Below are 72089 nucleotides of genomic sequence, written 5' to 3' on the forward strand. Positions count from 1 at the left end.
TTACATCACCCACTACTATATATAAGCCTAAAATCTACCAATAGATTACTCAAAAAGCTGCTTGATCTACATCCTTTATAAATAATTAACTTATTTCATTTTCTGTATTGATTGGTGCCTTAATATCGCACTTATTAATATGTATCTTATTCTGTTCTGAATTAACGTATTAAATGTTTAATCCAATTTATTGGTATAAATGCAATTCTGGTAATATTTGGAGACAACTAACTTCTGATTTTTCTGCAAACACTTAAATAAATTTCCCTAAAATGCATCCTGCTATTTATGTGGCTTTTCAAATTAATCCTTAGGAGGGCACTGTACACTAATCCTATGCTAAACTGCCACGGTTTCTGCTGTAAACCTTGTCTCCACTGTACTGTACGCTTTCATACTATACTAATGGTACACCTCTTCTACTGTGCTAATCCTATGCTTTGCTAGTTTTATATACTGTATTAATATAACTTTACAATTTTGTCTAAACATCCAAATAACATAACAGGACAAAGTTATCTTTTATTAACCCAAAACTGTACTGAACTGTCTTTCCTGTACCATGTACACCCTTGACTGAAGTTGTCATTCCACTGCCAATTTTGCTTGATGCAAAGTAGCTTAAAGTACGTGCGATGCAAATTTTGCAGCATAATCAGGTCCTAAACTGACTCCAGGATGCACTAGAATTACTTGGACTTGGCACGGATTGGAATATGACTTCAAAATGGTGTGAAGTCTAGCTTATAAAATGGCAAAATTGTCTTGATTCTTTCTTAGTGAGGAATTGAATCTTCTTAATGCTGAAAAGAACCAAAACTTACTGATGGACCTATCTCATATTAAGTTAATCTTTCTCTACACCCTAGCTATGACTGTAACACTACATTCCGCACCCTCTCTTTTCCTTCTCTATGTACGGTATGCTTTGTCTGGACAGCACGCAAGAAACAATACTTTTCACTGTATACTAATACATGTGACAATAATAAATCAAACCAAAATTATAACTTGCACTTACCTAACATTAACATTACAGTTAGTCAGGAAGCTAAGATCTGTACCATGAACATGGAAAGGTCTCTCTTGGCAGAAAGAGCATGATTCTCATTCAGCAGTTTAATTTTGTTACTTCCAATGTGCTTCACATTCGACAACAGGGATATCCAACCTATAGGTAAGGGGGACAGATGGAGCCCCTAAGATCCCTTAATTGGATTCTGGAATCAATGGTAACTCGTTCCAATTTGTGCATTTATTTATTTGCTGACTTGATTTAATGTTATAGTCCTATAGGTTTGGAAACAAGTACTTTCATTTTAGTGTTGTAGCAGCTTAATTGGTGGATGAATCTGCCATTGGTAGATGAAGATCTGTTGATATTAGCAACTTAAGATATAAGCAAATCAATCGGATCATTTTTATGTGGTCCCATGAGTCTACGATTCCTGTGGGTCCCATGAAGGCAGGAGCTTAGATACTTTCCAGAAATATGTCTCAAACTAGTTATAACTAGAACCATAAAGTGACACTCCAGTGTTTTGTATCTATAATATACTTTTAAAGTGACTCCTTACAAATCCTACTTTGTCCTTTTCTATATTTTACTTATTCTGCATTAACTATACATTGCATTAGGCAACATTGCTTGATTTTAGCTTGTAAAGGTCTGCTAACCACATCCACTAATTCCATTCAGCTATCTAACTGTGTTACATTGTATATAGGTATCAAATTCTTCACTCAACTGTTGTACTAGTTTTCTTGCTGAACTTGCAGCTTGAATAATGTTTCTTTAAAATATTGCAGAAGATATTGGAAAGTTAACTGTGACATATGATTAGTATTGCATACGGTTATTAAATGATGAGCTTAACAAGAGGTTTATTCGTGATACACCAGGTTTACATTAAAGTGTTCCTGAAAGCTTCACTGTCATAATGTCAAGGGGGAATAACTCCCACCTGCCCTCGAAGGCTCAGGGAGAGAATTATCAATCACATTGTGACATTCGCTAAGAACCAGCAACACTGCAAGCATCGGACAACCAGTAGCAATGACCAAACTAGGCACCATCGTTGACCAGCACAAGTAGAATTAACCAGGTAGCAGTTCCTAACTCAAAGGGAGATGTATATAAAGTTTTAAAGTTTATTTATTAGTGTCACAAGTAGGCTTATGTTAATGCTGCAATGAAGGTACTGTGAAAATACCCTAGTCGCCACACTCCGGCGCCTGTTCGGGTACACTGAAGGAAAATTTAGTATGGCCAATGCACCTCACCAGCACGTCTTTCAGACTGTGGGAGGAAACTGGAGCACCCGGAGGAAACCCACGTAGACACGGAGAGAATGTGCAGACTCCGCACAGACAGTGACCCAAGGCTGGAATCGAACCTGGATCCCTGGCACTGTGAGGCAGCAGCGTTAACCACTGTGCCACTATGCCGCCCTTATAAAGGGGCTAAACTCCTCCTTCCAGCTATATTCCTCAATCTTAATTAACAGAGACAAATTTAAATACACGATGGGCACCACAGCAATGGAAAAACAGAAGCAGAACGAGTGAACTCACTCATCCTAAAGTCACTTTGCCATTCATGAGTTATGGTTGCTTAGCTAGTGGAGATATTTAGCATATTCCACTCATGATCCATTCAATTAAGAACATCATGGTAAGTTCTGAACTGAGATGAGTTTAAAGGAGTATTCTTATAGCCACTGAAAATCAGTTCAAGCAATTGATTGAGCCCATCCTTTGGGATACAGAATTTTGTCTGTGATTTTAAAAAACAGACCTTTAAACTCTTAATTTGCAATATAAACAGATACAAAAATGTCCACCGAAATCAAAGACTACTCGTTCTGGGCAATGTGCTAATGCCTCTTAGAAATAATCTGCAGTTATCCTATTTAGACCATGAGACGATTGCCTGAAATATAAACTTGTTAAACTGACTAATAGGCCATTTGGGCCATCAAGCGTGCTCCAAAGTTCAATCTGATCATGGCTGATCCTCTATCTCTGCTCCAAACCCCTGCTTTCTCCCCGACTCCTTTAGTGTCTAGAAACTGATTTCCTTCTTAAATTTATTCAGTGACCTGGCCTCCAGAGCTTTCCGGGGTAGAGAGTTCCACAGGTTCACCACCCTCCAAGTGAAGAAGTTTCTCTTCCTCTCAGTCCTAAATGGCCTCCACCGTATCCTGAGACCGTGACCCCTTGTTCTAGAGCTCCAAACCAGAGGAAACAATCATCCTTGAATCCAGTCTGTCCATCCCTGCCAGCATTTTATATGTTTCAATGAGATCCCCACTCATTCTTCTCAGCTCCAGTGAATACAGGCCCAGATGACCCAATCTCCCCTCATACGAGAATCATGCCGCCCCAGGAATTAGCCTGGTGAATAGTGCAAAGTGGCAGAAAATAAAGGAAGGAATTGAAAATGTATGTTTATATGGTATACACTGAAACATCATTTAAAGTTTTTTTATCACTCTTCTATTGATTTGAAGTCATTATACTTAACTACAATAAATGTTCACATTTTTTCGGAAAATACATCTTGTAATCGTACATGGCTGCACAGTGGTTAGCACTGCTGCCTCACAGCACGAGGGACCCGGGTTCTATTCCTGGCTTGGGTCACTGTCTGTATGAGGTTTGCACGTTCTCCCCATGTCTGCGTGGGTTTCCTCCGTGTGTTCCAGTTTTCTCCCACAGTCCTGGTTAGGTGCATTTAGCGGTGCTAAATTCTCCCTCAGTGTACCCGAACAGGCGCTGGAGTGTGGCGACTAGGAGATTTTCACAGTAACTTCATTGCATTGTTAACGTAAGGCTACTTGTGACAGTAATAAATAAACTTTTAAACAATTTAAATTTTACCAGTTCGATAGTCAAATTTCTTAATTATTAAAGAGAATAAGTGTGTGTGTGTGTCTGTGTGTGTGTATGTGTGTGGCGGGGGGGGGGAGAGGGGGGCATGTTTTCTCTCTCTGTTTCTCACGAACCTGATCAGCGTTATTAAACAGCTCAGATTTAGATGAATGACTGGCCAGCAATCTGAATTCTCTGAAGGTGCAGGTCTCACACCATCTAGGCTGGAGTGTGCTTCACTGACAGTTTCACATCCAGTCTGCAATGTGGAACCAGCAATCACCCTGTTTAGTCTGAGAAAGGCTTTCGAAAGAGTTGGGGTGACAGTAATCTGGTTGGTGGGGGGTGGTGCGGGGTGCAATTTATCAATCTAAAATGTGAGGCGAGTCTTGGGGGGGGGGGGAGTCAGAAGACTTTTTTGTAAAAAAGATGTAACAAATGGGAAGTACTGAACGAGTTAGACAGTCAGAGGGCGGCGCGACAGGGGGTACACTCACAAAAGTGCCTCAGTTCCCTTTCTATCAGACACAGCATGAGAAAGCCTTTGCTTTGTAAAATCTCTCATTGGCAGGATATCTTGTGGCAGGCACCTCACTATCTAATATGCCAAGTGCTCATTTGGGGGTAGGGGGGTAGGCGTGGGGGGGGGGGCGGTGGAATAAACCGATCAAGTATCGATAAAACAGGCGCAACACAACATGGGCAGCGCTTGATAAGAACTTGCAATTCTACCCGTGATACAGAGAGAAAGAGAATCGGGAGTGAAAATGTCTCAGTGTACAGATCAGCTCGCAATGATCAAAAACAAAGAGTCAACATTAACGTCCCAAATCATTTCCAATCCTCGCCAGCCCCGTCCCGATCAAATTCAATGGGCTCTGCACTCATTCACGATTTGAAATTGGCAACTTGTTGGATCATCCACACATAATTCAGCACGTTCTTCGTTAGCAACCACCCACCGCCCCCCCTCCCCACACACACACACACACACACACTCCCCCAGCTAATACACCGTCTCTCCTCTCCCCCCCCCCCCCCCGCCCCCCCCCCCAACCACCCACCCACCCTTCCCCGGAAAATAAGGTGTGTGTGTGTGTGTGTGCACTCCAAAGGTATTTTGTGGGTCTGCTGCGCTTTCCCAACGTACACGCCCAAATAGATTAGATAGATATATAGAACCTGGAGAGAAGATCCGGCGTCTCATTGTGGCGATTGCCTGAGACCCTGTGTGATCTCGATCCCAGCCTCCCACTAGCAATCTCCATACGTGTGACACGCATACAGATGATGGATAATCTGTAAAAAGAGAAAAAGCTCCCCCCCCCCTCCCACCCACCCCGCAAGCAGGAGAGTGCAGGATATCGATTCTCCGCTGGGATTTACAATACAGGCTGTTTTGTTTTAATTTGGGTGCACAGTTAAGCTGAGATCACAAGGGTCAGTTTTTTTTGCCTCCCCCAAGTACCTTGGACTGTCCCTTGCCGGGGGACTCTGATTAACCAAGAAGGAATAAAGGATAGCATCCAACCCTCCCAAAAACTTCTCAAGATCATGAACAGGAAAACCAGGCGCTGGCTGTTTCACATCTTCCTCTGCGTGGGAATCGTGTATCTGAAAATAGGGTAAGTAAAGGTTTCGGGGAAAGATTGCGGTGTCTAGACGTGTCAGTGTTTTTTGCTTCTTCTCTTTTTTCATTGCAAGTTTTGACGGTATGATTGTGTGTTTTTTTTGTGTGTGTGTCTGTGATAACACAAGTTTGCTGGTGTGGTTAAACCCTAAAAAAAACTCGAGTTGCGTTTGCCTAACACACACACACACACACGTTCTTAAAAGGTTTATTCCTCTAATGAATGAGTCAGTAAGCGTGCAAAGCAAATCACACACTAAAATTTAGCGCTTACCTTTAGAAACAAAAAAGAGAACTGTTTTTGTAACATGGGCTGGAGAACAAAATGATTCTTTTTAAAAAGTTTTTTTTTACATGTCCGCAGCCCGGACTCAAAAATGCACCATATACCGCGGAACCTGTAACTCCAACTTCGACCCAACACTCACCAGTCACAAGTTTATAAATCAGACATTTTTTTTCTCTCTCTAGTGAATGTGAAACAGGCTGCTGAGGGATGGTCGCTCTGTTTAGCTCTCCTGAAAAAGATTAAGGGTGTTATATGCAGAAAGAGGAGGGAACGCTGTTCCTCTTTTTGTTGGCGATGGGCTGTCTCTCTCTCCTCGGTCTCACACAGTTTGATATGGAGACTCGGAGCGAACAATTAACACAATAGGATAATTCTGATTTGCACAATCGCGCTCTATAGAACGACCGCTAAATACAGCTGGGATAGCACTACCGTGCAGAATTAACCCCGATTTCCTCCCCCCCCCCACACACACTCCCCCTCCCCTTTCGCTCTGTTTCACTTCATCTCTTTTAGTACAACTCCCTTCAAAGAGACATGTAGAAATCGGGTAAACGCGCCAAATGAAGACCCGGAGGGTGGTTAATCAGAGATAGGAAAATGCATGAAACTAAAGTGCTGCCGTGGGAATATTGTCGCGATTGGACCAATATCAGTCCCAGATTATCAGTCCACTGAATGAGTTTAACACGTTTTGCTGTATATCCGTTACCATATTGATAGGCGGAGAGGTTTATTTTAACCGGTTCATATCACAGTGCAGCCGAATTGATGAACCCTAGTAGTTCCCAAGCAGGTTGCATGTTCTGATTGATGTGAGATTGTTCAGTATTCGCTGATATACATCGTTTGCTTGTTGTTCTTTACTATTTAACACTACAGTGGAAAGGTTTGCCTTGCTACCCGCTTGATTGCTACCCCTATCCACAAACACTCACTCCCTCCCCCACAGACAAAGTGGCAGCAGTGTGTACCATCTACAAGATGCATTGCTGGATTCCACCAAGACAGCACCTTCCAAACCCACTACCACACTACCAAACCCATTACCACACTACCAAACCCATTACCACACTACCAAACCCACTACCACACTACCAAACCCACTACTACACTACCAGCCCACTACCACACTACCAACCCACTACCACACTACCAAACCCACTACCAACCCACTACCACACTACCAAACCCACTACCACACTACTAAACCGACTACCACACTACCAAAACCACTACCACACTACCAAACTCACTACCACACTACTAAACCCACTACCACACGACCAAACTCACTACCACACTACCAAACCCACTACCACACTACCAAACCCACTACCACACTACTAAACCCACTACCACACTACCAGCCAGAAAGACAAGGGTAGCAGATATCTGGGAACCGCACCGCCTGCAAGTTCCCCCCTCCAAGTCACACACTTGGAAATGTATCCCTGTTCCTTCACTGTCACTGGGTCAAAATCCTGGAACTCCCTGCCTAGCAGCATCGTGGGTGTACCTACACCTGCAGCGGTTCGAGAAGGCAGCTCACCATCAGTTCCCCAAGGGCAAGTAAAGATAGGCAGTAAATGCTGCTCTAGCCAGCGACGCCCACGTCCCGTGAATGAATTTAAAACTTGCCATTCATTTCCTATATTCTCCTGTAATGTTGCGGCGGGGTTCCCGGGACAACGTGTACACCTCTCCAAGATGAATGAAGGCTCCTGCACTTGACAGAGATCCTGACTCCCAAGTCTTTAGCTTTTCTGTATCTACCTCAGCTGGGCAGACCCAGGAGTTCAAAATAAAACTCTACAGATAGAAGATCGTGAAAAGCCCGGCTACGTCTACTCAATTGTTGATTGAGGTCGATCAAAGTACAACTTATTTCATAAGAATTATAGGTGGACTAAATGCCTCACCGGATATGTCTGAACCTATGAAAATGACGAGATCATTTAAAACAAGAATCTTATCAGGGAACACTCATCAGTGATTTTAAAATGACTCGACTGTATTTATGCAGTGAATTACATGTTTAGGGTTAATGATTAGTTATCGTGTTTGCTCTCTTTCTCTCTCTCTCTCTCTCAATGTCCGCCTATATTTGCTACAGCGGATTCTCCTCGGTGGTGGCGCTGGGAGTGAACATTATCTGCAGTAAGATACCGGGCTTGGCACCTCGGCAGCGGGCAATCTGTCAGAGTCGCCCCGATGCCATCATCGTCATTGGAGAAGGGGCTCAGATGGGCATCAACGAGTGTCAATTCCAGTTCCGATACGGTCGCTGGAACTGCTCCGCACTCGGCGAAAGAACAGTCTTTGGCAAGGAACTCAGAGTTGGTATGTGTTGGAGAAATACAAACTCCGCTGTCCTGGTGTAATCTGTCACCATTTAAGATATCGAGATATATCTATATAGCAGGGAACTTTGTGTCCAATACAGGGGCAACAATCCCCTCCCACCACCCTTCGCACCCAAGAAAATCTATAGTGTTCATGTTTAATTTCACATTGAATCACCCAATCCAAACAAGTCCCTCTCTGGAACAAGTCTTGTCAATTGTCGAGATAGACGAGTCGAATTTTGATTGAAATAACAGGTTGCCATTCTGAACAAGCGGCTATTTGTGTGACTGCCCCCCCCCCCCCCCCCCCATAATTAATATCGACCTGGCTCACCAGAAGAATTGACAGACCATTTTTTAATAAGAATAAACCTACATGTGTTTTCAAGTCGTGTTTTTGGAAGTAGCTCAAATCTCTTATTGAGGTGTGTGTGTTTGGGGTTGACTCTCCAAAACCAAACAATCAAAAAGTCCTTCCACAGGTAGATTTTAAAAAAATCTTTTGACGACCCCTGTCTTCTGCATTCACTTGAACTGAATTCATGGGAAGAACAGTAGTGCCTCTCCCACCCCTGGCTGTGAATCAGCAACACCGACTGGTCTCCTAGTTACAGCACACACATGCTATCAGTCTTTGCAGCGTGGGCAGTTTTGTTAAAATCATTGTCAAAGTTGATCGCCCGCCAACTCTACATAATACCTGACTATCCTTTGAAACTCTAGGTGATTATTGACTTTTAGACGCGCGTAATGTGGTGAGCATTTTATCAAGTTTGACTTCAAAGAACTCAAGGTGTAACTTTCGCTATAAACAAAGCAATGCTCTGAACCCACTATACAGAGCCAATTACCTGCCTGCTAAATCACATGCCCACTCTGAGTCAGTCTATATGATTATCTTCTGTTTCTTAAACTCCGTCGAATAAAAGGTGGATTTTTTTTTAGGAAAGCATATCTCGTTTCTCTAAGGGTTCTGCCATCTATTGCGTCCACTCCACTTTACCATCCTTAAAGTTACAAAGCCAATGTTCAGAATGGACCGGACAAACCCAAATCCATTTCTTGCTTGCTCCAAAAACCAAATTCAAAATCTGCTTGAATCCAATTCACGGTCTCCACAGGGGAGACAGACAAGATCCAAGCTGGCAAGGTGAGGCATTGCATCCCATCTTGGACTTGATCTGACGCTTGGATCTCAGTGGTACTCATTCAGGGGACATGGCAGCAAATTCTAGAACTGCAGATCCCTTAACGCGATAGTCTAGAGGCAAATTTCATTTCGAATGCACACAATTGGGGAAAAGGTACCGCCAATAATCCACACAGTGCCATCGCGGAATATTTACTGCCGTGGTTATAGCTCTGGGGAGAACCTTTTTAAGTTTATAACTATCCAGTTCCCCCCTGACATGGCCTGTACGGCTCACCCTCATCCCTGGCTGACTTCCTTATTGTTGAAAATTGTCACCTTTCAACTTTATCCAGAAATAAAAGGGCGTGAACACTGCCGATTGCTAAGGTACATACAGAGCATAATTGCAACCGTTTCCCAAATGTGAGAACGTGAGATCCATTTGTTTTGTTAAGTCGTACAGCAATTATGTGCTTTCTAATTGAGGTCGAAGGAAAATATGTTGTGGGATATGTGAAAAACCACTTTGGAAGGCGATCAAAAAAGAACCGTCAGAAAAAAAGTCACATTCAATATCATTAACTATCTTCCACTGCAAAATGGTTGAGGATAATCGATTGCCCCAGGGAGTCTTCTATCTGATAGTATAAACTTATAGACTGGCATAATGTTCAGTGAACACAACCTTATGTGTTTTCTGCCTTTTGACATTGACCTGAGGTTTCTTGCAACCATTTCTGTGTTGTTAGTATTACCCTCAGGTTTCATTCTGTTATTTGATAAATTGTTTAGAAGTCAGGCACAGTATTCTTCCCCTCACTTTGGATTTGACCTGAAACAAGTGAACTTTATGAGTTTATATTTGCTGAGATTTAAATTTATGTACAGTTATATCAAATGTTCTATTTTTTTAAGTTAAACATGAGGTGCTATTAAGCAAACTAATATTGTGTCCCAATACCTTGATTACAGGAAGCAGAGAAGCAGCTTTCACTTACGCTATTATTGCTGCTGGAGTAGCTCATGCCATTACTGCTGCATGCACCCAGGGAAACCTGAGTGACTGTGGCTGTGACAAAGAGAAACAGGGCCACTACAACCAGGAGGAAGGCTGGAAATGGGGAGGCTGCTCTGCGGACATCAGATATGGAATTGGATTCTCCAAAGTGTTTGTAGATGCAAGAGAAATCAAACAAAATGCCAGGACACTTATGAACCTGCACAATAATGAGGCAGGGCGCAAGGTAAGAATGACAGCCACTTGTCTTGAATAGAAAGTAGTAACAGAAGAAGATATGTTTCAGTTTCTGATTTTTCAATTATATCTGAAGAAATGGAAAATGAATGAAATAATTAGGTATTAATATCTAGATATCTCCCAAGCAAACAGAATGACATGACATATGCACAATTCCATTAACCAAGTTAAACACTCTTCACAAACATTATTGATGTAGAACCAGTTTAAAAGTGTTTTATTAAAACTTTAAACTGGAATTCTAGATCTCATTTCTTGTTTGGGGTTTGAATCCATTGCACAATTACTTACAGCCAAACCTATGAGGGTAAAAAAGTTTGATGTGATCTATTGCTAAATCCATTATAGATAACCTTTGGATAGTTTTTGAACACTCGGTCTTATATTTTGATGCCACTGTGTCAAATATACAGGGTGAAAATGGGTTTTAACAGGAAAATTCCTGTCCTCCCACACACACAGGTACTTTAATAGTTTAAATTTGCATGATCAAATCTGGTAACTAAAAGGGTGCTGAGCTAATATGCATTTTCACAATCATTTTGTATTTTAAGATGCGCAGATATTTTCTGATTGTTGAAATTGCGTGGATTTGTCCAGATAATAAGATTGAGGTGGTTTGATTGGAAATGCAATGGTTGTTGTTTCTTCAGTTGTAGCTTACACACATTGTTCAAGGTGGCATTAGGCTGACTACCCAAGCCGACAGTGCACAGCAGTGCAGTGCAATATTGCTTTCTTTGAAAGTTCTTTTCTCCCCCTAGTGCACAATCAATCTGGAACACATATAAATCACCAACAGAGACACTCAAACTAATGGTGCATATATTATTTTCACTTGGGCTGGTAGACTTTTGTATTTAAGCTTTGGAAAATGCCTTCAACTTTAACTGATATGGTGACTCATATCATTTCTTCATGTTTTGAACCAAAATATATTTTGGATAGCTACAAGAAAGGCAGTTTTTAGATTATAAAAACAGAGAGAGAAAAATGGTAGCTTTTATAGATATGAAAAAGTACCATCATCATAGGATGGAATTTAGCAATCCTTTTATTTTCGGGAGTGAGAGGAGTTACATTGCTCCTCATTTTCATCATAATGGCATCTAATCCAAGAGCACAGTGATGAATTGGAATGTGAACATATTGAATGTATAACAGACAAATTAAAAAAAATCAAACACTATAATTATTATTGAAAACAAGCTTCTCACCAAAATTCAAGTTAATTACATTTTCCCTACCAAGCACTAAAACAACATTGCCTATATCCTTCAGGACAAGTTGTGCATCTATCATCCCATTTTCTCAATCATTACATCATAGTCTTTTTCTGATTAAATATGTCATAAAACATTATTTAGACATATCTTAAGGCTCCTAGCATTTAACGGATAAGAGGAATCTGATCATTTCCCCATTATCCGTAGTTAGAAAAACAAGACAAAACTCTCCTTTATATATTTTAAATAATCATCACTCCTCCTTCAAAGCATGATGATGCAGGTGTGAATGCCTCAAGGTTCTTTGTTAAATTCCTGTTTCTAACCACTTGATTTTCTTACACAACTACTTTACCAATTATCATATTCAAAATGACATAATACAACAGCATGATATTTTTATTCCCTGTGCCTTCTTGATATTACTGAGGAAGTGATAACTCAAGTGTACATCGGAAAGCATGTGATGTGGCTCTAGAGCCAGAAAGCCTTCAATGTAACTTCAGCATGAAAATCTGTTGTACAAGCCTGAAGGTAAAACTAGGGAATTGATTGAAAGAGAGAAACCAACAGATCTAGTTAGTGGAGCAATATGGATTGTACAGTGGACAGCTTTGGGGATCATTGCTTGATCATTACGGTTTCTATTCTACACGAACCACCTGGATACAGAAATGCAATGCTAGCTAGTGAGTTCCACAGATGACGCTAAACTGGAGGAAACAGCATCGGTCGAGGCTGATGAGGCAGAAGGGTTTAGATAAAATTAGCAATTCAGCAGAACAATGACAGATGTAATACGCGTAAGTAAGTGCAAGGTGTTTCGTGGCCAAAGAAGGAAGTGGAGGGCATTCATAATTTGAATGAATCGTGTTGGACTAGCTTAACGAGAAGTTTAAAAGATTGAAAGCGACAGTAGACTCAACATACGACAATCAACAGGGCAATGTCTCAAAAATCAACAGTGTGAATCCGAGATTGTCACATTGAACTGTATGACGCTCTAGTAAGGCAGCACCTTGAGAATCGCGTTCAGTTTGGAGCTTCGAACCATAGGATGGAAGTAGTGCACGGTAGGGCCAAGGAGGCTGACATCTCCTGTCGGAAGATTAGAAAAACGCAGTTCTCTAGTCTTGAAAGAAAATAAATGAAAGGCAATTTTAAAGATATATAAAAAGCACGATATAAAAATAGTTAACTCAGGGCATTATTTCAAACTAAGACTGTAGGTTTTTGGGGCATCAGAGGCTGGTTCAGAGTTGATGTCAGGAAGCTCCTGTTCAAGCAAAGGGTGATCTATACCAGGAATGACAGCAAGATCTCTGGAATCAATCAAGAGCTGATTCGACGCTGTATTGGTGAGGGAATAAGTTTCAATGGAGAGATGGATAGGAATAGGGCGGCACGGTAGCACAGTGGTTAGCACTGCTGCTTCACAAGCTCCAGGGACCTGGGTTCGATTCCTGGCTGGGGTCACTGTCTGTGTGGAGTTTGCACATTCTCCTCGTGTCTGATTGCTCCGGTTTCCTCCCACAGTCCAAAGATGTGTGGGTTAGGTTGATTGGCCATGCTAAAAATTGCCTTTAGTGTCCTGAGATGCATAGGTAAGAGGGATTAGTGGGCAAATATGTAGGGATATGGGGGTAGGGCCTGGGTGGGATTGTGGTTGGTGCAGACTCGATGGGCCGAATGGCCTCTTTCTGTACTGTTGGGTTGCTATGAGTTTCTATGAATAGGGGCAAGCCATTTAGCTAGTTAATCTTGTTCCACCATGAAATGAGATTACAACTAATCCATGGCCCACTCCACTTTTACACCAACCTTTAATATACAACTCACAGTTTTAAAATTAACAGTTGTGCTAGCATAATGCCATTTATGGTAGAGAGTTCCAAACTTCAGCGACACTTTGCATGAAGGAACGCTTCCTAATTTCACACCTAGAAGATCTGGCTTTAATTTTTTCAAGTATGATGTCTAATTCTATACTCCCCAACTAGTGGAAGTAATTTCCCCTAATCTACCTTATCTGTTTCCCTTAATATCCTGAAAACTTTGATCTGATCATCTCTTAACCTCCTCAATTTAAGGGACTACAACCCTAGTTAGTTAAATCTCTCTTCATCACTATCCATTAGAGTCTAGGTATCATTTTAGTAAATTTACACTTGACTCCCTCCAAGACCATGAAGTGAATTGAATGATGCTCCTCATTTTTCTTTGGAAATAGTTGGACATTTAATAATATGAGAATAATCAAAAGCAATTTGCAAAATCCACTGTAACGTTATACATGACTAGATTTAAAAAATAAACTTAAATTAATTTAAATATAATCCAAGGGTGGAATCTTGTTGAGGCATCCAGGCTTTCATCTGCTGGCTGGAGAGCTAGGGAGAGTCCCCACTGTCTCTTTTCCTTGCCAATGCACACACCAATCAGGCAGTGGTGGGCTTTACCCTGGAATCAAGACCTCTATACAGGAAGTCTCGCCTGCTGAGGGCTGCCGGCCAATCAGAGGTCAGTTCTTGTGCTCAGCAGTGCAACTAGGGAGGCTGCATTGCTGCTGGAAGGATAGATAACAAAGTCTCAGATGCAGCCAGGTCACAGGTAAGTTATAAAGTGGAAAGAGGAGGGCATGAGGTCAACAGCAAGGGTAAGGGGTAGCTCTCAGCAGGCACCACCCCCCCCCCTTCCCGATGTCCAGCCCCTCGATCAGGCACTGTGTCTTTCATTGAGGGACTCCCCCACCCCCACAGCTGACCACAGTTTTACTTGGTATGCACACTTCATGGCAATATGCTGGCCAACATCTGGATTAAGGGTGGGATGAGACCCTTCAGTGGTCATTAATTGACCATTCAAGGCCTCAATTGATGATGGGGCAGAAAGGTTAACCATTCCAAGTAATGCCCTTCCTGTCTTCAAGCTCATTGCCAGTGAGAGCACAGGATTCCACTCCAACTTTATTGACAGCAAAATACTCCATGCCTAATTTGGCAAACACGTATTCTATTTTCCTTCACAGAGACTTGAGAAAGCAAAACGTGTTCCCCCTATAGGGAGGTACTGTACTCTTCCTCATGCTATCATTCCGCTGATACATAATATACCGAGTCCCAGTATCATTTGATATTACCAGACACTGGCTCGTGTCAAAGAGGTTAATAGACCAAATTTATCTAATCCTCCAAAGGTTCCTGCTCACCTGCATAATCTGCACATATAGTGGAGCTCAAAACCTTAAGGTAAGTTATGGATGAGTCCCCAGGTGTTTTTTTCAGTTCCAGCCATATGTCAGATGCTTAGATTGCAATGTATCGCAATTGAACTTGGTTTGCTGGGGACAGGGGAATCTGAGCATAATCTATCTCAGATGTTAATAATGTAGCCACTGCTCATATGTCATGTTTTCTGGGCATCACACAACACAATGCAAGATATGAGATTGGCACTGGCTCTGGTCCTTGTGCTCTGTAAATGTTCAAAGGTCCATAACAAGTGTGTATCTGTAGCAATTCCCACTCCAGGAATCCTTTTACAGAAAATGTTGGGATTGTATGATGCACATTGTGACAGTATGCTCTTCCATGTATGATTTTAGTGGATTGTGCTGCATTTGATTACTGAGCAGCAGCTTTAATAACTTATCCATTCCTCTGTCATTATGTGGCAGCCTCTGGCCATTCTGATTTTTTTTGTGTTCATGGTTGATGTGAAGATGGATATTAAACAGAAGGAGGAGATCTGTCTGTCAGAGATTTTTTTAGACTTTGGAGACATAGTTGTAAGGAGCTTGGGGCACACCTTTGTGTCTTCGAGTTGCAGTAGATTAGAAAGCAGTGGAATATGTTATATTGAGTGATGTGGAATTTGCGAAACAGCTGCAGAACCATGATGACCTGAAGCTCTTTGAGATGCCAGGCTGATTTCAGTGATGTCCTTTTGTGCTACATGTTGTAGCTAGTTGAGAGTTAACCAATAACTAAGAGGAGAGTGAGTGCAAATATAGGCAAGAAGTGGCTTCAGTAAACCTCTGTTCAGCCCAAGAAGGACTATGAGATCTTTTTGAACGTGGACGATCTTTCCTGAATGGCAATGAAAAATGGATTGTTTACGGAAATTGTGTGTTCCTGTTTTATGTCTGAGGCAATATTTGCACAGATTGCTTCCTAGTGATAGTGCCTAAAGTTTAGGAGGCTTGAGTTTGTAATTCCAACAAAACCACTGACAACCTAACTTCCCTTCCCAGCTCCCACACTTGCTGACATTGTAAATAGTTTCTTCTCCTCGGGGACTGTCCCGCTCTCATGTCACTAGATTATCACAGTTACACAGCGGCAACACAGAAGGAGGACATTTGGTCCATCATGTTAATGCCAGCTCTCTGCAAGGGCAGCTCATTCATTCCCACTCTCTCATTCTTTCCCTGCAACTCTACAGATTGTGTCTCTTCATGTGTTTATTCAAGCTTCTTTTGAAGCTGCAATTGAATCTGTCTCCAGCAAACTCTCAGGCAGTGTGCTCCAACCTCTAACCACTCACTACACAGAATTCTTATTTTGCCGTTGATTCCTTTGCCAATCACCTTAAGTCAGTGTCCGCTGGTTCTTGAAGCTTCTGCCAAAGGGAGCAATTTCTCTCAGTCTACACTGTCTAGTCCCCACTATCTAATCTCCTCTTAACTTTCTTTTCCCTAAGAAAACAGTGAGCCCATGTCCTTAGAAAATATTGGCACAGCATCAACCTCCCTTTCCTGGTTATTATCCTTAAGCATGTTACTGCCTCACAGATCCATTTCCACTGTTCTTGCAACTCCTTTCAACCCTCTCCATCAGGTTTTCACTCCTCCACACTAGTGATATAGCCTTAATATGAGTTATGAATGATATTCTCAGTAACCGTGACCATAATTAATTGCCCTTCTGCATCAGCCTCGACCCATTTATAACCAACAAGGTTACTGCAACATCCTCCTCCAACATTGTTCCTTTATTGTTCTGCTTGGCCAGTCCAATCTTTCTTGGTTCATCTCACCTACCCAATGGTTGCCAAAGCTTCTCCAGCAATAACTTCACTTCTGACCCCTGCACTTTCACCTTCTGAGTCCTCCAAGCATTTATTCTTAGCCCTCTTCCTCATTTACATGCTTACCTGTGGCCACATCCACAGACCTGTGTCAGCTTTGTCTCTACCCCTATATTTTCTGACTCTGCCTCTCCACTGCTTTGGGACTCTCAGTCTGCCTGTTCATCATCAAGTCTTAGGTGGCTCATGGTTTTCTCCAGTTAAACATTGGGAACTCTCAACTCCTGCCACAGATTCTCACCCCTTCCATGCCCACGGTCACAGGCTGAACAAGATTGTTCATATCTTTGGCATCTTATTAGACCCTCAGCTAATTTTCTGAGCCCAGTTCCTCTCTTTCTCAATGATCACAGACTTCTACCCCCGTAATAGTGCTTGTTTCATAGTTTATCATCCACTGAAAGATCCAGATCTCTCCAGACTACAATGTTCCAATGTTCCCTGGCTAGCCTCCCAACCTCCACTATCTATAAACTTTAGTTTGTCCAAAATTCTGCTGCCTTTATCTTCAGTTGGATCAAGTCCTGCTCATCCGTCACCCTGCCCTTGTTGATCCACGTTGGTTCCTAGTTTCCCAGCGCCTCAAATCAAAATCATTGTGTTTAAATCCTTCCATCGCCTCAAAGCTCCCTGTCTAGCAACCTTGTCCAGCACTGTAACACTCCTGAATTCAACACAATGGTTAGCACTGCTGTCTCACAGTGCTAGGGACCAGGGTTAAATTCCCAGCTTGGGTCACTGTGCGGACTCTGCACATTCTCCCCGTGTCTGCATGGGTTTCCTCCGAGTACTCTGGTTTCCTCCCACAGTCGGAAAGATGTGCTGGTTAGGTGGATTGGCCATGCTAAATTCTCCCTCAGTGTGCCCAAACAGGCGCCAGAGTGTGGTAACTAGGGAATTTTCATAGTGGCTACTCTTCAGTTATTCAGATTCCACAGCCTCTGATTCTCTCCCTAAATCCTCAGCTTTCTTCCTTTAAAATTTTGCTTTGACTGAACTTCTGTTGTTCCTTCTAATCTATCCTTGTTTTGATCTGTGTTCAATTTTTCCCTTCTATGGAGTGTCCTTGCTTTTTCTCCACACTAGAGGTGTTATATATATATATTAAATATAAAGGTTGGTAATCTGAAAATAACAGAAAATGTAGGTCAGGCGTTAGTGTTGAAGAGAGAAACCAGGTTAAAGTTTCAGCTCAATGGCCTTTCATCAGAATTGGAGCAAGTTAGGGACGTCACGGGATTTAAGCAAGTACAGAGCAGAGGAAAAGTGTAGAGAAAGTATGAAACAGAAGGTCTGTGGTAGGGTGGAGATGAGAAATCAAATGACAAAAGGGGTAACGGTATAGGGCAGAAGGAGATGGAAATACACCAAGAACAAAAACTTAGTCTAGAAGATCATAGAATCCCTACAGTGCAGAAGGAGGCTATTTGGTCCATTGAGGCTCCGCCACCTCTCTGACAGAATATCTTACCCAGGTCCTATCCCCTGCTCTATCGCCGTAACTCCACACATTTACCATGGCTAATTCATCTAACCTACCCATTGTGGCACATTAAGTGGCAATTTAACATGGCCAATGCACCTAACCTGCACATTTTTGGACTGTGGGAGGAAACCGGAGCACCCGGAGGAAACCCACGGGGAGAACGTGCAAACTCCACAGTCATCCAAGATTGGAATTGAACCCAGGTCCCTGGCGCTGTGAGGCAGCTGTTCTGACCACTGTGCTACTGTGCTGGTGTAAATTGCAATAGAGAATCATTACCAACAGTTGTCATCTGAAAATAAGTTTAAAATAGTTGAACCTCGTGTTGAATTGGGAAGGCTGTAAAGTTGTCTAATCAAAAGATGAGGTGTTGTTCCTCATGCTTCTGTTCAGCTTCAGTCGTGCAGTGTAGACTCAAGGGCAGAAAGGCTAGAATGAGATTAGGGTGGAGAATTAAAATGGCTGGTGAGGAATTTTACCTGTTGCGTAACTGGTGGCTTTCCACAAAAGGGTAATCTGATTTGTCTTCGGACTCCCAATTGTATGAGGAGACCGCACCATAAACAGTGTGTACAGTGGACTAAATCAAAACAGGTACAAGTAAATGGAGGTTTTGCCTGGAAGCAGTGTTTGGAGACCTGAATGGTAAGTAGAGAGGAAGTAGGACATCCCCTGTGTCTACATGGGAAGGTGCTGTGGGAAGGGGAGTCATGTTGGGAGTCAGTGATGTCTGGGTGTGGTTCTTGCTGAGAAATTGCAGTTGCTTTAGTTGTATCCATGGATTTCTGTCATTCAATTGTAATTTAAACATACTGAGGCCCCTGAATTATTGAGCCTGAACGTGGAGAGACAGCATCTGAAAGAGATAAGAAATAGATTCATCTTTATTATACTGTGCTGTATATGCATAGAGGGATGGGTAATTTTTTTTATCTGTTGAGAGTTTGGGGGTACCATTCTGTCTCAGGTGACAAACGGAAAGGATTTTCTTTTCAGTTCAATTTTAATCTTAATGTAGTGAAGTGGTGGGGGTGAATGACTTCCTGGTCCTACCCTTGGTGGAAGTTTTTGCAGATTGGGGGCATAGTTACTGGGCAGAATTTGACAACTCCTCCCACCAGCAGAATCTTCCAGCCCCGCCAAAGTCAATCGACCTTTAAATGTCTCGCTACATTTTCCAGCCCCACCGTCACTGTGACAGGGCCTTAAAATTCGGCCCGCTGGGTGAGAAGAAGCCGCATGAAATTACTGTTTATCTTTCTCTTTAATTTATACACACTCACCACTTTGAAATATGGCATCTTAAGTTTGACTGACACAAAGGGTGGGATTTTCCGGCCATGTTCGGCCCAGGGCTGGAAAATCCTGCCTAAGGTCAACGCATTTCTGTGGTGGACGGAATGGGAAAATTCTGCCCAAAATCTTTTTCTATATGCTAGCGGATTACTCATGATATCACTCACGGTGAGGCAGAGGACATTCTGCTTTTTGCTGCATAACATGCAATGTATTATCAAGGTCAGTGCTTTCTAGTGATTGAATAAATTCAACTGCTATTCATCACAGTACATTACAGGAATGTTCGCACTGCTTTGGTGTTCATGCGATTCAATTATGCCCTATTTTTAATCAGAGTTGAAACTGATTGCCATTATTTATTTATTTAGCTATGTAATGAATTTGAGGCCTCACTTTGAAAAAGCACACCAGGGATTCAGAGAAGATGATTGGGAAGATGCTCCAGTTTCATTTGGGGCGGAAGCATGTGGAAGTACTCAAGGTTGGGACAGGTGATACAGTTTCAACATCATTAGTAGAGTGGTCTGAAGAGTTTCAGAGCAGAAGGCAAGGCAGATGAAGAATGGAGAGGGGTGGGAGCATTGTTGTAGGAGCTGCAGTGAGGTGGTCCTTGGATACTGGAGTGCTGTTGGAGGGCTCTGGGGTTTGGAAGTAATGTGTTAGAAGTGCCAATGAGAGAAGGGTTTTGGAGCATGGGAGCACTGGATAAAGGTGGGATATTAATGTACTGGAAAGCGGTTTGTTGGCTGTTGGAATACTGGGAAAATAAACTCGTGGGAGAAATGGTGGAGTTGCATTCTTGGGTGGGACAATGGGTCTCAAGTTCTTCACTGCCATTTAGGCATATTAGCATGGACACAACAACAATAGATGTTAAGAGGAACTCAGAAAGTGGGATAGCACTTGAGGCGGAGCCACAGACGTGGAGACATGCAGTAGGATGGAAGTGGGAGTGGTGACCATGAAGCAGGAAAAGTTATCACAGCTTGTGGCAGAGGCTGTGGGAGATGGTGGGGTATAGTTGGGAGTAGCAAACAGAGAGGGGATAAAGGCATAGGTGCGTGTAGGGTGGCGATTGGTGCTGGCAAGATGCCAAGAGGTGACAAGAACGAGCTATGAAGTTAAACCATATACTGCATAAGGTGCAGATGGGTGAGAGGGAACTGGAGGAACATTAAAGCTGTGAGCCTTCATTAACTTTATTGTTCTCCCTAAGCTGGAGAAGCCGGTCACCTGAAGCGGATACTAAGCTCATGCTTTACTTAAGAATGTGTGCTTCAAATAAAAGGTGCTTCCCTAACTGATCTTGAGAATCGCATTTGACAGTGCAAGATCCATTTTGTCAGTAATTACAACACTGTTAAAATGCAGTAAACGATAGAAAAACAATAAAAGACAATAAAGGCGGCGTAAATGATTGTAAAAGTGTACTAAATGTTAATAAAAGGCAAACATTATAATAAAGACACAGTGAATAATAGAAAAAGTGCAATAAACAATAGAACATTGTAAATAATAGAAAACTGTAGTCAGTGATAAGTATGGAGTAATCAGTGGCAAAATCTCAACAAATGATGGTTAATAATGATAGAAAAAGCCCTGGGGCTGGAATTCTCCCACCTCGCCCGCGGCTGCGATTATCCAGTCCCTCTGCTGTGAATGGAGATTTGTTGAGTGCCAAATTCTCGGTTCTCGCTGGCAGGGGTAGCAGGGCACACTGGAGAATTCTGACCAAGACCATAAAAAATAGGAGCAAGAGCAGGCTATTCAGCCCCTTGAGCCTGCTCCACCATTCAATAATGAGTGGAATCTTACCAAAAAGTGGCAGAGTGTTTGTTCCGGCGAGAAACATGTTGGTTTTCTCTCCAGATCTTACCACACTCCTGTCACAAAAAATCAGCTGCACGTGTTTCATGCTGTCATGTAAAGGGGCGGGTTCCCCAACACCGCGGCAAAGCCCAGCTTCACTGAGATCGGGGCGCTATGTTTAAAGGAAACTTCGATCAAAGCACCCTCCCCTGCCGCTTCGCACCCCACCCCTGCCGCTCCCCACCCCACCACGGAGGTCTCAGACGCTCCCCCCACAGTGATCAGCGCCGGCATTCAAATCCTCCCACACAACCATCGCCGGTATCCGCAGCTGTCACATTTGATCCTGCCCATCACCACATATAAATGAAATCACAACACCCCCCACCTCCCCCGCGGGCTCAAGATCCTGCCCATGGGTCCAACCTTCTCAACCTTTACACATTAGGCCCTAGGAATCAGCCTAGTGAACCTTCTCTGAACTGCTTCCAATGCAAGTATGTAAGTAACGTGAACAAACTGTACACCTAGCTCTAGGCGTGGTCTCACCAATGTCCTGGACAGTTGTAGCAAGACTTCCCTGCTTTTACAATCTATCCCCCTTCCAATAAAGACCGACATTCCATTTGCCTTTTTAATTACTTGCTGTACTGGCACCCCTCTCGGTGATATGTGATATATGTGATTCATATACAAGGACATCCAGATCCCTCTGTACTGCAGCATTCTGTAGCCTCTCTCCATTTAAATATTAGTCAGTATTTATATTCTTCCTGCCAAAGTGGACAACCTCACATTTTCCCACATTTGCTCCATTTGCCATTTGTCGCCCATTCACTTTATATGCCTTTGCAGGCTCTTTGTAGCCTCCCCACAACTTGCTTTCCCACTTACCTTTCATATCATCAGCAACTTTGTCTTTGGTACAATCAGCCCCTTAATCCAAGTCATTAAAATAGATGGTAAATAGTTGAGGCCACAGCACTGATCTCCCTGGCTCTCCACTAGTTACAATTTGCCATCCTGAAAATGACCCATTTATCTGTTTCCTGTTAGTTAGCCAATCCTCTATCCATGCTAATATATCATAGAAACCCTACAGTGCAGAAGGAGGCCATTCGGCCCATCGAGTCTGCACCAACCACAATCCCACCCAGCCCTACCCCCACATATTTACCTGCTAATCCCTCTAACCTACGCATTTTAGGATTCTAAGGGGCAATTTTTAACCTGGCCAATCAACCTAACCCGCACATCTTTGGACTGTGGGAGGAAACCAGAGCACCCGGAGGAAACCCACGCAGACACGAGGAGAATGTGCAAACTCCACACAGACAGTGACCCGAGCCGGGAATCGAACCCGGGACCCTGGAGCTGTGAAGCAGCAGTGCTAACCACTGTGCTACCGTGCTGCCCAACATCACCCAACATCATAAGCTTCTATCTTTTTGTAACCCTTTTTGTAGCAAATGCCTTTTGGAAATCCAAATATACTGCATCTACTGGTTCCCTTTATCCACCCTGCTTTTTACATCCTCAAATAACTCTAATAAATTTCCCAAAAACAATTCCCCTTTCACATAACTATGTCGACTCTGCCTGATTGTATTATGAATTCGTAAATCTGTTATTATCTCCTCAATAATGTATACTAGCATTTTCCCACTGACCGACATTAGGTTCCCTGCCTTCTTTCTCCCACCTTCCTTGAAGAGAGGCCTTACAGTTACGAGCTTTCAATCCACTGGAACCATTCCAAAATCAAGGGAATTTTGGAAGGTTTTGGAATGCATCCACTATATCTGCAGCCACTTCATTTAAAACCATAGGATACAGGTCATCAGGTTCAGGGGACGTGTCAGCCTCAAGCCCATCATTATTCCCATTGCCTTTCTCTAGTGATAGTGATTGTTTTGAGTTCCTCTCTCCTTTTGAGTTTCTACTATCTTTGGAATGCTTTTTGTATCTTCAATTGTGAGGACAGCTACAAGACACTTCTTCAAAGCTTTTGCCATTTCCTCGTTCCCCATTATTAATTCCCCAGCCTCACATTCTAAGAGACTAAAGTTCACTTTAGCTACTTTTATCGTACAAAAACATAATCACAGAAACTGTGCTTATGTGAGTTTTCAAGTTTTATTTTATACACACTGAAAAGTTCCTGAATGTTGTGTTTTCGCTCTGTCTCTTTTTTTTCCAAGTATAAGGTGTCATAGACCTTTGGATTTTGTACATTTGATCAGCAATGATACTGATGTTCAGGAATTAGTAGTTGCGAAGATATAAGATGTAAATTTATTGACAAAGAATCTACGGTTCATAGAATGATGAATCATAGAATCCCTACAGTGCACAATAAACATTTGAAAAGCAATATTTAAGACAACAGAATGGCTTATTTTGTCACCTACTGTCACCTGCTCTTCAAATTGATGCTGTGGGATCCAGCAGGCATTGGAGCTAAGATAGAGGATCAAACATGGATTAATTAAAGGATGGAGCAGATTTGAGGTGCTGTATGTCCACTCCTACTGCCATTTCTCCTGTCCTTAGTATTTATCCCTAGTCAGGATGAGTAGACCAAGATGTGAAACAATGCATCAATGCGTTGAAACTACTTACTCATTCCTCAGTGGCACAGTAAAAGATTGCTCCAGTAGTTTTTTGTTGCTCTGACAAGTAGGCCACCTGAGATTAGTGATACGTGTCTGTGTGGGTTTCCTCTGGGTGCTGCAGTTTCCTCCCACAGTCCAAAAGATGTGCTGGCTAGCTGCATTGGTATGCTACATTCTCTCTCTGTGTACCCAAACAGGCACTGGAGTGTGGCTACTAGGGGATTTTCACAGTAACTTCTGATAGACTCAGGTTGGGTCTATCAGAACACTTGGGCACAGGATAGAGGACTATTGGGTGGGAAGGATCACTCACCCTTAAAGCAGCCCAATCGATCTTCCGTCCACAAACTTAAATGGCTGGAAAAGCCAAAATGTGGCCCTTTCAGCCATATATTTCTCTATGCTTTGCTCTGGCAATTCAATATGTCCAAGTGTATAGTAACTGGAAAATATGCCCTTTGATCTCTGTGGGGAACTGGAGTATAAATGGAATTGAAACTTGAGTCCAACTTTTTCTAGGCGCTGGTCCACCTGGGGAATATGTTAAGGTGATGTCAAGGATTTGAACACTTTTGATATTTAAGAGATAATTTTTAAGTTGCCATGACCAGTGCGGGGAAAATGGTCTTCCCCTATGTACTGGAAGTAGGTAAGATTTCTGCTGCTGGAAAACGCTTACCCCTCAGTGGTAGAAACTCCAAGCCCTCGGTCAGGTATGCCATAGGTCAGCTGCCGAGTGACATTCTCTTTATTTCATCCTTATAATCATAGAATCGTAGAATCCCTACAGTGCAGAAGGAGCCCATTGAGCCTGCACCGACAACAATCCCACCCAGGCCCTATCTCAATAACCCCATGTATTTACCCTGCTAATCCCCCTGACACCAAGGGGCAATTTTAGCATGGCCAATCAACCTAATCTGCACATCTTTGGACTGTGAGAGGAAACCAGAGCACCCTGAGGAAATGCACGTTGACACGGGGAGAATGTGCAAACTCCACACAGACACAGCGACCCTAGGCCAGAATTGAACCTGGGTCCCCGGTGCTGTGAGGCAGCAGAGCTAACCACTGTGCCACCATGCCATCCTGTGTGTGGTGTAACATGTGTTGTAATATGTTTTAACTATGATCTGAGGTACAATCGCAGGTTCCAAAAAAGAAAGGGCAGTGCCGTAATTCATTATAGTCATTCTCGATAGTGCCTTATGCAAGACGTTAAGAGGCATTGTACCAAAGTGTAGTATTTGGGAGTGCTGCTTTGCAGTGACATTGCAGTGGTGGGTGCAGATTCCATATTCACCAGTTTCTTTTGAGACTTAAAGCCACTGCATAAAGTTGTAAAATGAAGAGCCTCGGCACCTCCATGAGGGAATTGGAAATGAGGTATACCTGTTACTATCTCTTGCAAGTTGGGAGCATTCCATCATACTCCTGACTTATGCCTTATAGATGGTGAAAAGGGTCAGGGGGTGAATTACTTACTGCAGAATACCCAGCTTCTGGCCTGCTCTTGTAGCCACTGTATTTATGGTGCTGGTCCAATTAAATCTCCGATCAATGACTTACTGAAATTTGTAAGATTCTCAGATTATTGATTTTAAGATGGAAAACTGTTCTCAAACCAAAAGAGAAAATGCTAGAAAATCTCAGCAGGTCTGGCAACATCTGTAAGGAGAGAAAAGAGCTGACGTTTTGAGTCCAGATGACCCTTTGCCAAAGCTGAGATTTTCCAGCATAAGTGGCTTGAAGGGAGCTTGGAAATGGAGTCGTTGTAATCCATGTTGGAAGCAACGCATAGGAAAGAACAGGGAGGAGTTCATGCTGGGAGAGTAAGAGAATTATATTTGTGGACTTGCAATCCAAAGGTTTAGACTGATAACCTTGGGGATGTGAGTTCTAATCCTGCTATGGGAGTTTGAACATTTGAGTTCAATTAAAAAAATATATGTAAATAGAAAACTGGATCCAGTAAATGTGACCATGAAGCCATTAGGACCTCACGTTCTTGGGGGAACGGAACTTCCTGTTCTTATCAAGTTTGGCCTCTATGTGACTCCAATCACACATCAACATTGCTGCGTCTGAAGCACTCTCACAAGTGTGGTAACTAGGGATGGAGGGGGCAGATGGATGATGGTACAGTGGTTAACACTGCTGCCTCACAGCGCCAGGGACCCGGGTTCGATTCCTGGCTTGGGTCACTGTCTGTGCAGAGTCTGCACGTTCTCCCCGTGTCTGTGTGGGTTTCCTCTGGGTGCTGCAGTTTCCTCCCACAGTCCAAAAGATGTGCTGGTTAGCTGCATTGGTATGCTACATTCTCTCTCTGTGTACCCAAACAGGCACTGGAGTGTGGCTACTAGGGGATTTTCACAGTAACTTCATTGCAGTGTTAATGTATGCCTACTTGTGACACTAATAAAATAAAAATAAATTTTAAACAATAAATGCTGACATCCTGAGAATAAAGTTAAAAAATAGAAATTAGTCATACAAATTAAAAGCAAGACCTCAAGATAATCTCTGGTTATAACCTGAGGGATAAACTGATCAGGGACAACAATGTCTTTGTAAAAGATTAATGTATGAAGTAAGGGTTCCTTATCATGGGGCAATAGCCCCAGTACTTGGACATGAGGGAGTTGTACTGCAGGTATAGGATGCACCTAAAGTGGTCCTGGCTGGAAAATATGACATAAGGAAGAGATAAGAGTACAAAAAGGGATAAAGATAATGTAAATACTCTGGAAACAGAAAAGATTGTAGGAAGTAATAATAAAATAGCTGTTAAAAATAATGTGGGAGTGATGAGAGATATAAACATATTAAATTCCTTGTGTAGCAATGTGCATCACATCAGCTAGCTAGTGTGATAGATCAAAACATGTGAGAAATACACTACCAGGGCACCTGGGCAGAATAGGAACCTTCTACATTTTTACACGCATTTGTATGTAGTATTAGAAATAAAAGTCGGGAGTTTGAAGCACATATTCATCTTAAAGGGTATGCAGTTGTAGCCTATATGGAGATCTGGCTACAAGCTGGGCGTGCCTGAGAGCTAAATGTCCCAAGTTATGGAATCTTTCAAAAGATGTGGAGATGCCAGTGTTGGACTGGGGTAAACACAGTAAGAAGTTTAACAACACCAGGTTAAAGTCCAACAGGTTTATTTGGTAGCAAAATTGCTTTTGCTACCAAATAAACCTGTTGGACTTTAACCTGGTGTTGTTAAACATCTTTCAAAAGGACAGGGAGAAAGGAAAATAAGCAAGCAATATTTCTAAAAGTGACGATCACAGCCTTGGAGAGAAACAATTTCAGTAAGAGTGATCAGGCAGTTTCTGAGTAGAATTAAAGAACACTAAAGACCTATTGACAGCAGTACTATAGTGGGGAAATGCATAAATGCAGAAAACATTATTCCTACCGAGGATGGGAACATTATTCACTTTTGTAATCAGAGTCACAATTAAGCATTCTCAGATCAGAGAAAACGTGAATGAGGTGTAAATTGAAACATCTTGCATTTTACTTTGGTAATATAACAACCCCACCTCACCAAGGTATTCTCATTTCTCACACCGAGCTTCTTTTAAGCTTGACTCTCCATTATTGCATAATGAGGGTTTAATTTGATGTCGTGCAGAAAGAAGTTACTTTCATCACATCTGGACTGTGTTCAAAATCAGGATCCAAAAGATGGATGATCCATCTCGACCTCCTCCAGAGGTCCTCAGCGTCACAGATGCCAGTCTTCAGCCAATTCGATTCATTCCACGTGATATCAAGAAACAGCTAAAGGCACAGTGGACACCGCAAAAGCTATGGATCCTGATGACATTCCGGCAATAGTATTGAAGATTTGTGCTCCAGACTAGCCGTGTCCCTAGCTAAGCTGTTCCAGTATAGCTACAAAACCGACATTTACCCAGCAATGTGGAAAATTGCCCTGTTGTGTCCTGTACACAATAAGCAGGGAAAATTCAACTGGGCCAATTATCAGCCCGCCAGTCTACTCTTGGTCATCAGCAAAGTAATGGAAGAGGTTGCTGACAGTGCCATCAAGTAACACTTACCCATCACTAACCTGCTCACGGACGTTCAGTTTGGGTTTCACCAGGGTCACTCAGCTCTTACCTCATTACAGTCTTGGTCCATACATGGACAAAAGAGCTTAATGCCAGAGGTGAGGTGAGAGTAATGGCCCTTGACATCAAGGCAGTATTTGAACAGTGTGGCCTAAGGAGCCATGGCAAAACTGGAGTCAATGGGAATCAGGGAGAAAACTCTCCACTCTTTGGCACCATATCTAGCACAAAGGAAGATGGCTGTGATTGTTTTCAGGTCAATCATTTCATTCCCAGGACTTTGCTGCAGGAGTTCCTCAGTGTAATGCCCTTGGCTTCAATTGCTCCATCAATGAATCCGCTCCACCATAAGGTCAGAAGTGGGGATGTTCGCTAATAGTTGCACAATGTTCAACACCATTTGTGACTCCTCAGATATTGAAACAGTCCATGTCTAAATGCAGCAAGACCTGGGCAATATCCAGGCTTGGGCTGATAAGTGACAAATGACATTCATGCCACACAAGTGACAGGTAATGACAAGAAAGAATCTAACTATCTCCCCTTGACATTTAATGGCATAACTATCACTGAATCCCCCACTATCAACATTCTGCGAGTTACCATTGATCAGAAACTGAATAGGACCGGTCATTTAAACACTGGGGCTACAGGGGGAGGTCAGAGGCTGGGAATGCTCATGTGAATAACTCGGTGAATAACTCACGTCCTGACTCCCCAAAGCTTGTCCACCATCTACAAAGCGCATATCAGAGTGTGATGGACTGCTCTCCACTTGCCTGGTTGAGTGCAGCTCCAACAACGCTCAAGAAACTCAACACCATCCAGCACAAAGTAGCCCACTTGATTGGTACCCCAACCACCACCTTAAACATTCACTCTCTTCATCACCAATGCACAATGGCCAGCAGTAAGTACCATCGCCAAGATGCACTACAGCAACTCACCAGTGCTTTTTCAATAGCACCTTCCAAACCCAAGACCTCTGCCACCTCAAAAGAAAAGGGCAACAGATGCAGGGGGACAGCATTAGCTTCAACTTCTCCTTCAAGAGCACACCATCCTGACTTGGAATTATATCGCCGTTTCTTCACTGTCACTGGGTCAAAATCCTGGAATTCCTTCCCTAACAGCACTGTGGGTGTAGCTGCACCGCATGCACTGCAGCAGTTTAAGAAGGCAGTTCACCACCTCCTTCTCAAGAGCAATTATCAATGGGCAATATACGCTGGCCCACACGGGAAAGAATAAATAAACAAAACAGTGAACATTCTTACTGCACTATCCAGTTCCCTAAAATGTGTTAAGTTTCATCTTGGGATGTGTTGCCAGTGACTGCCTGATTTAATTGTTCAGCTTCCCTAGGACAGGGAAAAGCTACCAATTGAAAGATCAACACAGCAAGCAAACATCCAAGTGATGATATCGGTAGAAACATCTTTCAAAAAATTAATTGTAAAACTACCATTTCTCAAAAGGTTCTATTCACTGTCTGTTTGTAACTATGATGAGACTTCTATTAGACTACTGCCACCATCATTTTTGATGTGGAGATGCCGGCGTTGGACTGGGGTAGGCACAGTAAGAAGTCTCACAACACCAGGTTGAAGTCCAACAGGTTTATTTGGAATCACGAGCTTTCAGAGTGCTGCTCCTTCCTCAGGTGAATGAGTTGACTCACCTGAGCAAGGACCTGCGCTCCGAAAGCTCGTGATTATAAATAAACCTGTTGGACTTTAACCTGGTGTTGTGAGACTTCTTACTGTGACCATCAATGCTGATAATGGCTTAAGCGTTGTTACAACTTCTGACATTTCGGTTGGAAATGAATACTTGAAGGTGGACTGATTCTTAGTCTGGTTGGTTGAATCTTATTGATCTATACTGCCTTTTCATCTCTTCAGTGCCCAGTGTTATGATACATTTAAGGTTCTCCAGTGTAAGTGTAACAAATGCTTGTGGCTTTACCATGGGTTTGGTGACATGTATTGTGTTTGCTTTATTCTAGATCCTTGGAGAAAATATGAAACTGGAATGCAAGTGTCACGGAGTGTCTGGATCATGTACCACTAAGACGTGCTGGACAATGCTACCCAAATTCAGAGAACTGGGCTACGTCCTGAAAGAGAAATACAATGAAGCAGTTCAAGTCGAACCAGTGAGGACGCATCGAAACAAACGGCCGGTCTTCTTGAAGATTAAAAAGCCACTTTCATACCGTAAACCGATGGTTACAGACTTAGTGTACATTGAGAAATCTCCAAACTACTGCGAGGAGGATCCAATCACCGGGAGTGTCGGGACACAGGGACGAATGTGTAACAAGACATCCTCGCAAAATAACAGTTGTGATTTGATGTGTTGTGGACGGGGATACAACACGCACCAGTATTCCAGAGTCTGGCAGTGCAACTGCAAATTCCACTGGTGCTGTTACGTCAAGTGCAACACCTGCAGCGAAAGAACAGAAGTTTATACATGTAAATGATATCGAATCTTTTATAGGGAGGAGCGTCATACCCTCCAAAGAAAAATATTCCTTAAATTTGCACATGATCTCAATCTAGTGGCTGTGAGTTTGCAAATAATGTCTCGCTTTCCCTATAGAGTGCAAAAGCTTGAGGATCCCTGTACCGATAATGTTGCCAGATAGACAAGCCCAGCTGGACTACAAAGGGAAGCAAGCACCTGTTGCCATCGCCATAAGTATACCACACAGAATTCAAATACGCAAAGCCGATTTCAATTAGTGCATTGAAATAAATCCCGGTTTGTCTGAACAGAAAAAGGCACAAGGTTGAAAGAAGGCCGTAGTGAAAATCAACAGTAACTTGGCTTGGAGAGAAAAAAAAAGAACGCTTTAAATATGGACTATAAACAGGACAGGGCTAACAATGCCCCTGTGAGAATTTCTGCTTTGAGTGTGGATTATGCAGATTTAGGTTTCTGCATTTGTGAAAAGCTTCTGCTTGTCTTGCCTGTCTGGATCTCACATTTTGGCTACAGCAAGTATTACTGTTTTCAGTTTCCCATAGACACTGACTTATCAGCCTTTTTTTTTCTTTTCTGCCACATTTTTTCACAGCCATTAAGAAAACCATGGTGGACTGGGGCACTTGGACATAATGACTGACTATACCAGCAACATTAAGTAAATAGTAACGACAATATTTAACAATATATTTAGAGAAAAAGAAACTAATATTAATTTATTTTAAAAAAAAAGAACTTTCCTTGGGACACTTCTGCAAAGAAAGCGTTTCACTTTCTTTGTGGAACAATTTCTTTCGATACAGCAAGAATTGGATTTGTTTGGCTGTATATATTAGGTTTGCTCAGATATTTCTAACAGCTGTTTGCAGGGACCTTCTGTGTCCTGCAGCATCAGGCATTTTGCTGACAAAAGCAGGCATCTTTTGTAAATCTTCTGCTGTTTTGCTGCTAGTTGTCTGGAAAATCAAACTGGTTGTGATTACTTAAACTACTGTAAAAACTTGATTATTTTTCACTTTGAAACATCAAACTAATTATAAACCATTTGAACTAAAGATTATCAAATCTGATACTCCAGACAAATCCCATCATGTGGACAAAGGAACCATAGGTTAAGAGAATATATTTTGTAAGAGACTATTTTTATATGGATATTTTATTTATACTGTTTCTGCTTGTATAACTCTATAACCAGTACTTTTCTTAAAACAGGCATAAAAGCTGTGATTATTTGTAATAGATCTGAGGGAATTTAACGGCATTAAGACCGATTAGTTTATGGACAGAACAGCAGCAAGCTGGATAAATTCAGATTCAAATGGTAGATGCGTCAAAAATGCACAATGAACTTTCTTAGATTAGCTTTATCCGGATGTGTGTGTACAAACTGGCTCATTATTGCATTTCAAACTGCAGAACATGCAAAACAAGAACAGGGTATGTAGCATCAATTTTGTTAGTTGGCTTGAATTCATGATTGGTATTAACTGGATACTCATTTATCCCTTTCAGAAAAAAAAAATTGAAATTGCTTCCCGCATGCGTCAGTCATTAAAATGTGGGGTTATGACTAGCAAATGTGCTGTGTGTGCTTTGAGATAAAGCTCCATATTGTGAAAGTGTCAGATTGATTTCGTCACGGCCATGCTTCAGACTGTGACTGTACAAACTAGCACTATACACACTGTCTGATTCACACAGATAACAGACAGAGCTGTTATCTATAACAACAATGAAAAGTGGTCTATTTCTTTCATAAAGAATGCTGAGAATTCAAGAAGGTTTCATTACCAAGAATCCATTCACTGGTTAGCAATTGCAGCACAGGTAAATCTTGTATGTTTTGTTTTAACTTTCAAGTGTAACAAAACTATTGAACTTTAAGATTCTACGGTGTTATATAAGATCAAGAGTATGCAAAAAAATTGTAGTTTACATAAGCTCTAAGACTTCCAAACTCAAATCCTATCAGATCTTTCTCTAGTTAATAAAATCGCACTTAATTAACAGAACATTTCATCGGCCAATGTGTACTAAACCACGCACCCACTCTGATTTCTATCCTCTCTGAAAATGCAAGGCATTTTCACATTCAATTTTGACACTGTTTCCCAGGGAGTTTGTTTTAGATACATACAATAATGTGCAATTATCTCACCAAAGCTGAACATTCACTTTTGAGAGTTGTCTTGCTGCCAAAAAAGGAAGGAAAATCCAAAACCAGCTGTCATTGAAAACATTAACAATAAAAAAAAACAAGGTTCTCAAATGTATAATCTACTTGCTTAGACATGGATAGAAAATACACACAGAAGTCCTGCAGCATACAACATTTATTCACCAGTGTTGACCGTGATAATGCAGGTTACTCTCCCAAAGTTCTCGTCTGTATTTCTATCTGCATCTCGAACACAGGTGATGCAATTTCTGCCACTTCACAATCTTTCTCAGAAACAATATTAAAAGTATACAGTAACATTTTATTATGAATAAATGTAGGAAACTAAAATACTGCTCCACTAACTGTTTCATAGAATTCTAATAGTGCAGGATTTAATAGTTTACTGCCCTTGTCTGCACGGTATAGAAGATTATCCAGTTTTGTAGGCCGCAATACTTTGTGATCCACAGATTAATTAGCATAAATTGAATGTAAAACAGTAAAGGTTGTACATTTTCTCAGCTTCTAACACTTCTTTTATGGTCCATTTTTTTTCATCCCTTCATATATGATTTTTTAATCTTTACTACTATGATAGTAGTAAAGATGCTACTACGTTATCTTTAGTATTACCACTAAAAATAAAGTAGTAGTATCTTTACTACTTCCTTCGTAAGTAGATGTAAAGAATCACATCTGTCTGCTTATTTTAAAATTCCACATCAATCTAAGCCTGTCAACATATTTTCTAAATTCATCTGTATTTTCAAATAACATTCACTGAAAGATCACTGGATGGAATCCATACCCCACCAAGGTGAAATCTCTTAATTGTCGACCTGAGAACATTTCAGTAAAATACAAATGTGTTTGCTTAAAGGGATGTTTGGAAACCTCAGCCTAATAAGGCCTAATCCAAACATTAGTTAGTAAATGGTCAACGCTTCATTAGTTTATCAGCTCCTCAACCAAGCAACCACGAAGACTAACATAACGCCTCACCGTTTAATAACAGGATGAAGGAAGACATTGCTAATAGCTTATGGTGATGATTATGCAGCTAGAACTGCCATTCTGATGACTTGCTTGGACAAGGAGGGGTGGTAACAACGCAGTGATAGATTGTTCTTGCATCAGTCTGCCACAGTGACATCTGTTTTATTCAGAGCGCTACCACAAGTTGCTACAACAACGCCAAATTGCTTTAGAAAATGCTCTATAGTTGCTGAGAGAATCCTGACTACCCATTACCGAAATGTTAACTATGCAAAACTAAGTAACATTTGGTAACCCTTTGTCGGAAAACCAAAAGTAATGTAATGATTGGTGTGGGGTGTGGAGGGGGGGGGGGGGGGGGGGGGGGGTGGGGGGGGGGGAGAGAAGAAATATATATATAGCAGATGATTATCGCGATTCTGCTTTTGGCTCCTGCTTTTTTCTAACAAATGCACAAGGGCAAAGGAGTTGTGAAACTACTTTGTTCACAATTACCTTATTCATACTGAAAAGCAAACTGTATAGATCACCAACAGACAAAAAGCAGAACCTCTGTATCTGAAGTCCAGCCTCCCTTAACCAGATCATTGCAGCTTTGAACATTTTTGTCATAAATGTGATGTAATGTATTGCAGGATGCTTTTAGTACTGTGCGATAGTAGCATTATTTCCTCAAATTTGTCACTCCATCTATCTTCCAAGGAAGACATAAGCACTTCAACTGAAATTTCACAGACCGCATTCCCAAAATGTTCAGAGTTGCACGTTATACAAATGATTAAAAATGGTTGAATGCAGCACCTAAGTCATTTTTCACACTCCAGTATTCGAGTACAGCCTACAGTAGCGAACAGACACAAATTCCCATGTAAGAAAATACCAAAAATTTATCAACCAACTGTACATTTATTTCCAAGCTTATTTAAATTTAACCACTCCCAACACTTCACCTAGAATGGTCAGGGTGGCACGGTGGCACAGTGGTTAGCACTGCTGCCTCACAGCACGAGGGACTCGGGTTCGATTCCTAGCTTGGGTCACAGTCTGTGTGGAGTCTGCACGTTCTCCCCATGTCTGCATGGGTTTCCTCCGGGTGCTCCGGTTCTGCCCGCAGTCGGAAAGACTTGCTGGTTAGGTGCATTGGCCGTGCTAAATTCTCCCTCCGTGTACCCGAACAGTCGCCGGAGTGTGGCAACTAGGGGATTTTCACACAAACTTCATTGCAGTGTTAATGTAAGCCTACTTGTGACATCAATAAATAAACTAAATCAACATGTAAAAATTTCTGGTTCATCAATTACAGATATTTTAAAATTATTGACTTGACAGAAAGTGAATAGTTTATTTTATTTTTATTTCCCTCCCCTTAAGTGCAACGTTCATATTAGACTCCCGAGTCAAAGGGTTTTGGATAGTATAATGCACAGATGACATGTTGATTTTTTAAAATCTCTGTTTAGGTCTATCAAAAAGAGCATTTAATTGATGCAGAAGGAGTATCACTCCAATCTCTGCAAAACACCCTCTTATTTTGACTAGAAGGAGTCTGATCATGCATTACATTCCAGAAACCTGGTCTCCTGGTTAGGTGTACTGTGCTTTCGAATTATCTGAAGGGAAATAAAAATCATGCAAGTGAAATGGCAGGTGCGTGTACCTAAAAATGATGTTAAAATCATGTTAAATATTATTTTGGCAGAAGTAAAGAAAACTATACCAAGGGTTTTGTTAGGTGGCACTAAAGGAAATAGCATGGAAGTGCTGGAGTGTCATATTTTTCACCGAATCACCTCATACACAATTATATTAACGGTTTCAGCTTGAATTAAAATCAAAATTCATTTTATGCTGAACTTATTGATGAATGAGTGGGTATATGAAAATTCATAGAAATTAAAGAATAATTTTAGATGCCGTTAATGTGTTCACTAGAGGATATATATTTTGTTGGTATATAATTTTAGTATATAGTTGGTATTTTGTGAAAAATGACTGAAATTTGACTTTCTGCCACTTGTCCTTCAGCCTCAGGAAAAGGACATTTTCTTAAGCTCTAAAAGTATGCTTGTCTCTCCATCTACTTGTGAGTGACAATTCATCCCTCTATCCATTATGTTTCCATGGCCTGTATGAATATGCGAAAGGTGTTCATTGATGTGATTTTGCCATCACACAAGTTACCAATTATCTGTAGCTAGACACATTAAATTTGAATGCCTGGCTGATGACAATAGTCGATTCGACAGATTCCATAACATTTCTTTTATTCTTGTACCATTTTATCAGTAGTTTGCTCACTTGAACCGAGAACTATATTGAGCAGGAGATAAGCAGTGACACTGGAGAAGTTGTCTCAATTGCATCATCGGGAGATGCAACACAATCTCTCGTATGATAATGTCCAGCATTGCCTTTAATATTTCCAACAGTTCCAATGTAATTTAACTGCTGGAATTTCTAGAAGAAACAGAGGTGCCTGGTAGGTACATCTTCAAAGAACAAAGAACAATACAGCACAGGAACAGGCCCTTCGGCCCTCCAAGCCCGTGCTGCTCCCTGGTCCAAACTAGACCATTCTTTTGTATCTCTCCATTCCCACTCCGTTCATATGGCTATCTAGATAAGTCTTAAACGTTCCCGGTGTGTCCGCCTCCACCACCTTGCCTGGCAGCGCATTCCAGGCCCCCACCACCCTCTGTGTAAAATATGTCCTTCTGATATCTGTGTTAAACCTCCCCCCCTTCACCTTGAACCTATGACCCCTCGTGAACGTCACCACCGACCCGGGGAAAAGCTTCCCACCGTTCACCCTATCTATGCCTTTCATAATTTTATACACCTCTATTAAGTCTCCCCTCATCCTCCGTCTTTCCAGGGAGAACAACCCCAGTTTACCCAATCTCTCCTCATAACTAAGCCCCTTCATACCAGGCAACATCCTGGTAAACCTCCTCTGTACTCTCTCCAAAGCCTCCACGTCCTTCTGGTAGTGTGGCGACCAGAACTGGACGCAATATTCCAAATGCGGCCAAACCAACATTCTATACATCTGCAACATCAGACCCCAACTTTTATGCCCCGTCCTATAAAGGCAAGCATGCCATATGCCTTCTTCACCACCTTCTCCACCTATGACGTCACCTTCAAGGATCTGTGGACTTGCACACCCAGTTCCCTCTGCGTACCTACACCCTTTATGGTTCTGCCATTTATCATATAGCTCCTCCCTACATTATTTCTACCAAAATGCATCACTTCGCATTTATCAGGATTGAACTCCATCTGCCATTTCTTTGCCCAAATTTCCAGCCTATCTATATCCTTCTGTAGCCTCTGACAATGCTCCTCACTATCTGCAAGTCCTGCCAATTTTGTGTCGTCCGCAAACTTACTGATCACCCCAGTTACACCTTCTTCCAGATCGCTTATATAAATCCTATGATCATTTGATCAGACTATGCAAGTATAAAGTACCATCGTTACATTACACTAATTTTGTTGCTGATAGACTAGAATGATACTTGTTAGGATCCCCATACAGACTGACAATCTTAAAAAAAGATACACAGTCCCAGTGACCAAGTCAAAGGATCACATGGCAAGATTTAATATTTTAAGACTTTTACTGTAACAAGCACACTAATATTAACCAAGACTAAACATTACTTAGAAGGCAACTAATACACTAAACTACAGACAAGGTATTCAATATTCACTGCTTAATACAGCTGAAAACTCCATGCCACATTTTTACATTATGCTGCATTCTCAGCAGAAATGTCTTGCATTTAAAAATCTCACCCTCCTCCCATGTTTAGCAGGATCTCTTCTCCCTGCCTCACCAGGATGAATCTTCTTGTGGTCCTTTTAAACAAAATCCCCCTCACTCAATCTTCTGAACATGATTGAATAACCCAGCCCCATTACAACCGGATAGCTGTACATTATCGCTCACCATTGAGCACCCCACCTGATTACTGGACGATACTGCTGGACAAACCTGGTTTGAACATTATTCTGAGGAAGTGGGGAACTGCACAGTTGCAGCCCCCTTAAAATTTCCTATACTTCTAGAAACAAAGCTGCTACTAAAGCATTACAATAACAGAGTAACAAATTGATAAAACGGAAGATTGTAGAAGTAGCCCAATCAAAATGGTATACAGTAAAAGCAAAGCAGAAAGAAACAAAGGCTTACATTTATATCATGCCTTTCATGGGACCAGAGCATCCCAAAGCACTTTATAGACAATTAAGTACTTCTGGAGTGTAACCACTGCTGTAATATAGGACACGTGGAAGCCAATTCTGCACACAGTAAAACCCCACAAAAAACATTGAAGTAAATGGCCAGATATTCTGGGCAGGATTTTCTGGTCATGCCCGCATGTATGGTCCGTGCGCTGCCTGTGGTGGGTGGGATGGGAAAAATCCGCCCCATATCTTTGAGCAATGAATGAAGACCAAATATTGACCAGGACACTGGGGAGAACTCCTCTGCTCCTCTTTGCAATATTGCGATGGAATCTTTACTTCCACCTCAGCGGGAAGATAGGGCCTCGGCTTGATCCGAAAGCCTACATCTTCTAACAATGCAGCACTCCCTCATTACCGCACCATAGTGCCTGCCTAGATCATGCACTCAACTCTCTGAAAAAGGACGTGAACTCAAAACCTTTGGACTCCGAGGAAACAATAAAAACCACAACGTACTTTGCGCAAGTGATAAATTTGCACTTGATCCATTTTGAAATACAAAATCATTATTTCAAAGTTTTGGCTTAAACGGCAACAGAAGGAAAAGGATGGGCAGGTGAGTGCAGAAGTGAAATTTTTACCCCCAGGCTTTTTTCAGTTCGATTAAGCCAAACATCTAAACCAAACCTGGCTTTTGCACTCCTGTAAAAAGACCTAAAGCAGTTAGTTTTTTGATGGGGTTGTATTCACAAATATAGATTTTATCACGTATTTCTTATAAGGCCTGTGTACACCTGGAATGAGACGGTATATGTGATTTATGGTGAACACTCATGAACTGCTTTGCTGGAGATGTGCCATGTCTTAGTGTCTGTTACTGCACGGTTCTGTTTCAGACTAATCAATCCAGCTTACCACAGACACAAGTTGCAATTCTTTCCTGATATTTTAATTTATCCTATCAACCACGTAGCATCCTTTAATGGAACCCCCGTTGCAATTATTATCCTTTCCAATCATAGAATCCCTACAGTGCAGAAGGAGGCCATTTGGCCCATTGTGTCTGCACCGACCACAATCCCACTCTGGCCCTATTCCTGTAACCCCATGTATTTACTCTAGCTAGTCCGCCTGACACTAAGGGGCAATTTAGTATGGCCAATCCATCTAACCCACACATCTTTAGACTGTGGGCAGAAACCAGAGCACCTGGAGGAAACCCACGCAGACATGGGGAGAATGTGCAAACTCCACACAGACAGTGACCCAAGCCAGGAATCGAACCCAGGTCTCTGACGCTGTGAAGCAGCAGTGCTAACCACTGTGCCACCATGCCGTCCAAATGTTTTAAGCAAAATAATTGCAGTTTCATTGCAATTACAATTTCATTGGAACTACAACTGAATAGGATATCTTTTATCAATGTTTGTTTTAAATGGGAAGAACCTAACCCATCAACTCAATTATCTGTTTAACTTCCTTTACGACAATCCTAAAACAACGAGCTGAGGCATCCGAGCCTCAATTCTTCTCTTGCACACATTTGCTTTTCATTAATAATATCTTCAGGAGATTGGTTATTTTGTATTCAATCATAGTTCAATGACCAGTTCCTTCTCATCCTGAAGAAGTCAGGACTTCAACTGATCCCACATCGACAGTTCAAATAACTCCATCTCTTTCAGACCAAAACTGACATCTCCTTGTAATTGACACTATAGCTCCTTCTGTTCAATGCACTTGGGACTAAAAATTGGTTATATCCTACTTCAGAATGCAGGCCATCAGCACATACTGGGCTTCACGGTGAGCTCACACAGGGCTGGGATGGTTACACAGACAGCTTACCTGTTTTACATAGTAAGAAGTCTCACAACACCAGGTTTATTTGGAATCATGAGCTTTCGGAGCGCTGCTCCTTCATCAGGTAAGTGGAGAGGTAGGATCCACAAATACGGCATATATAGACAAAGACACAATAGCAAGATAATAGTTGGAATGCGAGTCTTTTCAGGTAATCAAGTCTTTACAGGTACAGAGAGTGCGAGTGGAGAGAGGGATAATTACAGGTTAAAGAGGTGTGAATTGTCTCAAGCCAGGACAGTTAGTAGGATTTTACAAGCCCAGGCCAAATGGTGGGGGCTATATGTAGTGTGACGTGAACCCAAGATCCCATCAAGGCCGTCCTCATGCTTGCGGAACTTGGCTATCATGTTTGTGAAACCTACCTCTCCACTCACCTGATGAAGGAGCAGCGCTCTGAAAGCTCGTGATTCCAAATAAACCTGTTGGACTTTAACCTGGTGTGAGACTTCTTACTGTGCCAACCTCAGTCCAACGCTGGCATCACCACATCATATGCCATTTTCCATCGATAAATATCAGGCTACTTGCCTTACCAGCTGTGATGCTAAGGGAAGCCTTAAGAATCGGAGGGGGTGATGGCAAAATCAGGGATGTGGAGGAGAGTTCCTGGCTCCAAAGCAATGTTTTTATTATTATTAAAACCTTCCCTTGGTGCTTACTTTTGCTGCAGCAGCTGAAGAATTCTTATTGTAATCCAATTTTTGCAAAGGGGCCTAAATTAGATCGTGGGTCCCTCAGTTACACATGCAAGGAGCCTTATCAGCTCTCTGAGGTATATATGAGTGAGTGCTGAAAAATGTTCTACCTTGGCATTTGGTTGAGTCTTTTACGGTCTCTTGGAGTGCAAGACAATTGTGCCTAAACCTGTCCTTTATTGTAAAATGGGTAGCATGAGGTCTACTTTGTACCTCCTAGTCCTCTACTATGAGAACCTAACAGAGGTCCTTTTATCTTATGACTTGGTTGACATTTTGTTCTGGGAGAACCAGAACTATGGCATGATCTTGCTAATGTGGTAATCCCATAGCAGAAGAGAAAAAAAATATGTAAAGCTTTGGCTAGTTTGATGAGAATTCCTTAAGAGCGTATCTCTATGAATATCTATAGATAGGAATTTCTTTATGAATCTTGATTAAATAGTTATGGCCTATTAAAAAAATAGAATGCAGGTTGAGAAATGATTTGTGACTCTTTCTGAAACATTCGGTGCAACCTCTGTTTCAAAAAATCGGCAATAATGTGTAAACATCTTTATGGAACAGTCCACAAAGGCTAAATCGCAGCGATTTTGGGGTGAAGTTTAAATAGAAACTGACTGCAGACTTGATCCAAGTTTGCAATGTGAGAAAGTTAGGCATCAATCTTTAATCTGACGCAGGCCAAACTTATGAATGTCTTTTAAGATCGGGAACTAAATGATAATTCATTTAGCTGGCCACATATGAGGGATAATTCAAATTCAGTTAACCACAATCTTAAAACAGCAGATTGTACTAATTTGTGCAAAAGAAAACGCCAATTTAAGATTTAAGGCTAGAACTCTGCCACCTCGCCCGCCACACAATCGGAGCGGGCAAGGGTCTGACAATCGAAATCTCTGTTGACCTCGGGCGGGAATTTCCGGTCCCATTCGAGCGAGGACATAAAATCCCGTCCAATGTGTCCATTGGAGGTTAATTGAGCATGACGCTAGCTTTTTAAAGAAGTTATTAGGTCCCACTGATGTAACATCCATTTTACGGTTTATTGAAACTTAATAAAATGGCTGCTTTAATTTCTATCCATTGAGCCGTCTAATTTAGCAGCATAAGTAATAATGCCAGCAAGCAGCCACAAAATGAAATTATGAGCTATTTAAACAGCCGGAATGACACCATGGAGAACAGAGCAGTCATTTATTGATCAATGTGGTTGAAGAATGAGCATTGCCAAATGAGGAATTAACAACCTTATTGATCAGGCCTTAAGAACCCTAGAAGAAAGGTACAGGGAGTGGAGGGAACATTATTTTGGGATTGATGGACATTCCCCCTCTGACCTATCACAAGCACAAATTATCTGAGAAGGAGGCAGAAAGGGTGAATGTAGTGTGTAAGTCCCACTTGGCAACATAGCACAAAAGAATCAGACCTTTAGAAATGTAATACCGCATTCATAAAAAGACCTCTCTTCATATATGCAATTATATGGAATACGCAGCACAGAAACATGTCCTTCAGACCAAATAGTCTGTGCTGGCATTTACACTCCACTCTTCCTCCATCCTTAATTATCTAATGTGAAGGTTCTTGGATAGTTGAAGTTTTCTCAGATGAGAGGATTGCCCTGCGTTGAGAGACCGAGTAAATTAGGTTTACGTTCTCTGAAGTTTAGAAGAATAAGAGGTGATCTCATTGAGGACGTAATTGAGGACGTCCACATACAAGATTCTGAAAGGGATTGACAAGATGGATACTGAGAGGCTATCTCTCCTGGTTAGGGAATTGTAAACATGGGGGGCACAACTTCAGGGGAAGGACTGATCATTTAGAACTCAGATGAGAAGAAATGTATTCATTCAGAGTCTGTGAATCTTTGGAATACTCGAGGATTGTGGGTGCTCCATCCAGCGGATATATTCAAAGCAGATTTATTTGTCCCTGAAGAATCATTGGATATGGGGAATTGTTGGGAAAGTGAAGTTAAGACAAGATTAGCCATGATCGACTTGAATGCAGAACAAATACAAGGACCCATATAGTCTACTCCAGCTCATGTTTATTATGTTCAATCAGCATAACCCTCTATTCCTTTCTCCGTCATATACTTATCCATTCTCCCCTTAACAACATCTATACTACTTTCTTTGACTACTCCCTGTGATAGTGAGTTCCACATTCTCACCACTCGCTGGGTAAAGATACTTCTGAATTCTCTGTGTGTTTTCTTGCTATCTATCATATGGTGCTGGGTGCTAGTTTTGTTCTTCTCCACAAATAGAAACATATACTCTCTGGGCAGAATACAATGTTGGTGATGGGAGTCTTGCCTACTGGATGGTGAGCTGGGGAAAACCCAGCTTTGCCTCTTTTCGGGAAGGCACACTGTATTAAATGCCAGTCAGGTATAATGGCCAATAAGGGCCAGAGGGGTGGCTCTCAGTGGGGCTCTCAATCCAATGCCAGGTATCTTGATCAGCCACTGAATGCCTTTGAATGAGGGTCCCTGCCCTGGAATCCCAAAGAAATCTCAACAGGGTTTGCTTTTCGTCCTTCCTGCATGGTGGCTTTCGTGCCTGCTGCTGCCTGGAGGTGGGTGAGACCCTTCAGTGGGCATGAGTAACCCACTTAAGGGCCTCAATTAGCAATGGGCCAGGAAGGGCAACCCCAAATTTCCTCACCATGGATTTAATCGGGGTAGAGGCGGGAAGGTAACATGACATCCTCCTGCCTGATTTAATGCCCCGCCAGCAAACTTGCCTCGGGGAAGGGCATTAAATTCTGCCCTCCATGTCTACTCTATCAAAATCTTCCATCATTTTAAATACCTCCTTTAGGTCACCCCTTGAAGGGAAAAGAGACACAGCCTGACATATGACATCTATAACATTACCCTTGGCTTCTCTTCCATTACCTCAGCCCTAGTTAAGCATGACTTAGCCGTTTGCAATCAATACTGACAATTGTTCATTATTTTTGTCCCTAATTGGTTCTTCTATTATATAGATTCCAATATTTTTCCTATCACTAAAGTTAAGCTGACTGGTTTATATTTCCCATGTTTTGTTCTATATCATTTTTCTATAGAGGAACAATATTAACCATCTGTCAGTCCTCTGGCACAATTCCCTTTTTATGGAACCTTAATGTACATGGACTATTGCCTCTGATAGCTGCTGCTAAGTTTCCTTGAATATGCATGGGTGCATACCATCCTGACCTGGGGTTTTATCCTCTTTTAGTTTGTCAATTCTTTTCTCCCTTCTGCCCGAACTGCATTAACATTGCCTTTAGGGAGATGGTGAGGCGATGGCCTAGTGCTATTACCGCTAGATTATTAATCAAGAAACTCAGCTAATATTCCAGGTTCAAATCCCGCCATGGCAGATGGTGGAATTTGATTTCAGTAAAAAGTATCTGGAATTAAGAAACTACTGATGATCATGAAACCATTGTCGATTGTCGGAAAAACCCATCTGGTTCACTAACGTCCTTTAGGGAAGGAAATCTGACGTCCTTACCTGGCCTGGCCTACATTTGACTCCAGAGCCACAGCAATGTGGTTGACTCTCAACTTCCCTCAGGCAACTAGGGATGGGCAATAAATGCTGGCCAGCCAGCAACGCCCATGTCTCACAATAAAATAAAAAATTCATTTTCTAGTGAAATATTTTGCTATCTTTGTTAGTAAAACTGAGGCAAAGGCGTTATTCAATATTACTGCAAATTCTCTGCTGTTACCTGTGAATCTACCTTGCTCACCCTTTAATGGCTCAACCTCTACTTTCATTTTCCTAGTATCATTTAATTGTCCATAGAAAACTTGACTATTGCTCTTTATTTTTCATGATTTTACAGTTTTTCGTTGCTTTCTTGATTTTTTTTAACTTCTCTCCTAAGTTGTTCATGTTCTCTAATGCCCTTCTTTCGTTTAGGATCTTCGAGGATTCTTCTTATAAGCCTATTTATTTAGATACCATTTCCATCTTGTACTTTATTCATCCATGCTGCCCCCAATTAGTTGATTTGTTTTTGACTTTTCGGGGGCGATTCTCCCAAAAAAGTCCAAAGTGCTGAATTCGCAGGAAAACTGATATAAATCACAATTGTTTTTTCAGTGGGAGTTCAGACTCGAATCTCCCGCACACTGTGCAACGCAAAGGTCACAATCGTGAATATCATTAAAAGCTCGGGGGTGGGGGCCTATTCACGCCGGAGATTGACTGTTCCGGAACTCTGCGCATGCGCAGTGGCCCCGAGCTGTCAGCCGGCAGTTTGCTGGCCAGCTCAACCGCTGGCCAGCCTGGGACCATCGCAGTGCTGCCCTTCCAGCAGCCCCCACAGCCTGATCGTGGCTTCCATGAGCATTCGCGGGCCAGCCCTGGCTCCTGCCCCGCATCCAAGAGCGCCCCGATCTCCAGCCCACCTCCCCCCCCCCCACCCCAGCAGTGATAGTGATGATCCGCCGCCCCCCCAGCAAATCCCCCCCCCCCCCCCCCCCGGCAGATCCCCACCCCCAGCAGACACCCACACCTCCCAGCAGATCTCTCCCCAGCAGACAGGGAGGCAGGTCTCCCCCAGCAGCCCACCCCCCAAGACCACCCCGATCGCTGGCCTTCCTCCAGCCCCGAACGATCCCAATGCAGAGTGGCAGCGGGACCTCCACCCCCACCGATCGTCCCCTAGACCCCGTCCCATAGGCCCTGCCCCTTGGCACTGCTTCCTAGGCTCCGCCCCTTGCCACTGTCCTGTGCCCGGTGGGCAGTGCCAAAGTGCCCCCTGAGCATGGACACTTTGCCCCTTGGGGGCACTACCCCCCACTGCCCGACCCCATGGGGGCCCCGATTGCCCCCCCCCCTTCACTCCAGCAGGGTCTTCCGCTACTTCCCCGAAAGTGGGAAGCTAGTCTGAACCCTGCCGGAGTGAAATTGTACTGGCGGGGTGGGAGATACTAACGGGCCCAGAGACTTCAGTCCCGGGTCCATTAATCACAATAAAATAAAATTAAAAATAGATTAAAATGACTGACCTGCCGTTCCCGCTGGTTTCCAGCGTGGTCCCGATATCCGGCACTTGGAGATACACGGCGGAATGGGAAAATCGCCTCCTTAGACTTTTCTTTTCCTGAACTCCAATGATTAATTTTTAAAGCTTTTCTAAAATTACTTTTCTGTCTCTTTTGTTTTTCAAGATTTTCTACATCTGCTACTTACCTTGTGGATTTGCATTTTTTCTTCCAATTTCCTTCCGCCAGTACGGTGATGTATTTTCTCTTTTGACTTAATCCATATGGATTACTGTCAGTTGTATTCTTTCTTTCTGCCACCATTATGTCATCTTTAACTCGAACAGTTACTTCACCTACCCACCTTCCTTCCCTTTCCATCCTAAATGTGTTACATCTGGCAATATGTAATTGTGAATCCTAGAAACATACATAGAAAATAGAATGAGGAGTAGACATTCAGCCCTTCAAGCCTGCTGCTCCATTCATTTTGATCATAGCTGATCATCAAATTTAATATCCTGATCCCCCCTTCCCCCCATATCGCTTGATCTCTTTAGCCCCAAGAGCTATATCTAATTTCTTCTTGAAATCTCACAATGTTTTGGCCTCAACTATATTCTGTGGTAGTGAATTCCACAGCTTCACCACTCTCTGGGTGAAGAAATTTCTCTTCACCTCAGTCCTAAAAGGTTTACCCATTATCCTGCAAGACGTCCCCACCATTGGGAGCATTCTTTCTGAATCTACCCAGTCTAAACCTGTTAGAATTTTATAAGTTTATAAGTTTCTATGAGATCCCCTCTCACTCTTCTAAACTCCAGTGAATATAATCCTAACTGACTTCATCTCTCCTCAAATGACAGACCTGCCATCCCAGGAATCTGCCAATGCCAAATGTTTTTCCGGGTTTAGATGGATTAGGTATTGTTAATGTGTGGGGTTACAGGGATAGGGTGGGGAGAGGGCTTGGGTAAGATACTCTGTCCAAGAGTCAGTACAGACTCAGTGGGCTGAATGACCTCTTCTGTACTGCAGGGATTCTATGGTTCCATGGCCTCCTGTGTTGTAACCGTCCATTATCCTGATACTTTTCAAGATCTAGTGTCCCGAAGAGGAGCATAAAGAAAATCGCCGACTGAATCAGTGCAGTTTTGGACAAATGATTGTGCTCATTGTCATCTATTGTGTAGGAGTGGTGATTAAGAAAGGAATCACTTTGAAAATGTTCTCTGCATTATCCACCTGAAGTAAACCACAGGGGAGGAACTGTGGTAAATGATATCAACCACATTTACACACCACACAATATATGAAACTTGAGGAATTCAGAAATAACTTCTCTACCCGGAGAGTGATGAGAATGTGGACTTCACTTCCACTGGGAATGAATGAGGCAAACATTGCAGATACATTTAAGATGAGTGAGGGACCAATTTCCAGCCTGGGCGGAAAATACAAGAGAATCTGGAAATGCCCCCTGGCGCAGGTTGGCACCTGATGCGTGCCAGAAGGGTCCCAACATATAAATGAGGTGGGGGGATGGGACAGTTTCTGTGCTGATTGGGATGCCCTTTAAAGATGGGACCCCAATTTCAGTGGAGCGAGCTTTCCTGACTCTGCCCTGCCGGAGTGATGGAGTAAACACTGCTGAAGATCTGTGGAGTTTGCACATTCTCCTCGTGTCTGCATGGGTTTCCTCCGGGTGCTCCGGTTTCCTCCCACAGTCCAAAGAAGTGCGGGTTAGGTTGATTGGCCAGGTTAAGAAAATTGCCCCTTAGAGTCCTGGGATGTGTAGGTTAGAGGGATTAGCGGGTAAAATATGTGGGGGTAGGGCCTGGGTGGGATTGTGGTCGGTGCAGACTCGATGGGCCGAATGGCCTCCTTCTGCACTGTAAGGTTTCTATGATCTATGACTAAATACTTGGCTGAGCAGCTGGTGAATTGCACGTCGGTTTTCATAGAATCATAGAATCCTACAGTGCAAAAGGAGGCCATTCAGCCCATCGAGTCTGCACCGGTCACAATCCCACCCAGACTCTACCCCGTAAACCCATGCATTTACCCTAACTGGTCCCCCTGACACTAAGGGGCAATTTAGCATGGCCAATCCACCTAACCCGCACATCTTTTGGACTGTGGGAGGAAACTGGAGCACACAGAGGAAACCCACCCAGACACGGGGAGAATGTGCAAACTCCACACAGACAGTGACCCAAGCTGGGAATCGAACCTGGGTCCCTGGTGCTGTGAGGCAGCAGTGCTAACCACTGTGCTACCGTGCTGTCCGGCTTTCAGTCAGAGCCTGATGCTTTGAAAAAGCATGGTAAAATTTCGCTCACTGCATCTGTTTCATTGGCTCAGTCCACTCGCTGGGTTTTCGGGTGGATTGACGGCAGTAACAAAAAAATCCCACGAGTGGCCAAAAGCATGATTTACGCTGTGACGTTTCCCACTCCGATTGTCCCCACCCCGTGCCAATGACATAATGCTGGGATCCCAATTAGAATACATTTACACCTGATTTTCAGGACTCTACATTTGATAGTTTCCATCCATTACATAATATATTCACATCAGCATGAAGACAGACTAACATGAATCATCACATGTCTCCCAGGGTGTGCTCCTGGCCATTAGAACCTGCCAGAGGAGTTCAGGTGAGTACATTGCTCAGTGGGAAAGGGTCATGTTTGGCCATTGCCCCCTGGCACTGCCCCTGAGCACTGCCCCTTCGGGGACAAGTATTCATAGAATCATAGAATCCCTTCAGTACAGGATGAGGCCATTCGGCCCATCGAGCCTGCACCGACAACAATCCCACCCAGTTCCTATCCCCGTAATCCCACGTATTTACTCTGCTAGCATGGCCAATCAACCGAATCCGCACATTTTTGGACGGTGGGAGGAAACCGGAGCACCCGGAGGAAACCCACGCAGACACAGAGAGAATGTGCAAATTCCACACAGACAGTGACCCAAGCTGGGAATTGGGTCCCTGGAGCTGTGAGGCAGCAGTGCTAACCACTGTGCCTATTGGGGAGGGGGGATTGATGTTCGGTCGGAAGGGGTCCTATTTTTAACTTTTTGTACCTTTAATCAGAGCCCAAGTCACCAGCATTATGTCATGAGGACTCCCCCCTCAACTTCTCTCAACCATTTCCCTGACAAAATGGCAGAGAAGGCTACCATTGGAGCCAATGGCTTTAGCATCATCTTTCTCGCTCTCTGCATCACACTGCAAAATAAAAGTGAAAATTCCACTCACTGTATTCTATAGCGTCACAATTACTTTGTGTAAAACATTTCCCCTGAACCCCCTCTTTAATCTTACATTTAATTTTCTTTCTATATCCTGCTCTGCTTGACTGAATCTTTCAGCTGTTTGCTAGCAGATATGCCTCATTTTTTTTTCAAATGTCAATTAAATACATGCAGGCAAATTAGGCGCAGGAATATTAAGGGGTGGTTTAAGTAGCATTTCACTGCATTTCAAAAGATCCCTAAAGTGAATGCCTTATGCAACCCACAACTGTCTTAAATAAGCTGATTTGAAAAGTGCACAGTGATACACAACTCTCATGTGTGAAAAAGTTACTTCATGAACTGTAAGAAGTTACTTGAAACTCCTGCTAATGTCTTTGCACATTAATTAGAACCGCGGCAGACCTCATCAAATATTTATAGAAGTTTCCTCGGTTACCATAACTGAATAATTCAATAGTTCCTGCTTAGCTGCATAAACAACCCCCACTGATTAGCTATCTGAAGCTGTCCAAATGCACAAGTGGCTACAGCAGAGAATTTAATTGTTTGGAGTTATATCAGACAGCATTGAATTCTACTTCAGTCGCAGGACAAGTAAACATTTACTAATACATAATTCATAAATTAATCTTTGTTTATATATTCACCAATGGGATACACTCTGAGCTGGTGTTAAGTAATGCCAAGTGAACATATATCCTCAAATTATTAATTTCACCATAATCTTCCAAAGGGGCTTATTATAGGTTATCGCAGTATTTCTGTAATGTAGTGGTTATCACGTTCGCCTTACATGCGAAAAGTCCCCCCGTTCGAACCCGAGCAGAAACATTTGGGGCAGCACGGTGGCACAATGGTTAGCACTGTTGCCTCACAGGGCCAGGGACCCGAGTTCAATTCAGGCCTCAGGTCACTGTCTGTGTGGAGTTTGCACATTCTCCCCATGTCTCTGTGGGTTTCTTCCAGGTGCTCCGGTTTCCGCCCACAGTCCAAAGATGTGCAGGTTAGGTTGATTGGCCATGCTAAATTGACCCTATTGTCAGGGGAATAGTGGGGTAAATATGTGGGGTTACAGGAATGGGGCCTGGGTGGGATTGTGGTTGGTGCGGACTCAGTGGGCTGAATGGCCTCCTTCTGCACTGTAGGGATTCTATGATTCTATGAGGTGTAACCTGAGATTTCTGAACATTAATTCAAAAGAATGTTCCCATCACTGTATCAAGTTTTTTTAAGGAGGCGCAATGTCATATATAACTAAAGTTAATTCATTGGAATAGATAGTTACAATTCTACACAAGTTTCTGTCTTAGTCAGACTGTTGCATGTTTGATAATCTGGAAATTGAGGCAAGGTTAGTATAAAAAGTCAAAGAATGGGCAGGAAAGGAATGCAGGACGTGATTATACAGAAGATGGGAACCCAAAGTTGAAAGTATTTGAAAAATGTTAGACAGTTGGTGTAGTTAGACAAACTGAATAAATCCTGGAGAAAGGACAGACATAAGGAGAGATACGACTTTAATCCCTTCCCTTCTTATAGACTTGGTAGCAATTATGATCGATATAAAAGTGGGCTTCAGAATGGGTCAGTAAAGATTTTCCGACTATTAATAAAGGACACATACGATTGTGGATTTGAAAATGTAAGTTGTGCCTCTGATTCTTTCCCTCGGTTAACTTATGATCTGAAAGACACCATTGCTGATGAAGCACCATGCCCTCAGTACTGTGGCAGGGGTGGCATGGTGGCACAGTGGTTAGCACTGCTGCCTCACAGCACCAGGGACCTGAGTTCGATTCTCGGCTTCGGTCACTGTCTGTGTGGAGTTTTAAATTCTCCCCTTGTCTGCGTGGGTTTCCTCAATGTGCTCCGGTTTCCTCCCACAGTCTGAAAGACGTGCTGGTTAGGTGGCCATGCTAAATTCTCCCTCAGTATACCTGAACAGGCGCCAGAGTGTGACGACTAGGGGATTTTCACAGTAACTTCATTGCAGTGTTAATGGAAGCCTATTTGTGACACTAATGAATAAACTTTACTGAACTGAGGAATCAGCATAGAAGTGTCAGTTCAAACTTCGGAGTGAGCATGAGTTCACAGTTTTTGAAGGTTAATGTCTCCCCAGGTTACAAATACTGCCAATGACTTGAGAAGAGAATCTTGTCACTACCTATCCCAGCCAAAATCATTGCCCTTTTTTTCAGAAAATGGAGATAATTTTAAGTGATTTATATTGGTATTGGTAAACATTAGAAATAATGTATAATTTTAAATGGGTTTAATTTCATGTTTCTGTGCCTGGAAGGGTAAAACCTGTAGTTAGCTTCATACTGGACAGAGGTGTTTGTATGTGTGGGGGTTGTTTTCAATTCCCACTGTGACTCTATTATGCTTAGAGAGGGTTGCAGCGTGAAGAACGAGCACGGGTTGCTTAGCAACTGGAGACACTTACAAGGATTGAAAAAAAGCTTTTAAGTTTTAGTTTTAGCTGATAGTTTGCATTTGGAGACAGGACATCAGGAAGTGAACATCTCGCAATCATGCCAGAAGAAAGACTGGACAGGGTGGGAGCTGCAAAGAGGCAGATTTCTTCCAGTACCAACTCCCGTCCAGATAACCAGGGAACTGAGACAGAAAGAATTTCTTGAGACGTCTGGAGTTAAGTGAACATAGACCAAGGCATTCAGAATAATTCAAGGAAGTGTAAACAAAGTATCCTGAGTTAAAGAGACAATTATAGTAATCAAATTTAAAGTGGGGCAGCAGACTCCAGAGGAAAATGAAACGTTTGATGTCATATTAATACAACATGGGAATTGAGAGTTAACACAATTGTGAAAGTTTGTATAGCAGTCAAGACAAAGACATCCTTAAAGGGTTTGGGGTAAAATCATGTACTGGATTCACTGTTAAAATTGGAGCAGAAGCTTTATTTAAAAGTGTCATTTGGAAAACCAGGTCTGGATTTTGGAATGCAATCCGTTAAGGGAAAGCATTGTTATGAGAGACGATTTTAAAGCGTGATTTTGGGAGTGGAGTTTGGAAACCCTCATGTGATAATCATAGGGTTGGATTCTGAGGAGAAATCCACAGGCACTACTTTGGGTTCAAAGCGGAGTGTGTATTTGACCACAGCCAATCTGTCTGCTTTAAGATAGGACTTTGTGCGTTAATGAGACCACTGTAATTTCAAATGTACTTTGTCATCTGTGTTAATCTTAAAACTTGTGTGTAATTGTTAAACTAAATGAGGAGTAAAGGAGTATTGTATCATAATCCAATCTATTTCATGTTTAATAAATGTTTTTTTTCTTGTTGTTAAAAGTTTTTAATGGTTCTGTGACTGTTTCTCCATGTTTAAAAAAAGAAGTAAAAGTTGTGGTCTTTTGTGTTAGGCTCCACTCTGGGATCTTTCCATCCAGTTATAACATCAACTGGAATTGTAACACCTTTCTATGTGTATCACATTATGGTCAATAATGAAAATGTTTCACTAAGAACTGTGAAATTTTCTCACTACTATATTTCTCCTACAGCATTTACAGTCAACAGAAAGAGAAAGATTTTAATAACATGAGTCTGACTCAGTGAAAGACAGCACTCTGTACTGGGCTATCTAGTTTCTTCCATGAAGGATCTAGTTAAGAAAACAAAACCCAGTCTGGTATGAAATTAAGGTACTAATTATCTGATTAAGGGAGGTTAATGGGAGGGACCTGTCTGAGGTCTGTGAACGCCCTTTCCCGAAAGGATGTGAAATGATATTGCAGCAATGAATATTGTTTAGGTGTGAACATTACAAAGGCTTTTCAATGCAGTATAAATTCTGCAGATAGCGTACCCTCTTTCTAATAGAAACAGTTGTTTTTAATGTTCTGTTTAATCTAAAATGTCTACGTCACCTCTTCTAACTCCTCAACCGTTGCCATGATTAAGGATTTGATGTCCTGCTGCTTTTTGCCCTCTTAGGGGTGGCATGGTGGCATAGTGGGTAGCATCGCTGCCTCACAGAGCCAGGGACCTGGGTTTGATTCCCGGCTTGGGCCACTGTCTTTGATTTGATTTATAATTGTCACATGCGTTAGTATACAGTGAAAAGTAATATTTCTTGTGCGCTAAACAGACAAAGCATACCGTTCATAGAGAAGGAAAGGAGACAGTGCAGAATGTAATGTTAGTCATAGCTAGGGTGTAGAGAAAGATCAGCTTAATATGAGGTAGGTCCATTCTAAAGTCTGATGATAGCAGAGAAGAAGTTGTTCTTGACTTGGTTGGTACATGGTCTCAGAGACGGTTGGTAAGTGGCTGCGTGGAGTCTACACATTCTCCCTGCGTGGTTTCCTCCACGTGCCCTGGTTTTCTCCCACAGTCCAAAAGATGTGTTGGTTTGGTGCATTGGCCATGCGAAATTCTCCCTCAGTGAACCTGAACAGGCGCCGGAGTGTAGCGACTAGGGGATTTTCACAGTAACTTCATCGTAGTGTTAATGTAAGCCTACTTGTGACACAAAAATAAACTTTGAATTTAACCTTTTGTGGATGGAAGGTCCTTACTGCAAAACTAGTTTACCCTCATCAATCGCTTCACTATCGGAAGAATGGTATTTCACCAAACTACCCTAAAATTAATTTTGTTTTTTAGATTTTGTACAGTACCTAACAACTACCTCAGTGTGCAATAGATATTGACAATCACTTTTAGGCTTTAATGTTCCCAGTGTGAATGAAAAATATTTCTATCCATGGGACGATCAGTGCCAACGTTATGCGTTGGTGGGGTTTCTTGAAGTTGGCATTGGGTAGAAGTTAAAGGAAATCATTGGGAGATGGACATGTTACAACTGGCACCTCTTCCTACTTTAAGTCACGTAAAATTGGACACAGTACTACAGTTGAATAGAAAGATCCCTAAAGTGAATGCCTTATGCAACCCACAACTGTCTTAAATAAGCTGACTTGAAAAATGCACAGTGATACACAACTCTAACGTGTGAAAAAGTTACTTCATGAACTGTAAGAAGTTACTTGAAACTCCCGCTAATGTCTTTTCACATTAATTAGAACTGAGGCAGACCTCATAAAATAGAATCCCAGTTTTATAAAGATTCAACATAATTTCCATGCCTATGTACTTTCCCCGATGGGTGAGCTACAGGTAGAGAGAAATTCTGACAGCCATTTTTTGAAGCAAGAAGGTTTTGCTTCAGTTCCCTTTATGATACTACCTTTGTGTCACCTGAAGTCAGGCAGGGTTCCCCAGAAAAATCTATGAAGTTTAGTAGATATGTTCTCCCCAACCAGGAATGGATCCAAGCTGACATATATAGCATTTTCTAAAGATATACTTGTGAAATTATATAATAATCTTTATACTTTCTGTTTCAGAAAAGAGAGAAACCTCTTGTGAATTTTGTCCGTGACATTATGCCTGCTAATATAGATAGGGCAAAATCTCAGGTAAATACAGATATCATTGATTAGCCTAGCTCGGTCCACTTTTTTATATTCATTCGTGGGACATGGACATCGATGGCTGGACAGCATTTATTGCCCATCCCCAGTTAAAAACCATAGAAACCCTACAGTGTAGAAGGAGGTCATTCAGCCCATCGAGTCTGCACCAGCAACAATCTCACCCAGGCCCTATCCCCGTAACCCCACATATTTAACCCGCTAATCCCTCTAATTTACTCATCCCAGGACACTAAGGGGCAATTTAGCATGGCCAAATGCACCTAACCTATACATCTTTGGACAGTGGAAGGAAACCAGAGTATCTGGAGGAAACCTCCTACTCAGACATGGGGAGAATGTGCAAACTCCACACAGACAGTGACCCAAGCTGGGAATCGAACCCAGGTCCCTGGCGCTGTGAGGCAGCAGTGCTAACCACTGTGCCACCATGCCACCCTTGAGAAAGTGGTGGTGAGCTGCCTTCTTGAAACACTGCAATCTATGTGCTATGGGTTGCACCACAATGCCATTAGGGAGGGAATTCCAGGATTTTGACCCAGCGACTGCGAAGGAACGGCGATATATTTCCAAGTCAGGACGGTGAGTGGCTTGTTGGGGGGATCTTGCAGGTGGTGATGTTCCAATGTATCTGCTGCCGTTGTCCTTCTAGTTGGAAGTGGTCGTGGGTTTGGAAGGTGCTGTCTGAGGATGTTTGGTGAATTGCTGCAGTGTATCTTTTCGATAGCACACACTGCTGCTACTGAGCGTCGGTGGTGGAGGGAGTGGATGTTTGTCGATGTGGTGCCAATCGAGCAATTTGAATTATTTTGTTGTGCTAGAATTTAGAGTTAAGGAGAGTTTACAACACCTGGAGGCCTTTTTTTGGGGGCTAAAACTGCTCATTTCAATTGAAAGGCTTGTTACCATATTATTTTTAATTTAACACAAAATACATTTTCTCCAGTTATTCAGAAAATACTGTTTTCATCAAAGTTCCCCATGGACGAGGGAATGTCTTCACATGTAACTTATTTTTAATAAATGAAGTTGCTGAATTAACATTTTCTTTGAAACAGTGGGAAAAAAAACAATGCTCAATTGTGTGGTTGAAGAGAAAATTACAGAGTATAAGCAAATCATAGTTCAAAGCCAACCCACTAATTGCAGTTATAGTATTAACTTTTCTTCATTGCTCTTGCAACAGAAGTTGTAATTGCAAATCGTGTTTGAATCCACAACTTGGGGTTCTTGTTCAGATTTGTTTGATGGGTCCATGTTTATAAACATGGCTTTTATCACATTTTTTCTGTTCAACAACTGCATAGACCTGGAATAAGAGAGCACCTTATACTTTATGATAGGCACCTAGATGCTGTCTCCCCCAGACTTACCAGTGCCTGTTACTGTGTTCTGCTGTGTCAAAATATCCCTCAAGCATGTTGCATCAAAAAATTATGACACTGCCAAGCTGACTCAACTGCTCAAAGGTAAGTTTTTTAATATATATGTAAAGATCTGGTAAACTTTGGAAGAACGGTGCCAGCGAATGAAGAAGATTAGCAGATTTATCCCATCTCGCCAACATTAAAAAAAGATCTTTTCACTTCAGCAGGAAACAATTTGCCCTAAAGTCTTGCTGGTTTCCTCTCCTCCTATCCTCCTTAAAGTGTTGACTCACTTTTGGAGTACAATTGACAGGGCACTGGGAACTCTCAGGCATTTCCCTCAAGTGATCTTTAACCATGTATGAGTCTTGGTGAGTGGTAGAAAACTACCCACAGGTTTGAAGATAATTTACAGAACAGACAGAAACCTGTTCAGCCTACGCCACCTTTAATCAGAAACCTGAGTCACTTCAGCCTCAGTCATTGATTTTCAGAATCGGATGATACTTGTGTGCGCACTCACTCAGAAACTGAGTTCCAGGTCATTGCCCCCTCCTTCTCCAAAGCATATAGGAAAATGAGCCTTTCACTAAACACCCAGAAAACTAAGGTCCTCTTTCAACCAGCCCCCAGTGCACAATCCCTGTTCTCCATTGAATAAGATTAACAGAGAGGTCCTGGAAAATGTGGACCATTTTAGGGCGACATCGCTCTGATGAAGGCAGTGTCGATTAAATGAACCATCGTCTCCAATGTGTCAGCTCAGATGTCAGCTGACTGCGGAAAAAAGCATTGGAGGACCAAGATCTCACACCCAAAGTTAAGGTCATGGTTTAGTGGGCAACAGTGATCCCCATGCTCCTTGGATAACCTGCAGCAGGAACCTCAAAGCACTGCCAGTAGTGCCTTTGCGTGATCTTACAAATCCAGTGATAAGACTGTCCAAACAGCAATGCCTTCTCCCAAGCCAACTCACCCAGCATTCAGGCACTAATGGCTCCTAAACAATTCCACCCAGAGTTCTTTGTATGCCTAAGACCCAAAGCAACTGCTCTAGTCAGAACACAGTTGTAGCAGGGGATCTCAGGGGGACAGAAAAAACACTTTAGAGATGTCCTTAAAGTAACCCTGATGAGGTCAATCATTTCTGCCGACTCATGGGAGACCCTGGCCTGTCACCAACCAAAATGGAGAAGGATCATTCGGGGAGGCATCAAACTCACCCAGAGATTTAATCAGGAAAACACAGAGGCAAAGTCGAGGCATGAGAAAAAACACACAAAACCACCAAGGACCTCATCTACCCAACCCTTCAAGTACCACCTGCCCTGAATGTGGCAGAGTCTTTAGATCACACATTGGACTTCTCAGACATTTCAGAATCCATTGAACCGGAGTAGAAGCAAATCATCCTTGCCTAAGAAGAAGAAGACTATTTAATAATGTGGGAGAGGGAGGGGAGGGTTCTCACTGCTGAATTTGATACGAGCTCAATCACACATTTCCAACTCATAGTCAGTTGTGACAAATCTGACCAGTTTTTGCCTCACTATCCTGTGATACAATGGCCATTTCAATAACATTTTCACTCGCCTGGCTGAGATTATCTAACTCAGTGCAGACCAGGGATAAATCTGGAATCTTCCTATGCTGTATTTTTGAGTTACTAATGGAATAAACGTATTGGGGCCTTGTGGGACCTGATCACTTTCTAACTTCCTCAGTGAAGGCAAATCATGTAGTCAGATAATTCTGGTTATGGTTGATCGAAGTGGAGCAGTGAATATTGTCTTTGATAGCTCAACAAATCTGAAATCTTCCTACATTGTAAAGAATATATATAATCTCTTATAGGGTACATTCGAAATCAGAAGTCATTAAGTAAAGTAAAGTTTATTTATTAGTCACAAGTAGGCTTACATTAACACCGCAATGAAATTACTGTGAAATTCCCCTAGTCGCCACACTCCAGCACCTGTTCGGGTCAATGCACCTAACCAGCACGTCTTTCAGTCTGTGGGAGGAAACCGGAGCACCCGGAGAAAACCCACGCAGACACGGGGAGAATGTGCAAACTCCACACAGACAGTGACCCAAGCCAGGAATCGAACCCGGGTCCTGTCGCTGTGAGGCAGCAGTGGTAATCACTGTGCCACCGTGCTGCCATTCTACACAGTGAAATAGAGAGATGACTAGAAATGACAGCTGGTCTGTGCTGTTTGAATGTAGGGGTCAAATTTGCATTGTGTAAGTTATCTGATTGTGTTGCTTTCAAGTGGCGCCATTTTGCCATTGTCACATCAATGTGCAGCAATGTATAAGCACAAAGGGTTAATTTTGACTGTTCCTTATCAGATCCTCATTCTACACTCTATTCCATTTTACCTTCCATTGGTTTCAAGGCAAATGTTCAGTAGCACACCACATGGTGTTGTACCTACAGCTCAAACTGGGATCGATGTGGACATTCTGCTCTGGTGCAGTACCATGTCCAATAGTGGTCAACCCTGCATTACAACCCCAAAATTGGGACACTCAGATCGATATGACTCAGTACCAGTGTGCTTGGTTCTCTACTCAATAAGCCCTGGCATTTTTATGTGTTTTCAAGTAATGAAGTACAAGTCACATATTTATGTACTGAGATGTAATTCTGTTATGTTGTGGCATTCCAGCATTGTCAAGAGATTTCAGCCTCTATTGATAGGAGAAACTAGGCACAAGAGTTGCAGCTCTAGACCGACCTGGAGCAGTGTTCTAGTCCTTACATGCTTACGACATGGCTTCCAGATGTATTCTGCTCAAGGGAGGACGTCTGCCTGTGGGGTGATCACTCACTCTCAGTTCCCATTGGTCCCTCAAGTTAAGTGGCTAACTGTACTGTCTTAAAGAGACAGACACCACATATACAACTTCCTCGTTAAATGCAAAGGCCTGGCAGTTTTCTCATGGTGTGTCAAAACAAATAGAATAGGAGGATAAACATGTGGCACAGCCACATGTGGAGGATAAACACTGGCACAGCCAGTTTAGGCCAAACAGCCTATTTGTTCATTGCAATTTCTATTTAATTCTGCTATGAAGTGGGTTCTGTGGTTTCAAGGGATTGTCAGTGTCAGGTTTATATTGCATGAGAGTGTTGGAAGGAGTATAAGTTTGTTCATGGGTGTATCATCAATCTGATACGTTGACTCCTGACAAACAAAGACATTTCAGAAGCACTTAACTTCTTTGGCAATCTGCATGCAATGAAAAGGTAATTGAAGATTTAATTAGATGTCATCACATAGCAAGTTGCAACTTATATCACAATTATGCAGAGCCATATGTGTCTTTTGTCTAAAGCATTGTGAAGAGCATACTTTATCTTTGTATTCAATATTATATTCAATTTTCCTGATTTATTGGGTTCTTTTGAGGAACATATTTTAAGGTAGTTTATTTTATTCTCTGTGATTCTAGATCAGTTGAAAGTTTCATGATGGACAACAATACATTCTTTGTTTGGCAAGGTTACCAAGGAATCTGGAGCCAAGGTGGAGAAATGGCATGAGATAAAGATTTGCTATGATCTAATACAGAATTGACTCATGTGGATGAATGGCCTACCATTCTAGTTTTGTGTTCCTGCCTTAAGCATTTAAGTAAATCAGCTCTACTGAAACATTGCCATCTAGCTCATCATGGGAAGAGAGACCCATCAGATTCACAGAAAGTAGAATCTTCTGCAAGTCTATTCATGGTTACACTTCAACTGTGCGGAGTGAAGTGTAACATTTTAATTTGTACTTTGTAAACACCAGTGGTGCAAAGCCTTACCCAGGTTCCAGGTTTCAAAGAAAATCAAAGGTGCATTGAAATTTGGCTGGAATTTCCCATCCAGATTTCATTGCACCTTTGATTTTCTGATATATAGTGGTGGAAAGTGAGGTTTTCCCAACTCAGATTACTAGTTAATTACTAGTTAATCCCTTAGATAACTAGGGGATTTTCACAGTAACTTCATTGAAGTGTTAGTGTAAACCGACTTGTGACACTAATAAAAAAATTAATAAACTCATCCCTCGATTTCTGATGAATTAGTCAGGATTGTGTCACACATCCCCCTTGCACACAAACAGTGCTATATGGTCACACAGAATGCAGACAGGGCAGCAAAGTATTCCACTCCACCTTCTAATGTTGGAACATGCGACTAAGGTACTCACTTACTCATTTTATCATGGAATTGTTACAGAAGGAAGCTATTCAGCCCATCGTGTCTGTGCTGGTCCCCTGAAGGAGAACTTCACCTCGTGCCACACCCTTGTTTTTTCCTGTTGCCGTGCAACATTTTTCTTTTTAGGTAATGATCCAACCATTCTGTGAAAGCTTCAGTTGACCCTGCTTCCACCATACTGTCAGGCAAAGCATTCAAGGCCCTTACCACTCGCTGCGGGAAAATGTTTTCCCCCTGTCGTCATTGTTTCTTTCGCCAAATACCTTAAATCTCTGCCCTCTGATTCTCAATCCTTCCCCTTATCAACGCTATCCAGATCCCTCAGGATCTTAGATACCACTATCAAATCTCCTCTCGTCTTCATTTACCAAGAAGAACAGTCCCAACTTCTCCAATCTTTCCACGTAGCTTATATTCATCATCCTTGGACCCATTCTCATGAATCTTTTCTGCACTCTCTGTAACGTTTTCACATGTTTCCTCAAGTGTGGTGCCCAGAACAGAATGCAATATTCCAGCTGTGGCCAAACCAATCTTCTATCCAGGTTTAACATAACTTTCTTGCTAATGTACTCTCTGCCCCTATTTGCTTTATTAACTGTGTTTTCAACCTGTCCTGGCACTTTCAATGATTTATACACATAAACAACCAAGTCCCTTTCATCCTGCACCTCTTAAGAAATGTCCCCAATACTTTATATTGGGGCGAATTTTACCGTCCCGCCATGGAGGGGTGAGGGGCGGACCATGGAAAAATCAGTTGACCTCGGGCAGGATTTTCCAGATTCGGGGGCCAGAAAATCTCATCCATTGTCTCTTTGCCTTCTTCCTGCCTAAGTGAATCACTCATATTCCTTCATATTAAATTTCGTCTGTCACTTGCCTGCCCTAACCACCATCTTGTCTGTGTCCCATTGAAGTTCTACACTATCTTCCTGGTGGGTCACAAAATTGTCAAGTTTTGTATCATCCACAAATTTTGAAGTGGGGTCTTGTACATCAAGGTCCATGTCATTAACAAATATCAGGGAGATCGAGTGCCCGAACATTGATCCCTGGGGAACTACCTTCCTCTAGTCTGAAAACAACAGTACACCACCACTCTTTGTTTCATGTAGTCAGCCATTTTTTTAGCCATGTTGTTACTATCCCTATTATTCTGTGAGCTCTCAGTTTGTTCACGAGTCTCTTTTACCATTCTTTCTCAAATGCCTTTTGGAAGTCCATGCACACCTCATCAACAGCGTTTTCCTCATCAATCCTCTTGGTTGCCTTATCAAAAGGTTCAAGCAAATTAGTTAAACCCAATTTTCCCTCATTGAATCCATGCTGGCTTTCCTTAATTAATCTGCATTTTCCCAAGATAACCTTTAGTTCCCTTGCCTAACAAGAATCTATTTATCTTACATTCAATTCACCTTCTGAGGCAGAGTGTTCCAACGTCACACAACAGGATGCAATATTCCAGCTGTGGCCAAACCATTCTCCTATCCAGTTTCTCAAAGAAAGATATTCTCCTCATCTCTGTCCTCAAAGGTGACCCCGAATTTTAAAGAAGTGGTCCCAGTTCTGGACTGACCCACAAGAGGAAACATTTTTTCCACGTCCATCTTGTCAAGACCTTTCTGCATCTTAGATATTTCAGTCAAACCACTTCTCACTCTTTTCGATTCCAGTAGAAACAAACCCAGTCTGTCCAACTATTCCTCACAAAACAACTCCCTCAATTCAGGTATCAATCAAATAAACCTCCTTTGAACTGCCTCTAATGCACTTACATACTTTCTTAAATAAGGAGTCCAAAACTGCACAGAGTATTTGAGATGTGTTCTCACTGATGCCCTGTATAACTGAAGCAAAGCATCCTTACTTTTAATTCAATTCCTTCATGTACTAGAATATCTAGATCCCTCTGTACCTCAGAATTCTGCAGTCATTCTCTGTTTAAGTAATACCCTGTTTATTCATTCTTTGTACAAAACTGAACAACTTCACATTTTCCTACATTATACTCCATCTGCCAGATTTTTTGCCCACTCACTCAACATATCTATAACAATCTGCAACCTCCTTATGTTCCCTTCACAACATACTTTCCTACCTATCTTTGTGTCATCTGAAAATTTAGCTTCTTTGTTCCTTTGTTCCCCTCCTCTAACTAATTGTTATAAATTGTAACAAGTTGAGGCCCCAGCACTGGCCCCTATGGGTCTCTACTTGTCATATCCTGCCAATCAGAAAAATACCTATTCATGCATACTTCCTGTTTTCTGCCAGGCAGTCTATCTTTTATCCAGGCTAATATATTACCCCCACATCATGAGCTTTTATTTTCTGCAATCACCTTTGATGTGGCACCTTATCAAATACCTTCTGGAAATCCAAGTACAATACATCTACAGGTTCCTCTTTATCCACAACACATGTTACTCCTTCAAAGAACTCCAATAAATTGGTTCAACACGATTTCCATTTCACAAAACCATGTTGACTCTTCCCAATTACCTTGAACTTTTCTAAGTGCCCAGTTATAACCTTCTTGATGATTGATTCTAACATCTTCCGCAGAACAGTTACACAGAAACATAGAATATAGGAGCAGGAGGATGCCATTTGGCCCTTCGAGGCTGCTCCGCCATTCATTACGATCATGGCTGATCATCCAACTCAATAGCGTAATCCTGCTTTTTCCCCATAACTTTTGATCCCAATCACCCCAAGTGCTATATCCAGCCGCCTCTTGAATAAATTCAATGTTTTGGCATCAACTACTTCCTGTGCTAATGAATTCCATAGGCTCACCTATGTCTCCCCAAAGAAATGTCTCCTCACCTCTGTCCTAAATGGTCTACACTGAATCCTGAGATTATGACCCCTTTTCTGGATTCCTCCACCATTGGGAATATCCTCCCTGCATCTACCTTGTCTAGTCCTGTTAGAATTTTATAAGTCTCTATGAGATCCTCCCTCATTCATTTGAACTCCAGCGAAAACAATCCTAACCTAGTCAATCTCTCCTCATACATCAGTCCCGCCATCCCCGGAATCAGCCTGGTAAACCTTCTCTGCACTCCCTCGAGTTGTCAATCTAACTAGCCGAAATTTCCCCATTTTCTGCCTCCCTTCCTGAATACAGGGATTATATTTGCTACTTTTCAGTCTGATGGATCTTTTCCAGAATCTAGAGGATTAACACCAACTACCTCATTAGCCCTCCTTTTTTAAGACCCTAGGGTGAAGTCCATCAGGACTCAGAGATGTGTCAACCTGCAGCTCCATCAGTTTGCTCAGTACCTCTTCCCTAGTGATTGTAATTTCACCAAATTCTTCTCTCCCCTCCATCTCCTGACTTACTATTACTGGAATATTCCTTGTATCCTCTATAGTGAATGCAGAAGCAAAATATCTGCACCTTTCACCTGTCTTTTCCTTATTATCTACAATTAACTCCCATTTTCATGCTCTAGAGGACTAACAATCACTCTTTTCCTTTTAAATACCAATAGAAACTCTTGTGATGCAGTTTTACATTTCTCGGTAGCTTCCTATCATACACTAAATCCTTCCTCCTGATTAACCCCATAGTCATTCTCTGCTGTTCTTTATTTTCTGACCATTCACCTTTCCCACTTGTCGTTTCAAAATTATATGTTTTCTCCTTAAGTTTGATGCCTTCCTTTTCTTCTTTGGTTTACCATGGCTGGTGGGTCCTCCCCTTAGAATTTTTATTTATAGTAGGAATATACTTATTCTGAGTATCCTGAAATATCACCCTAAATGCCACTGCTTTTCTATTGTTGTATCCTTTAGCCGACTGAAAACGAAACCATAGAATCCCTACAGTGCAGAAGGGGGCCATTCGGCCCATTGAGTCTGCACCAGAAAGAGCATCTTGCCCAGGCACACCCCCCCTGCCCAATCCCCATAATCTCACACATTTACCATGGCTATTCCATCTAATTTACAGACCTTTGAACACTAAGGGGCAACTTAGCATGGCCAATCCACCTAACCTACACATCTTTTCACGTCAGCTGGCTCATCTTTCATTCTCACATTGTTGCCCTGAGTTAAGTTTAAAATAATTGTTTTAGGCCCACTCTTCTCCCTTTCAAACTGGATGTAGAATTCAATCATATTGTGGTCGCTGCTACCTCGGGGTGTCTACTCTGAGGTAATTAATTAATCCTATCACATTACACAATACCAAGTCCAATTCTAACCTGCTTTCTGGTAAGTTCCAGCATGTTACTACTTTAAGAAACTATCGTGGAAGCAGTCGATGAACCCCTCATTCAAATTATTACGGCCATTCTGATTTTCCCAGTTTATTTTTAGATAATATGTTGCCTTTCTATTTTTCTGACCAAAATGGATAACCTCACACTTATCTACATTAAACTCCATCTGCCAATTTTTGGACCATTTACCTAGCTTATCCATATCCATTTGTAAACTTTTTATTTCTTTATTGCAACTTGCTATCTCATTTATTTTAGTGTCATCTGCAAAATTAGCTATCGTACCTTCTATCCCACATCCAAGTCATTATATAGATTGTAACTAGTTGGGACCTGATGACTGAACCCTGTGGCACCCCACTGGTTACATCTTGTCAACCAGAAAAGGACCCATTTAACCCAACTCTCTGCTTTTTGTCAGTTAGCCAGTCCTCTATACAAGCGAATAAATTACCCATAGCCCCATGTGATCTTACTTTGTGTATCAAACTTTTGTGTGGCACCTTATCAAATGCCTTCTGATAAGGCATTTATCAGAATAAAAAATTCTGAATAAATATTCCTCTCACCAACTTTTACAGATGCACCATAGAAAGCATTCTTTCTGGTTGTATCACAGCTTGGTATGGCTCCTGCTTTGCCCAAGACCGCAAGGAACTACAAAAAGTCATGAATGTAGCCCAATCCATCACGCAAACCAGCCTCTCATCCATTGACTCTGTCTACACTTCCGCTGCCTCAGCAAAGCAGCCAGCATAACCAAGAACCCCACGCACCCCAGACATTCTCTCTTCCACCTTTTTCCTTCAGGAAAAAGATATAAAAGTCTGAGGACATGTACCAACTGACTCAAGAACAGCTTCTTCCCTGTCAGACTATTAAATGGACTTCCCTTGCATTAAGTTGATCTTTCTCTACACCCTAGCTATGATTGTAACATATTCTGCACTGTCTCATTTCCTTCTCTATGAACGGTATGCTTTGTCTGTATAGAACGCAAGAAACAATACTTTTCACTGTATGTTAATACATGTGACAATAATAATAAATCAAATCAAATCAGATACACTCCATCTACAGGATCCCCATTATCCATTTTGCACATTACCAGCGGAATTTTACCAGCCCATAAGGTCCCACCCGAGGCCAACGGAGAATACCGTTCTGCAAGCCTCGCCCGCCCCGATTCCGGAGCGGGCGTGCTGGGTAAAATTCCAGCCTATACACCTTTGAAGAATATCTGGATAGAAATTCCAGGCCAAAGTCTTTGAGAGACATTTTCCTGGATTCTTGAAAATGTGTCAGGTAGAAAGACGGCTGAGCCCATGTTTGTACACCCGCGAACACCAGGAAGGCTGGGCTGGTGGGAGGTGGTGGGGAGTTGGCCCAACATAACCATTTAACAAAAGTGCGACTTTGCATTCGTGCTTGCACAAATTTTAAGGATTCATTGCTGATATTAAAAAAATACAAGAGCACTTATTTCTCATGTCACTCATGATCTGTGGTGCTATTGGAGGTATTACTCTAAGTATTTGGATTGCGATCATATTATCTTTTGTCACAGTCCAGAAACTGGGTCAGCTAATAGTCGGCACCAGTTGTGGATTTGCTATTAGAAGCTTTTTGAATTCTAAGCCAGGGGCATGATGCCAGTAACGGTAAGGCACAACAGATAAAGCGCCTCACTTGTTCCAAACACACAGTATCTGTCTTTGCGAAACTGAAAGGTATTAAGGAACTTTTGTTTAATGCTTTCAGATTTAGGTAAAAAAGAAATATGAGAGCTATTTCCACAGTAATTCACATACCCTTTGATTGTATTCCTTGAAATCTAGTCCAAGTTTAATCCATTTAGTCTAGACCTAGCTTGGTGTTGTGGTTAGAAATTTAAGCTTTAAGTCACAGTTCTTTTATCAAAAGTAAAAAGTGGAGATATAAGAAAATCCGTAGAAGTGTGTGATTGTGCGGTCGTCATACTTCTTGCTCAGAGCCTAGGGCATTAATGTGATTCTACCATTTGCTGTTCCATTGTATTTATGGTCTCCTGTTTTGCTGTTCACTTTGTGCGCGTCAAACATGAAATATGACAAAAGCTTGACTCTCTTGGGTATCCAATTAGCATTCTTGCTGTAAAGGAAATGCTTTTAGTCCTAAATTTATCATTAGTCTGCATCAAAAGTAAAAAAGTAAGAGCTACATTTTGACTCGGTGTTGTATATCTGTGTATTTTAGTTGTTAAACAAAGGATGGTGCTCCCTTCAAATGGATCATATCTTTGTGATCTTGCGCCAGACTTCATAGATTCACAGAAATCCCACAGTGTAGAAGAGGCTATTCGGCCCATCGGGTCTGCACCGAACCTCCGACAGAGCATTCCACCCAAGCCCAAACCCGCCCTACCCCGTAACCCCATGCATTTACCATGGCTAATTCACCTGATCTACACATCTTTGGACACTGAGGAGCAATTTAACATGGCCAATCGGCCTAACCTGTGCATCACTGATCTGTGAGAGGAAACTGGAGGAAACCCACGCAGGCACGGGGAGAACCTACAAACTCCACACAGTCAGTCACCCAAGGCTGGAATTGAACCTGGGTCCCTGACACTGTGAAGCAGCAGTGCTAACCGCTGTGCCACTGTGCTGCCCTAGAACTGCTCAATGAGAGAGTAGCCCTGTGATCACAGATGCATATTTTCTCAAGGAAGGTTATCTAGTTCTTTGGCTATTGGCATTTTAAAGGACATTCTGGCCCAGTATTGATTCAGGATTGCTGTCTATTGTATCCTTTGGTAAGTCTGGGCTATCCTCTTTGACACTCGGGATATATTTGCATACTTATCTATTTCCCTGGTCACGCCAGAGTTCAGTATTTTTCAGTCTGTCTGCACCAATCACCTAGAGTTCATGATTTGCACCCAGGAACTCGAATTGAATATTCCCACCACCCGCCACCCCCCTCCAGTTTCCACCATTGTTGACCTTTTTATCTGTACATTTCCTCTTTCCACCGACTAGAGGGAATATTCACATTGTATCTCCCACAAACATGATGCTTTATTACTTCACAGCAGTGCAATTCAGAGACAGAAAGGGGACTGAAACAAAGCCAGGTTTTATTCATAGTCCCTGTCTGGATTTTTCTCGATGACGGAAGAGAAACAAAACATTGTAATGTATAATTAGCAGTCACAGGGAGACCTCACATACATTTAATAGCTTGTTCCTCAGTTTGGTGAATTCCAAGAAAGCATGAGAATTCTGAAAGCAATATGTAACACAATATGGAATTTAATGTTAATTAGCTGAATAATGTTATTTGCTGACTTAATTTCATTTCTATCCTAAAATTGAACACATAAATATGTATATGACACACACACGCACACGCACACACATACACGGGAAATTCGCTACTTTAAGATAATACAACTTTTAATTGTCCAATTGTGCGGCATTCACTAAAATTGCAGAACTACCAGAGTTCCTTCCCGCCGTGAACTCTCATTCAGCACTGGGTCGTCTTATATTGTGTAGAATAGGAAGAATCCTGTCACCTAGGTAGCAACTGATCTATGACCCAGCTCGCTACAGCACTATGAAAGCCCAGAAGTATCCCATTTTATTTTTCTCAATCCATTCACAGACATTCTCCTAACCTCGACCACCAGATGTGGTTCACACAGCAAGCAGTCTCCAAAGTCCCGAGCATCAAAATGTATGAGAGTCAATTTTACTGTAGCATACTGCAGAACAAGAAAAAACAATAAGTTTCCAACGGAAGCACGGAACTTGGGAAAATTGATAAAAATGAGCATGGCGGGAAGGACGTACAAATCCAAGGATGAAATTCGATCACCCCTACTTCTTAGTTGTCTTGTCCGTTTAAGTTCCTAAAGATCATTACAATGGCCTACTTTTGAATATCTGTGCTGAGGTGAAACTCTGTTGCATTTTGTTTCAACAAAAACTTATTTCCTTAGTTTTTTAAAAAAAACTTTTCTTTCTTATAGCATTGATTACACTTCAAAAGTACATCATTGGCTGTAAAGTGCTTTGGGTCATCCAGCGGTCATGAAAGGTGCTATATGAATGCACATCTTTATTTATTAGTCACAAGTAATCTTACATTAACACTGCAATGAAGTTACTGTGAAAATCCCCCAGTCGCCACACTGTGGCGCCTGTTCAGGTACACTGAGGGAGAATTTAGCATGGCCAATGCACCTAACCAGTATGTCTTTCAGACTGTGGGAGGAAACCGGAGCACCCAGAGGAGACACGGGGGGAATGTGCAAACTCCACATATACAGTGACCCAAGCTGAGAATCGAACCTGGATCCCTGGCGCTGTGAGGCAGCAGTGCTAACCACTGTGCCACCGTGCCACCCTCATTTATTTCCTTTATGTACATGATGACTGGCCCCCTCCATCAGGCCATTTTCTCTTTAATACTCGCAAGATGCACCGTTTGAATGTGATAATTTGGATTCCGCGTTGAATTCCCACATCCGCTTATCATTAATTTAAAGATGAACGCATTGAAGAGGCTGGGGAGGTGAGGATAACAAGTCAATGTTTGAACCCCAGCCCAGAATCTAAAAGGTGTTGAGGAACAAGATCATGAGATCAGGCCCTACACAATAATAATAATTTAAAAAATGATTTTTCAAAAATGGACGACTTAAAAATGCATCAATTATTCTGCTGATTTTTCAAAGCTACATAAATTATCCTTTGATTTATCAGTATTCATATCACTTTCCCAAGAGGACAAGAGAGGTGCTCGTTCCAAGTATTTTGTCAATCCTTTTTTGTCAATGAACGGCAAGAATTAAATATTGACCCAAAAGAACTGCTATTTTCCTTAACTCTTGTGAGACATGCCATAGCATCTAACAAATAAGTAAGCAGAACATTTACACAAACCTGCATCTTCCTAACCTAGAGTATTTACTCTGAGTGTTCTTGACACAAGAGTTACTGTGGAATTCTTTTTTCCAGAAAATGTAAATATTTAAGGTAAGGTCATTGCAGGGTCCTGACCCCACTGTATTCTCTTTAAAAACAGTTTTGACATTGTTGCAGCTTCGTCTTTTTGTGTTTTCCTGCAGTGATTTGTTTCCGATTCCAGGCAAGATTCAGCTGCTTTACTGATAGCAAGTGAAGGTCTGACATCGCCACGGTGACGACGAGAGACCAGCTAATGTTTCTCTCATCACGCACGGCACAGCGGTTAGCACTGCTGCCTCACAATGCCAGGGACCCGAGTTCGATTCCCAGCTTGGGTCGCCGTCTGTGCGGAGTCTGCACATTCTCCCCATGTCTGCGTGGGTTTCCGCCGGGTGCTCCGGTTTCCTTCTTACAGTCCGAAAGACGCACTGGTTAGGTGAATTGGCCATGCTAAATTCTCCCTCAGTGTGCCCAAACCGGCGCTGGAGTGTGGTGACCAGAGGATTTTCACAGCAACTTCATTGCAGTGTTAATGTAAGCCTACTTGTGACACTAACAAAATAAACTTTTGTATCTTTTACAGAAGAGTGAATAAGTTGGGGGGAGTGTGGGTTGAGGAGAACCCAACCAGTCAAGAACTTCTTAATCAACACTGGGCTTAGTTTAAATAATAAGACAGCTTTTGTTTTACGTTCCCAAGTGGCAGGTTTGTAGGCGGGTGTAGCAGTAAAATTTCTTGAATGGTCTTCCCACCATCTCCTGGCCCGGCACATTCTTGTCACAATTTTTCGCTCAGATTCTTTAAATCATTCATGGGTCATGGGCATCGGTGGCTGGCCAGCATTTATTGCCCATCCCTAGCTGCCCTTGAGAAGGTGGTGGTGAGTTGCCTTCTGAAATAACTGAGTGGCTTTCTAGGCCATTTCAGAGGGCAATTGAGAGTCAACACATTGCTGTGGCTCTGGAGTCACATAGAGGCCAGACCAGGTAAGGATGGCAGATTTACTTCCCTAAAAGACATTAATGATAGTTTTTTTCTGACAATCATCAATGGTTTCATGGTCATCAGTAGATTCCTATTCCAAATATTTTTTATTGAATTCAATTTCCACCATCTGCTGTAAGGGGATTCAAACCATGGTCCCCAGGAGCATTAGCTGAGCTCCTGGATTAATAGTCCAGCGATAATACCACTAGGCCATTGCCTAATCACGGGAAGTTCTGCAGCCAGAAAACCTGCAGGGAAGACATTTTCTAATTTCCGTGAAGCAGGGATGGATATATTTGGTACCTGAAGCTAGAGGAGCAAGAAGGGCAGGACTATTTTGCAAGAAGGGAAACCAACCACCTTGGGCCACAGTGGGGACTGAGATAAGGGAGGTGGCTGAAACGGCTGGTGCCACACCCACAAACCCAATGGAATGCATGAAATCATTTACCAGAATGGATGAGAGAAGCGTCTCACCCATCCTGTAAAGGCTATACAACCACATTGCATTCTTGGCACAAGCAACATTTCTGAGAATGGAATTGCCTGTATAGAGGTGTTAATGCCATTAAGCTCCATTTGCATGCCAACTAAATGATCACATGATTACATGCACCCCTCCTGCACCCTTATGAAATTTCAAACCTTCTGGATGTTAGAATTATTGGCTCTGAAATGCACATGCAATCACTGGGTGCCATTCCCAATATTCTGTAGATTGAGCGAAGCGGCTATATTATGTATCCTGCATTTATTCTTCAGGAAAATATGGTCAGTAATGGGAAAAGGTTAAAGGTCATAGTGGGGACAGAGGAGAAATGGCAAGAAAATAGGAACCGATTCCCACAAGGAAGTGGCACTCAGCAAAGTGGCATGCGACGTAGGAGGGAATTGAGAGATTGCTGAGTAGGTGGCGCAACTGGCATTGCACATTGAGTCTTTATGCATGCATAGTAAGGAGGCAAACATCCTCCTCGCTCTTAAGTGTGAAGGGAGCATGAAGGGCTTCATATTAATTCTAGTTAATCTGTACATCTATTGGATGAAATGCAACCAGACATGGTATTCTAATGAGAAAGTGTATTATCTCACTCAGATTCACAAAGGGGATTGATGGCAATTGAACTTATTCTATTGTGTCATATAGGTGTCATTGTAATGAATTCGTGTGGCACTAACTTTCTACATTTACTCAGAAATGAAAAGAAGTCTTGCGAGAAAGGGGCGAGGAAGGTTTGAGCATTGAGTGGCTGAGGGAGTCTTAGAAAAAGTAGGATCCTTCACAAAATATAATTGAAAAATGCAGCTATGAATTAATGTGGAGCCTTGACTTTCCCATGAAAAAGTGAAGAAGAGAATGTGATGGTGGCTCTGTATTTCTAATGTTTCACAGTCCTGGGCACAGAAATAGCCTCAAGATCCAGCATACTATCTAGATCTTCATACTCCGCTTTCAGATGTTCCTGTCTATCAGCAGATCACTACGTTCATATTACTCCTTGTCCTCCTATAGCAAAATTCCCCTCTCCAAAGCAAAATTGTGGATGGTGCAATCTTTAAAAAACATTCTTTCATGGGATTGAGCGCTGCTGACAAGGTTAGTGTTTGTTGTCCATCCTGAATTGCCCTTGAGAAGGTGGTGACGAACTGCCTTCTTGAACTACTGCAGTCCATCAGGTGTTGGTACACCCGCAGTTTATACTGAATACTATCCCGGATGTTCAAGCTGGACAATATTGAAGAAGGCTACCAGGCCAAACCAGACACTTGAATCTAACTTTGAGCATTCCGAAAGTGCATTTATCTTCTAATCCTGATGAACACATGGGGTGGTGGGACCAACGGAATTGCTCATGCCAAGAGCCAACATGGGCACAATGGGTTCAATTCCAGCCTTGGGCAAGTTTGCACATTCTCCCTCTGTCTGCGTGGCTTTCCTCTAGGTGCTCTGGTTTCCTCCCACAGTCCGAAGATGTGCAGGTTAGGTGGATTGGCCTTTCTAAATTGCCCATTAGTGTTCA

At 42.2% G+C, this 72089-nt stretch overlaps 1 protein-coding gene across 1 annotated transcript; it reads left to right on the plus strand.

Moving 5' to 3' along the window:
- The first annotated feature begins 4796 nt into the window (after positions 1-4796).
- On the plus strand, positions 4797-32878 carry wnt7ab (wingless-type MMTV integration site family, member 7Ab). The gene is made up of 4 exons (XM_078209663.1): positions 4797-5498; positions 7909-8135; positions 10245-10516; positions 30153-32878. Exons 1-4 carry the CDS (start codon positions 5428-5430, stop codon positions 30630-30632), a joined length of 1050 nt encoding a protein of 349 aa, XP_078065789.1. The 5' UTR covers positions 4797-5427; the 3' UTR covers positions 30633-32878.
- Positions 32879-72089: the final 39211 nt, after the last annotated feature.

This window comes from Mustelus asterias, chromosome 3 (genome assembly GCF_964213995.1).
Source record: "Mustelus asterias chromosome 3, sMusAst1.hap1.1, whole genome shotgun sequence".
Lineage (NCBI taxonomy): Eukaryota > Metazoa > Chordata > Chondrichthyes > Carcharhiniformes > Triakidae > Mustelus > Mustelus asterias.

Excerpts from the sequence above, each read along its gene's own strand:
- wnt7ab (XM_078209663.1), top strand. The coding sequence starts at position 5,428 with ATGAACAGGAAAACCAGGCGCTGGCTGTTTCACATCTTCCTCTGCGTG. Across the intron at positions 8,136-10,244 it reads TGGCAAGGAACTCAGAGTTG|GAAGCAGAGAAGCAGCTTTC; the intron begins GTATGTGTTGGA and ends CCTTGATTACAG. Across the intron at positions 10,517-30,152 it reads ATAATGAGGCAGGGCGCAAG|ATCCTTGGAGAAAATATGAA; the intron begins GTAAGAATGACA and ends GCTTTATTCTAG.